General features: G+C 37.1%; 3 protein-coding genes across 15 annotated transcripts; 2 read left to right on the top strand and 1 right to left on the bottom strand.

Annotated features, from left to right (window-relative positions):
- The first annotated feature begins 33,572 nt into the window (after positions 1-33,572).
- Positions 33,573-45,364, top strand: LOC145052809 (actin-7-like). 13 transcript variants are annotated; one of them, XR_013684220.1, is made up of 8 exons: positions 33,605-33,727; positions 34,142-34,277; positions 34,649-34,718; positions 35,219-35,612; positions 35,929-36,542; positions 37,101-37,169; positions 37,266-37,326; positions 37,467-37,696. XR_013684220.1 is itself a non-coding variant. In XM_079000700.1 (8 exons), the coding sequence occupies exons 2-6, from the start codon at positions 34,264-34,266 to the stop codon at positions 37,164-37,166; spliced, it is 1,158 nt and encodes a 385-aa protein (XP_078856826.1). In that variant the 5' UTR covers positions 33,605-33,727; positions 34,142-34,263; the 3' UTR covers positions 37,167-37,169; positions 37,266-37,307; positions 37,428-37,696. The 13 variants fall into 13 exon arrangements, 11 of the variants coding, with proteins under 11 accessions (XP_078856827.1, XP_078856826.1, XP_078856823.1 ...); XM_079000700.1 differs by having other exon boundaries at positions 37,266-37,307; positions 37,428-37,696; XR_013684219.1 differs by having other exon boundaries at positions 33,606-33,727; positions 37,262-37,326.
- A 15,908-nt stretch (positions 45,365-61,272) lies between these two features.
- LOC145052810 (actin-7) lies at positions 61,273-64,772 on the top strand. The gene is made up of 5 exons (XM_079000706.1): positions 61,273-61,432; positions 62,055-62,116; positions 62,540-62,933; positions 63,819-64,432; positions 64,511-64,772. The coding sequence occupies exons 2-5, from the start codon at positions 62,057-62,059 to the stop codon at positions 64,574-64,576; spliced, it is 1,134 nt and encodes a 377-aa protein (XP_078856832.1). The 5' UTR covers positions 61,273-61,432; positions 62,055-62,056; the 3' UTR covers positions 64,577-64,772.
- A 3,244-nt stretch (positions 64,773-68,016) lies between these two features.
- On the bottom strand, positions 68,017-68,499 carry LOC145049678 (putative mitochondrial protein AtMg00860). The gene has a single exon (XM_078998056.1). The coding sequence runs from the start codon at positions 68,497-68,499 to the stop codon at positions 68,017-68,019; it is 483 nt and encodes a 160-aa protein (XP_078854182.1).
- Positions 68,500-72,089: the final 3,590 nt, after the last annotated feature.

The raw sequence follows: 72,089 nt of genomic DNA, 5'->3' as shown, positions 1-72,089 counted from the left end.
GCTTAGTGTGTCATCCTGGTACGCGCATCGTACTGAGGTTCTAGGGCTTACACGCAGCGTACACTGGGTTACGCCCAACGTACTAACGGTTTAAGCACATTTTCCATTAAGTGCTTAATACTCGATTCCTTTACGTCCAAAAGTCAGATCTAACTCTATTAAGATGACCTAAGGCATAAAGTTGGCAACATTATGCCTTTGCATGTCTCATATGCTCCCAACACCCTCATTAAGACCTTTTTAAAGCTCTTAACCCATGCATGAGGTCAAAATATCCACCAAGACTCCATTTTTATGTTGAAAAAGAACTAAGGGACCTCACATCAGTCATTGCCATCCTTTGGAGTTGCATAACTCACCAATGGAGGTTCAAAATCAACCAAAAGGGACAAGGAAGAAAACCCTAGCTAGATCTAAAGATTAAAGAAGACAGATCCAAGCTTTTTACCTGCAGTAGCTTTGCAAGGTGCCTAATATGCAGGTTCTTGAAGCACCAACTCGTTCCAAGCTTGTTTATCTACCTCTTCTTCTTGGAAAGAACACCAAAAAGGCCACAATGCACTCTTTAAAGCTCAAAAATGGTCTCATAAGTTTCTCTGGAGTGTAAGGACGTTCTAAGGCAGTGGAGGCTCTCTAGGGTTAAGTCCAAGGGACTTAAGGTTGCTTAAATAGGTCTCATGTCCGAAAATTAGGGTTTTGGACCCCTGGCCCGTACGCCCATCGTATGACTTGGTACACCCAACGTACCTCCAGTTCCTCCGTGACCATTCATGAGTAGTACGCTAAGCGTACACTTAGGTACGCCCAGCGTACTTAAAGGGTCAATTATGCTAAAATGGAATTCTTGAGGGTTTCAAGATGTGACATCCCTGAATTTAGGTCTGAGTCTGTAAACAGCTAGGTCACCGCGGATCTTTTGTATCTTGACCAATTGAATTTACATGCTTATTGTAGTAGAAATATAACTTCTTTTCAAATGAAACAATATCTGAAATGATATCCTATCTCAAATTATGGAAAATGTCGATCGAAACTTAAAGCGCAAACTGTAACTCTGGTTAACATCGAAAAAAAACTGAAATATTGTATTAGGCGTCTGTAAACAAAAAAAATTCTAGACTCGTAGTACATGTTTCCCTGATCGCGAATATATTAAGACCGCCCAAAACGGAGTTCGTATGCAAAAGATATGACTGTTTTAGGAATCAAACCAATATAACATTGTCTTTATCCGATTTCATAAACCGAAATGATCCGTTAAGGCACTTGCACACCTCAGAAAGAGGTTTTGATAGTGTTTATGAACTCAGACTATGATCTAATATTTGATGCAAAACTCGAAATATTTTTGGTAAAAATATTTGTAAGAGACAGAAAAATCAGACGCTTCAGACCAATTTGATGCGAAATTTCAAACGCAAATTCCCGAAGTTCTACAACTCGGAAAAAAATATTTCGTTCGTGTTTTTGAAACCCTGGAATTAAGATCAGTTACATGACACAATCAGATAAATTTCACGACGTCAAGAATTAAACACGCGAAGAAGAAATCTATTTCTAAGACAAAATAAATATTATGCATTTAAAATAAATAAATAAAAATGTTGTAAACCAATACATCCCACATCTCTCCCTCTCTCTCTCCTACGTCTCTATCCATGTTTTGGACTTTGTGAAAGTCAAACCTCTCCCCTTTGAGGTGGTGCAGAATTTCTTTTCTTGAACTGAAATGGTAGTAAGCTTAAAGGGTGAAAGTGACCAAGTTTTGTTTGTTTGTCGTTGGACTAAACCCACGATTACCTTAAAACTTCACCCTCCCACCATTTTTGGATCGTTCAACACCACCTCACCTCTATTTCCCTCCCTCTCATTGATTTTCTGTCAAAAAAAAAGGAAGAAGAAGAAGAAGAATCAAGGGTTGCCACCCTCGACCACCCACCGCCACCACCTTTGTCAACCTTCCTCATACATCGTAAGTCGCTCTCCCTCTTTCTCTTACTTTTACGTTCTTGGTTGGTTTGTTCCCCTTATACCTCAACTAGCCAAAGAAACCAAAACCTTGTTGTTTTACTTTGAGTTTTCTTCACAGTGGCCATCAAATCTTTGCCTTAATTCTTTCGTCATCATAAAGAAAATTTTCAATCATAGTGGGTCACACCAAGAGGTGTAAACCTCATTGAATAAGTTCAAACTTTTGGTAACCCATGCATTTGGGGTTCGAAGGAATGCCCAGGAAGAAAAATATATATATTTTGCTGGGTTTTAATATCATACGAATTTATAAAATGTTCCCAGTAACCATTAGCTCATTTTTTTATATATGTGGATTATGTATATAAGCTTCAACTATCGTCAAGAAAACCAAAGATTTTGTAGTATTTGGGTTCTTCTTAACGCATATGTGAGACCCATATCGTTATTTATATATATATTTTGTGTGTGAGTGTTTCTTCTGTGAAGATGTAAGCCAAAAATAAGAATACTGTGCAAACTCACTTCCATTTTAGTTAAAACAAACTTCAAAGTTATGAAGACTTTTTATTAAGCCCATCCCTAACTTTGATTGTCATTTAAAGGAAAACAACCCCTCACTTATCAAAAACGTTTTCACTTCAGCCCCTATGGTCTTGTATCTTACATTTTGTTCGAAAATAGAAGAGTACTAAGGACCTACTGTTTCAATTGCTACTCTCGTAAAAAGAACAGGAGAAGCAAGCTCAAACTTCCATTTCAAATAAATTTAATTAGCCCCTCCTTTGGAAATTTTAACAAAATTATTCCCACATTCTCAAACTTGATGTAAATTAGTTAAGATTAGCCCCTTAATTAATTTATTTTTACAATACAGTTCCAGTTTTGGACCGTTGCTAGTTCGTGTTCTCGCAGTGTTTCACGACTTGATTCCTATATCTAGTTAATACGGAATCATGCTAAGAAGGTGAGTGTTACGGCCCCTTTTTATGTTTTAATATTTGGGGGGGGGGGGGATACATGTGGAATATATATATTTAAATATATTTTTCGGTTATGAAATGTGTTTATAATCTTGCTGAATATATATATCGGCTATGGAATACGTATATAAAACATATATCTAGTTTTAATACTCAATATTGTCAAAATAATATATTATAAACCGATTTCTTTATGATATACATGCGTTTAAAAATATTATTAGTCATGTGCATAACTTATTTCACTTACATCGAGCATGTACAAACATATTTATCAATTATATATGTGCAATTTATATCAATTGTATCTTGGAAATCATTCATGAATGTGAAGAAACATTTTATCTATTTAAGCGAGTGACATACATTTTTACAGATTTATCGAACTTATTCAGCTTTTAGAGTGAAACTTTACCGTATAACCTAGTTAATGGCCTCTATAGTGAGACAATATTCATTACCTAAGTTTAAACACTTAGTATTCGCATTTAACTATAACTGTTAATCCTCGGAGCGAGATACGTATGTATAGATCTATACGAGTTGACACCCCCACCTACGGTTGCTAGCTACAACCTCGATTGATTAATAGAAGCGGGTGAATATTTATCTTTGGTATAACTACTACGTCTAGTGAAGCGTTGTGCATGGATTATAACTGGTCACATAACTCGGTTATAGGACTCACTATAGACATTAACCAGACTCTTTAACTAGAAACCATGGATCCGGTTTCTCTGTTTATCAAGCATTTTAAGTATGGACTTACTTATGGTTTAACTCTTTATCGAACATTTTAAGTATGGATTTACTTATGGTATAACTCTTTATCAAACATTTTAAGTATCGATTTACTTATGGTTTAACTATTTATCAAACATTTTAAGTATGGATTTACTTATGGTTTAACTATTTATCAAACATTTTAAGTACGGATTTACTTATGGTTTAACTCTTTATCAAGTATTTAGTATGGATTACTTATGGTTTATCTATTTATCAAACATTTTAAGTAAGGATTTACTTATGGTTTATCTTTTTAACAAACATTTCAATCACGAAGTTACTTATGATTTCTTTCTTTATCAAACATGGTTTTAAACACCAAAAAAAATACTTTCTAGACTTATAAAGTATCATTAATGCGGTTAGCAGAAAACCTGTAACCCTCACCAACCTTGTGTTGACCCTCAAATCACATGTATTCTCAGAAGATCAGTGAACCAACCTTTTACAGAAGATTTGTTCATGGATTTTCGGGCAATCTAGTCTCATTTAGTTTTTGCTATGCCGGCCTACTTGTTAAGGCAAATTTATGAACCTATTAATATATATATATATATATATATATATATATATATATATATATGAACCTTGTATTCGAACTTCAAACTTGAATGTAACTGCTATGTTGTTTTTGTTGTAACTTGTGATGTATATTCAATTTGTTTTGGATCCATGAACTAAGTCGCGCAGCCTGGCGTATTTCGCCGCCTCGACCGGGGGTGTGACACAAGACATACCAGCTTTAAGGTGTTACAAAATTTGTTGAGAAATTTGAACCCTTAGGATAATAGTTCCATGAAGTATGAAATTAGACTAAGACTTAGCGTTATGTACATGTAGGTCTTTTGGAAAAAGGTGTAAGGCGAAGCTCGACCCAATTCACCAATCACCAGATACTTTTTCAAATGAGTGCATAGTCTCTTTCATGAACATGATTTAATACACATATAATTAAAGTATTAAATATCTGCTGGAAGTCGTACGTGAATTATATACTTATTGTCTGGATTATATGTTAATATATGTCTCTACTATGCTATGTGCAAACTAGATATGGTTATATTTTATGTTAAGATTAAATAGATAACATCATATAATATATTAAAGGTAGAATTGCTGAGAAGATAAAAGAATAATAGTACCTAATGTTCTGTAGGGAATATAAATACACTAGAAATAGGTTAGTGTCACCCAAGACTAGAGTTGGTATTAAAAGTTGGTTACAAACACTATAATCTAGTCTAGGGATAAACTTGGACTCATGGAAGTTACCTACCTTAATTAAGTTTGATATTAGGTAGTCTCATTAGGAGAATGTGTGTAACCTAGGAACTGAGAGTAAAGTTATGTTCCATGAGACTATCAGGTGTCGATGTACGGTATCTCCGTACGGGATGACCATAAATGGTAGGCCCCGATCTGGAAACTGTTAGTGGTATGTATGGTATCCCACAGAGTAGATGATAACATTTGATCATTCTAGATAGTCTTGTGAATTACATTGCTAGTGTGAGCTCATTACTAACAGAAATAGATGAATTGGAAAACCATATTCATCAAATACTCTGATGGCCCATAACCCTTTATGAATTACATTAGAAAATGAAGCCCCTAACTGTGTAGTCAATCTTTTAACAGTTCATCAGACGATATAATTTATCCCTGATAATCTTGGACTAGGATTTGTGAATATCGGTAGGAATAGATATGTGGGAATGTAAGCCTATATGGATTTAGTATGGTAACAATTGGTTTTGTGGGTCTTATTAGTAAGGAATATTATCATATCAATATTGTGAGATTGAAATCTTTATGAATTTCACCAGGTTTCCTCAACCTGGCCCACTTAGTTTATATGCATCATATGTATCAAGACTTAAGCTAGCAGAAGTTGATTAGGATGTTGAGTGATTAAGAGACAATCTACAATAGTATTCAGGACCATCAGATATTTAAATTGTAACTTATGTATCTGTATTGATTATGACATCCTTAGGGTTTTAACATTTTGGAAACAAACATTTGTAATTAAAATGATCTTTTATACTGATTTTTCGCAAATATAAATAAATGATTTTAAAAACATAAAGAAAATTTTAATTGGTTTTGAAAATTAGAAGATGTCATAGTTTCCGAGGTCTCCGTCTGAGGTTCAAGATTTCTATAGGATTGTTTGGTCATTATTCAAAGTATCTTCATATCCCATTTTGCATATCGAGAGTCAATGTTGGCAAGTACCTAAATGAGCTGGCGGGAGGCTTTGAGATTGAATGCACTAGTCAATGGTAGTTCAGATCCTAAGTGAGGGAGAACCAAGTATTATGCTTGGAAGATTATCGACTTGCCCAACTTTTTGGGGTCAGTGTATGTAACGCCCGTAGATCCGGGCTAGTCAATTTAGAGATAATAGGGGTCGAAAACGACTTTTCGACAAAATATTATTTAGAATAAATAATCTTAACCAATTTTTATAATATGTTTCAAGGGTTCCGTACATATAAAGAACGCTGAAATCTGAGTTATAACGAAGAAGTTATGCCCGTCGAAGTTTTACGGCAAAACCAGCACAGCACCGGGAGACGTAAATAGTGAATTTTTGATAAAGGACTTCTTAGCCTTATCGATCCAAATAAAAGTTGTAGTATATGTTAAACTGAGAACATACAAAAAAAACAACGCCCAAATCTGACTTCGTATGAGGAAGTTATGAATTTTCTAAGATTTGGCATAGCAGTGCATGGCCCGAAACTCGAATTTTAGTTCGAGCGGTTTTTTGGCCTACACGACCTAAATGAGAATTGAAAATCTCATTAATAGGAACTCAACGGTAAAATGACAGACGAAAACAGAGTCCGTATGTAGAAGTTATAAATTTTACGCAGACATTTAACAGTATAATCTCCTCGTACTGTTAAATTTAAGATCGGTCGAGAATTAGCTGACGGAGTCAAAATGAAAGTTGTAGATCTTTTTTTACCTATGCGTGGATATAAAGAACGTCAAAACCAGAGGTCGTATGTGAAAGTTACGGATTTTAGAAGTCGGAAGTGTGCTGTGCGAAAATGGGTGATGTGGCACAATCTTGGCCATTGCTTTCTCCCCAAGTCTTGCCACTAGATGGTGACATGTGGCACCAAGTTCAGCCATTTTCACCCTATAAATAGAACCTCTCCTACCCTCATTCTCTTCACACATTTCCCATTCTTTCTTCTCTTTATTCTCTCTCTAGAACCTCTCTCTAGCCCAGAAACCCCCCGAAAAGGCTAGGGAACCTCCCTAGCACGAGGCGGAAGACCCGGAGTGCTCGACGGCTCCAAGAAGAAGAGCTTTTCGGCTCGGGAACGCTGCTCCAAGCAAAGCCCGGTTTTCTATAAAACCCGTTGTAAGTAAGCAACACCTACGCTATTTTTAATATAGTTTTTATTTAATTATAGTAACGTTATTAGCAACTTATAATAAGTACTTGGGCTATTATTATGGGTTATATAAGTATTGTTTAACACTTATATAATAGTAATAATAGCTAGACTATTAATTAGTCTCGAAAAATAATAGACTAAACTCTAGTGGTAATAATACTATGTTTCGTCGAAGGAAATTATTTTTAAGAAGCGAAGCGTTGTCTGAGTTCGGAATCACCACCTTGAATCACCACCTTTTCAAGTGAGTGCATAGTCCCTTTCATGAACAAGATTTTAATATAAGTATTAATTAAAGTATTAAATATATGTTAAAGAGTTAAATATTTGTTGAAGAGTTTATGTGTGAGTGCATAGTCCCTTTCATGAACATGATTATAATACAAGTATTAATTAAGTTACTAAATATATGTTTATGAGTTTATGTGTGAGTGCATAGTCCCTTTCATGAACATGATTTTAATACAAGTATCGATTGAAGTATTAAATATATGTTTATGTGTGAATTATTTGATGTTGCCTGAGATACTTGTTAAAGAACATACCTGATTATATATGTTGATTTAGGATAAAGAGTAAACCTAAATTAATTATGAGGAATATTGGGTAGTGTTTTCTTACGAGTATGAGTGAATTATACTCAGATAATAAAACCTTAGTATATGTCATTGATCCGGGAGCATGGATTAGACATAGTCATTGTCCCTAGTATGAGAGCATGGATTAGGCATAATCATTCATCATTAATCCGAGAGTATGGATTAATCATTCATCCCTAGTCTGAGAGTATAGATTAGGTAAAGTCGTTCATTTTTGATACGGGAGTATGGATTAGGTAAAACGGCTAATCTTAGGTCCGAGAGTATGGATAGTCTCGTTGTGAGGATCGACGGGGTGGGATAAGAGTTGTTTATATATATATATATATATATATATATATATATATATATATATATATATATATATGGTGAAATTGTATATTTTGTGAGTTTTAAACTATATATATGGTATAACATTGTGGGATTGAAATCCCTATGTACTCACCAGGTTTCCCAATGTCACACCCCCAAACCAAATTGGCGGAAACGTTTGGGGGTGGATGACTTCATGTATAGTATCATAACAACGAATGTAATAGTGAAGAAAGCAAACACAGCCATCATCAATATAATTGAAAGAGTTACATCATAGAGTAAGTTTACATGTTTCAAAATCAATTACATCATGATGACAAAATAAGTTTGAGTTTATCGCTTTAGCGTCCCGTCCTCGAAAGCAGTTGATTTACCTGTTTAGTAATTCCCTGAGAATACAAGTTGTTTGAAAAAGTGTCAACACAAAGGTTGGTGAGTTCATAAGAGTTTTAAATTGAGAAATAAACTGTTTTTCCCCGTAAAAGCAATTAAGTTGTTCCAGAAAATCCGATATTTTCCTCAAAATGTGAAATGTAAGTTTCTATGTTATGAAATAGTGCATCCTAGAATTCCCTATAGATTCCTTTTATAATTTCCTTGTGTATATAAGTTATATAAAATTAAAGTTAGATAAAACGTCGAATGTAATGGGTCTGCCCTAGGCCCACAACCAAACGAGGAACACGAAATAAGGCGGAACCACCAATTCTAAGCCAATCATGACTAGGTTCTATATAAGTCTAGCATATACACTTAGAAATTATAGCTGAAAGCTAACAATGCGAGATTGAATGTGGTCTTAAATCCAAAAACCGGAACCAAACCCTCGTGTAGTGTACGAAATAGTAATAGTGGCTATGAACATAAACTATACATATCATAGTTCATCGGATAGTGATAGGGACTAGTTAACATGAACTATACATATTATAGTTTACCAAAAGTGGTGGTGATTGTGAATATAAACTATACATATCATAGTTCATCACATAGCGATAATGGTAGTGAACATGAACTATGCATATTATAGCTTATCAAAAGTGGTGGTGATTCTCTTCTTGTAATTAAGTTCGTAGTGTAGATGAAACATAAACTACACCTATTATAATTTATCACTTTGTTTGTAATATATATATGCCATAACTATATCGATTATAACTAGCGTATTCGTTTGTGGGGGTATAATGGACTTAACTATACTTATTATAGTTTATCATAATTATTCATAGTGGTAGTAACCCTTTTGTATGTGTAATACCTTTAGTAATGTGTTTGTTATGTAAATGAATCCTAAACTATACCTATTATAGTTTATTAAATATTTGTTGGGGTAGTGAGCATAAACTATACTTGTCATAATTTACCAATGTTTGTATTTCAATGGATATAGCCTTGTAATACCATTTATATATTTACCATACTTATGAAGCTAAAAATCCATTTGTTTTCTGATGCATGTCTATATAACAAGACAAAATGACATATATGGTAATAACATATCATCACATGAAGGTACACACCTTGCTCAACAAGTTACAAGGTGTAAATGAAATTGAAAACATTTTTCTAGAATTGCCATTTCTATTCTGTTTTTAGAAAATTCATAGAAAAATAATTAAAGGTGCAAATCAGAATCCGTAAATTCTGAGAGATTGGAAAACGAGTCTAGTTTGTTCATAATTTTTATTATAAATTTTAGTGAACTCCAACTTGTGTGAAAAAGTCCATAATCACAGACTGGTCCAGATTGATGTTTGAAATGATAGGCAGTTTTGTAAAAATCACCATAAATTGTAGAAAAATCGTATCGATATGTGCAAGTAGTCATTTTAAATCTAAGAACTGGAACTACTTGCACCTAAAACAGTTTTGAAAACTAAAATGTTTAAGTTGTCCAAAACAGTCCGTGAACGTTGTTGAACTTTTCTGATGAAGGCTGTTAGAAAAGTTTAGTTATGTTCTTGGTGTTTTAACTTGTATCCCCCCCCCCCTGAACTCACCTTAGGTTATTTCAGTAGATGAGTGTTGAAGACGAGAAGTGTCCAACTCAAGAACACTTGAAGATTCGAAGATCTAACAAGAATGTGATGATGTTTGTGTAAGCAATCTATGATTTTGAGTAGGAGGATGTGTAATAATCATAAGAAAGATGATGGTACTTACTAAATGAAGGATAAAAGCCTTGGAGTATGCCTTGAAGTTCTCGAAATTGAGAGAGAAAGATGAGAGATTTTGGAGTGTGATTCTTGGTGGAAAAATGAAAGAATGAATGAAGTGTGGGGAGAGCGGGTGGATGTTCCAGCTCTAAGAACGTGGGAAATGGCTGGAAATAATGAGAAAGGACTATGAAGTGACTAAGGATGGTGGGGAGGGGTGTGGGTTAGTCATGGAGTGGGTATGGGTGGTTGCTTGTGTCATAGAATAAATAAAAGTCAACACTCCACCTCTTGAAATTCACCCACTCTTTTTGGATAAGGTTTTTATCCTTAAAAACGTGATAAATCATTAATTATGGGTCCTTATATGTTAAAATAAAGTTTTGGGTGAAAATCCCGCGTTAAAATAATTAAAAACGAAGCTAAAATGGAGTCGTACTCGAAAACCGGAAAGAAATGAACTTCCAGCGAGGCTTCTCGGAAAGGGGCCGAAGGTTCGGTCCCTTCTGATACTGGGTCCGAAGCGAGGCGATGCGAAACAGTAGGAAGCGAGAAGGAGGCTCGGTCCGAAGTCATCAGAAGCGAACTAGACCGAGGGGCAATATGGAGCGAAATGAACCTCATGAACAGTACCTTCGGGTTCGGGCATGTGCGAGGTTCGGTCCTGAGAGGACCCTTCGGGTTCGACTCAGGAGGGTTCGGTCCCTAAGAGGACTTTCGGCCCTAAGAGGGGTTTCGGCTCCTTAAGAGGGGTTTCGGGTCCTTAAGCCTATTTTACTCGTTTTTACCCCGATTCAAGCCGTTTTTGACCCGATTAAGGGTCGGAATGACCCGAATGACTTCAAAAAGTTATGGAAACTTTTGAGAGAGATTTGGGAGAGATTTCACATTCTTGGAGAGATTTCTCATACAAAGAGAGATTTGGGAGAGACTTCACATACTTGGAGAGATTTCTCATACAAAGAGAGATTTGGGAGAGATTTCACATTCTTCGAGAGATTTGGGAGAGATTTCACATTCTTAGAGAGATTTGGGAGAGATTTGACATTCTTGGAGAGATTTCACAATAGAGAGAGAGAGATAGAGTGAAAACGATTGAGAGAGGTTTCATTTGTGACCTTTTTGAGTGTCTGGCTTCGCAATGCAAGGTCCGTAAACCCCGTTAAGCCTTGTTTAAGGATCTTACACACTCCCGATGAGTATGCAAAATTGTTTTATCGGTTTGGCTCGTCACTTTCCACAATTTTAGGTTAAGGAGATCTAGATGTACGTACTTTTCGATTTATGATCTCTCGTTAGAATAACGAGTTGTTTAGTAAATACATAACATAAGCCCTAGTACGCAAGGGTTAGTTGAGTTGACCAGTTTGACTTGTTGACTTTATTTGACTTTGAATTGACTAGAATTTGACGGTTGTCACATCATCCCTCCGTTAGAGGGAATTTCGTCCCGAAATTTGAATTTAGGCAAGGAGTAGGCATGAATAATCGAGCCAAAAAGTGGGGATACTTCCTAATCGATTGATTCTCACGCTCTCAAGTGAATCCAGGTCCTTGGTTGGTATTCTAGTCGTGTGATAAAAAAAATCGAAGTCACTTGGAAATAAAGGCACTAGATTTGATCTTAAAGACGTTACAGACAAGACACCACTGTGAAACTTTTAACAGAGTTACAGTACTATAGATTTACTACATGACTATTGCTGCGAACTAGGTATACTACAAAAGACAAGTATACGCAGCACGAGGGTCCCTTTACTGATAGGGTTTCGCAAAAGATAAGACTCTAGTTGCACTAGTGTTAAGCAGTTTATGAGTCTATTACAACGAATGCTTTAGATATTTTTAACGAGGTCCGGAGTAGTTTCTCCTGCGGTAGTGATCCTTAGTATCTTCCCGTCTGCGCCGGAGTTCTTTATGATTGGACAGTCCTTTTTGAGGTGTCTAATCTCGCCGCATTGGTGACATATCTGGCTTGCACTAGCATTGGTGGCGGAAGTGAGGTGTTTAGTCAAAGTTACGTGGACACGGGTGCCCTCCTCGTTCATCCACTTTGAAACTTTCCTTTTATGCGGTCTGGTTTTACCACCACCCTTGTGTGCAGGGTTTGTCCCGATGCCAGGGACTTGAGAAATTGGTCGTGCTGGTGCTGAAGGGGTAGGAGTTGCCGCTTGTTTCTGTTGCATGGCAAGTCTTTAGGATCGTTGACGCTCCTTTCTAGCTCAGCGATTTCGTTTCCTCTTCTCGGTTTTACGACTCTGTACGTCCGTGACTGTTGCCCTTTGTTGGCTTCCTGGATCGATACAACAATCGAAATTTTCAATTCCTTTGTCAGTCGTGATTGTGTTGCCAGTGTTGGGGTTTGTAAGGATAATTGTCCTGGCAGCTGTTACCGCGGCTTGAAATGTAGCGGCGTCGATATGAAGGATAGGGGCTTCATTGTTCGGCTGACTATTCCCGGATGATCACATGATTCTGCAACACAAAAGACAAGGAGTTTGTGAGTGACTAAGGTTGGCTCTATATTATTTTGATTATGACTAAGAGATGAGTTATTATACATGAAAACTTAGCTTATACACATTATGATATAACCAAGAGTGGGCGGATAGTAAAATGTGTGATTCTACTTTAGTTTCACATCCCAACGAGGAAAAGAAACTAAGTTAGAAATCTCACATTCTATTGTCTACCAGGTCTTCGTTATATATAATTAGGGAATGTATAAGTGAGGAAATCATAACAAATAACATTCTTACTAATCCTTCTTAATGAACTAGAATTCCTAGTAAGGGCTATCATTGAACCTAGATGTATTTCGATCGTTCACCTATAGAGTAGAAGTATGTTCTCGAAGGTTTGACCTACATCCCTATGATGCAGTCCTATTACGGAGTAGAAGTAAGTTCGTAGAATGGTCTCAGGACGTTTGTCGTTCAAACCGGGTTCCATTGGTTGGTGAATAACATGATCCAACCTTTGAAAGAGAATTGGGAATGATCCCGGAGCTAAATTACTCTTAGTCCAATAACTTGACTAGAGTGGGTTTCAGATAGACTCCTATGGTAGCATGATGGAAGTATTTGGACAAGGGGTGACACAGAATTTAGCTGACTGACAATGTCATTGATGTTTAAGATGTAACAGGCTTGGTAAATTTGACCTTGTAGAGGGTCTTACATCACATCCGAAGCAGGAGAGTTTTGGCCGCCTAAAGGCCTAACCAAAAGTACCTACAGTGCAAGATAGTTCTTTAGAGAATTCCATATAGGACATAGATAGGAAAAATGATTCCTTTTTAACAGGGAAAGAAGGTAAGGCATCTACTACTGGCGGCGGTCATCCCTCTGGTGAACCCTCAGTTCAGCTAGTTGTCGCTCCATATCAAGCATGTGCCTTTCGTTCACCTTCTGGCGTACTCGGAGTTCTATGACTTCGGTTCGTGTTTCAGCCAGTGCTTGCAGCAGGGTTTCATGGTCTCTATCAGATTTGTCACGAGTGTGCTCTAGGCGATTGGTGCGGATTGTATGCATTCTTGCCTTTGCATCAACCTCTGCGATACGATGGAGAGTTGTTCTGCCCTGAATCTCGTTTCGGGCAACTCTACGGACCAGGATTGGAAGAATTCTATCTGCTGAACTCCCTTCGCTTATGTTGTAGAAGCTTCGGTCTCCATTAAACAGCATAGGTTGGTCTTGCTCTTCGCTCTAGGTTTCCAAGCACTCTACCCAAGGAGGCGTCGGGCCTTGAAAAACCGGACGAGGGTTAGGATTCGGAACAAGGGTCATCGGGGGTAGGTTCTCCACTTCAGGTTCGGAGTCGGAACCGTCAGCAAAGCCTTCAGCTTGGTGACCATCCACAGGGATTGGGTAGTCATTCTCTGGCTCCTCTCCGGACCATCCAACATTGTCGTGGTTGGGGTAGTACGGGTCGTCGTGGGGATGGAATCCAGCCATGATATCTTCGCGAGAAATGGGAATATAAGAAATAACTAAGTAGACGCACTAATTAGATAATTATAAGATGATCTTTATCAGGTACTTCAATACATTGTTTAGTTCATACTAGTCATATGTATTTGGGACAGGAAAGACCTTCGAATAAGCGATCCTAACTCTAAATCCCCAATCCAATGAGAACAGGAAGTAAAGCAAAGATCCACAGATTCTAAGTCTATGACGTCCTGGATACATATAATTTTAATGTATCCACTAGGCAATTATTGACCTATTGATAAAAATCTCTCAGATAAGTAATTATAATAACACCAAATACCCCTATGGTATTTCATTGTGGTAGTGTTGGTAAGTTTTTAGTCTTGTTGCAACACCTACGACCATTCATGGGCATATGCTAATCACTTCTGGGTGAGACATAGTTGATCAGGCTATGTCATTCCCAGACCTGAGTATACATCCCCAAGCCTACTCATACTATTCAAAAATCACCACTTTTATCCCATCCCACCATGATACTGACCCTAGTGTGTGTGCACGTGCTCATACTTTTACCGAGAAATTATTTGTTTCTAAAAGTATAGTTATTTGGAAAATGTTAAATCAGAGGCTTTCAGTCCCAATGTATTTATAGTTTGTATATCTTATATGGTTCGATATACTTAGTTCACTATAAACAATGCTCTGATACCAATCTGTTGTTGGATTAGTGTCTAAGTCCATAACTATTTTGGTATGTACTTGACCCGATGGTGCATGGTCCTTTTGGGTTGCCTTCACCAAAGCAACTTGATTGGAGAAATAAATAAAGAGAGAGAGGTTATTATGATTTATTAATATGTTATAAGAATAATATATTGAAGGAGAAATCATATTTGTTTAATTAATATTGGTCAATAATTAATTAAGAATTAATTTTGTGATTAAGTGTAATTAATTAAACTAGAGGGGCTGAATTGTAATTATGTGATAGTTACAAAATAAGGTAAGGATTATCTTAAATATAGGGTGAACGAATTTAAGGAGATAATGCCTTAGAATTCGACTAGGATAAGGGTTTCTAAGACTTATCTTATGGTTGCTTGGTGGGCAAGCAACTAGATAAGGATAAGGACTAAAACCCTAATCTTTACACCTATATAAACCCCCTAAGGCTCATGAATTCGTCTATGCCTTCCCAAGAAGTCCTAAGGACGAATTCCTACCTTTCTCCTTTCTCTTTATACCTTCTCCATTTGCTCTTGGTGTTTGTAAGCCATTAGAGGAGTGACACTTGTGACTCTAAGCCTTCCAAAGTCAATTCAAAGAGGAATTGGGATTGTTATTACTACATAACAATCAAGGTAATATCTTAAACCTAATTATATGTTAATACTGATTTCCATATGCTAGAATTAGGGTTTATAGTCTTGGATTCAAAGCATGTTCAATAGAGAAACCTAGATCCAAGCATTAGGGTTTGTATGAGCACATAGGATGTCTTATGACCAAAACCCATCAGTGGTATCAGAGCCTAGCCTGGTTTCAATTGTATTGATGCATTGTATATCTAAAAAATTCGTTTTTTGGTGTCTTGGAGGCTGGACTCGCCGAGTCCATAGCTGAACTCGCCGAGTCCAAGGTGACTCGACGAGTCCAGGCTTGACTCGACGAGTCAACTCGTCAGATAGAGCTTATCTCGGGATTTCTTGCTGTTTTTGCATTGGGATAGTTACCTTATCATGTTAGATCAATATTAATCCGATTATATGATATATTTGACTATATTTTTGATCTAATTGAAGATATTTATCAATTAATAAGATAATTGTTTCCTTATAAGATAATTGATTAATTATTTTGAGTAAATTGATAAATTGTTTTGCAAGAAATCATTAAACAAATCAAATATGGATAATTATGTAATTAAATGTTAGTTTAGATTATTTGTTATTTGATCCTTGTTGTTATGAAAAGTTTCATATTTTGCCCTTTAGGTTTTATAGTTTAAATTTGAACCCAATAGTTTTGTAGTTTTGAAATTTAAATAGTTGAAACCCTAATGTTTTGAAAAAAGGTTTCAAAACTTGCCCTCAAGTTTTGGAATTTAAAATTCGATTAAAAGTTTAATTAGGAATGTTAAATTCTAAAACTCTAGTATAGTTTTGAAAAAGTTCAAATCACACCCTTATGGTTTTGTTAATTAATTAAGGTGTATAATTAAAAGAAGTTTATTAAATCCATAAAAGTTTAGGTTTACAATTTAATTGAATTAAAAGTATAATTGTTAAATTAGACCACCTAGTATTTTGAAAGTATAAAATACACCCTATACTATATATAACATTAAAAGTCTAACATTATATATATGTATGAGTAAAAGTCAGTCTTACCGTTAGTAGGCCTCATTCACGAAGCTAGTCTATAAGGGGTGTTTAAGGAAATTGCCTATAAAATGCCGATTGAATGGGTATCCACTCTTACCCACCGCACTCTTGACTACTGGAGGGTCGTTAGCCGAACGGGTAGGATAGGACGAAACCTTCCATTATAAGTATAAAAGTAACTAAATGTTTTCATAAAATTCCCAATCTTAGTTACTTAGGCAAAAGTGAATTGATGCAATTCCATGAAATTACACTTTGTGCCCTTGCGAAGACGTTAGTGGAGCGTGTGTGGTTTACCTGCACACTAATTGGTTCTAAGCAAAGGTAGCAAAGGGTGACTCAATGTTTGTCATAGTTCGGTGGAGCGTGTGTGGTTTACCAGCACATCGAAGAGGTGACTATAACATGTGAGGGCACCATGTAAGTTTTCATGGTTATTCATACCCGCTTTGTGATCCTCGGCATCCCAGTCACAAACAAGAGGGACATATCGAGATTTAAACATGTCATTGAAAGTTCAATGAATCTCAAAGAATCTAGGAGTTTTCATAGATTTAAAACTTAAATTTTCTTTTTCATTTATCATGGTGGAAATTAGTGAATCGTCATTCACCTACCTTCAAATGTTCTGCAATTAGGGTTACGGCATCCCTCTCCCGAGTTGTGGAATATTGTGTTGGGTCCTAGCCTTAGTATCTCATTTGGGTGATTTACTAAGGACTCAATCAACCAACTAACTTGAATTCGTTTTCTCCCGTTTTGTAGATGTCAAAGTTCGACAACTATGGTCTTCCTAAATCCCGTGGAACAAGCTTTCCACATGAAGATGATATTCCACGATTCGATCGAGGAACGAGAGATCATGCTTCACTTCCTCCACCTCCTCCAATTATTCTCCCTAACCCACAATTTTGAAGGCTTGAAAAGTTTAAACTCACTCAAGCCCTTTTGGCGAGTAAACATAAAGATGGAAAGTCAGTGTGTGTACACGTCCTAGGGATGAAGTCACACATTGATAGGTTAAGAATGTTGGGATCTGTTGTCTGTGAGGAGATGGCTGTTGATTGGGTTCTTCAGTCACTTCCTAACTCTTACAGTGAGTTCGTAAGAGAGTACTATATGATGAACTGCGACGTGACCCTTATAGATCTCACCTATATGCTTATTGCTGCTGAATCAGCAATGGTTTGGCACAATAGAAAAGCAAAGTTGATTGGTGAATCTGCCTTCAAGACCTCTATGGGTATAGACAATGGCAACGAAAGACATGCTATGATCGAAAAGTCTGATCATAAGAGAAAGGCAATGTCTGAAGTAGTTCCATGTCCTGTTCCAAAAGAGTCAATTTGCTTTTATTGCCAAGAGAAGGGGCATTGGAAACGAAGCTGCCCTATTTACCTAAGAGATCTAAGAGATGGGAGAGTCAAAACGTATGACTCTGCTTTAGGTAAAATCCATTGACTAACTCTTTTAAGCTTCATTCTAGATTCTGAATACATAATGTGATAAGATTACAATTGATAGATCGAAGAAAAGAAAGGAAGCTTAAGGGAAGAAGTGAGCAGAATCTAACCGTGAAGGAATGGATTTCGATCGCGTTTCTCGAAGATTAGATTCTTGAGCTACTACTTAGAATTAGAATTAGATTACTAAGAAAGATGTATTAGCATAGTTTTTCAATGAATTGCATTGTAAGGACAAATTTTTTCCGCAATAAAATAAATTTTGATTTTATATTATTTATTTATCCTTGCAATGGCGTATATGAAAAATTGATGTTTGAATGTTTCTATTATTAGCAATAATGGATTTGGTTCTTATTATGTTATTTATGGAAAGTCGAGAATCTACCAAATAGGGAGAGTTTCTCATCGCCCAAGTTTCAATTGGACAGAAACTTGGAATCATGCAACTTGGTTGCATGATGAATGAGAAATTTCATATTTGGAAATTAGACTAATTCATTGACAAAGTGTCAAGTGAAGGACTAGGAGATCAAGTACACAAAGTTGTGTATTGATCAAGTCCACCATAAGAGTAACCAAGATATTCGTAAATATGATTATACTTATAAGATTAAGTGTAACTCGGAATTGATTAAAAAGGGTTTAAATCAATAGCAAAACGAATAAGAAGAATCAAGTAGGCAGAAAGATAAAAGTTTCTCCATTCTAAGAAGAAGGGAGAGTACCTTTTATGCTTTATGATAGGTCTTAATGATTAAGAACCATATCTCAATTGATCCTCTAAGTGAGTCTTAGTACAATTGTATGTCTAAGAAGAGGAATCAAGAATTGAAGAAATGGTTAAATCAATAAGTCAATCATACTTCGTTCCATAACAAGTCTTAAAGTTAAGATTGTAACATTGAGTGAAAAAGTATTAAGAAGGTTTATAACATTCATCAAATGTGGAAAGTTGTGATGTCTTGGATGAGACAAAGACCAACTAGGACCAATTTATGAAGTGTTTTGATAAAAGCTACACTAACTCTTGAATATTTGTATGTCAAGGAATGGTTATTGACAAGAGAATCTTATATGTCAAGGAGTCAGTGGGAGTTTTAATGGTCTTGAAAGGTTTCAAGAACAAATCAAATAAACCTTATCGATCATCACTAGCACACGAGTTGAGGTTTACAACCTATCGTGATGACATTATTTTATTTCTGTGCCAATCCAATCGAGTTAATTATGCATGTGAGTTCTATGAGTTCTCATTTTGAATGCATAATAGGCAAAGCACCTTAATCAATGAAAGGTACATTGATGAGAAAGGGTGAGCTGCTTAACTACTTGGAAGACATGGTGGGCAGCTGTGCTACCATAAGGCAAGAAATCAAGATTAAGAAAGTTCAGTCCATATGAGTTTGAATTTGTCGTAAACTTTGGTTTTAACAAATTCACATGGATAGGAACACATACACCGTTTAAATCTAAGTGTCATAAGATTTCCTCCTTCATGAAAATGATTGTGAGAAAATGCTTTCACTAAGAAAGATTTTAAGAAGATAGTGATTGTAAAATTGCATTCTCGAATTCGATTATGGTTACGGTATCCCTTTCCATGATTTGAATTGTGAAGTTTGGCAATTAGTCTTAAGTGTTTAAACACACATATGAACTATCGAAGGCAAAGGTGTATAAGTTCAAGAAGACTTGATAAAAGATTATCAAAGCACTAAGTATTAGAAACATGAACTTAAGAAATTCAATAAGCATTGTTTTTCTGAAAGTTAAGATGTTTATGAATACATGTCGAAGCTATTGGGAGCATAAGTTTTATGTTTTAATAATAATCATCATGATAGTGGGAGCATAAATGTTATGATTGTATGATTATTAAGGCACGTATTGCAAGTTGGCAATATTAATTATAGAAAACAAGAGTCATACCTTGCAAAGTCGTAAGGGTTGTAAAGTTGTTTTGCTATAATTAAGGGAGAGAATATTATGCTTCATTTCAAATCTAAAGGCTTAGGTTGTGGAATGTTAATAGATTTAGTCAAAGGTATATAGTGTGTTCTTAAAACTTCGATTATGATTACGGCATTCCTCTTCACAATTCGAATTTTGAGAACATAGCAAATAAAACATTATGCGTCGTGTCCCATACGCTTCGGGTATAGGATCGATTGCAAATGTTTTAATGTTTGACCATTCTAAAATTTTCCAAATGTCTAGCGCATTTAGAGGGAAAAGGGACTAGAATTGGTTTTGACTAAAATAATTAAACAACTATCAAAGGACAATCCAAAGTCCGACGAGGATTGGTCGCTTGTGAGTAGTTGGAAGTATAGTATAGGAAAATATGGAAATGTTTCCATATTGGATGGACCATATCGACATTATAATGAATAGATAAGATTCTATTAAGAATAAGTTGTCATATGGAAAATATGGAAACGTGTCCATACTGGGAATTGAATATTGAAAAAACTATGTCTAGATTAGAAACTTTTATGCAAAAGGATGTTCAAAGGAATGTACTTTGAGAGAGAGACATCATATCTAAGGAATTGTATTGTAACAATCTCTGATAGAGGACTTTGTAATATCATTGGCAATAGTCTTTGTGACTTGGGTATAGTGACATTACGAAAGGATCATTGCATAAAATGTTAAAATCTAGCATATTCTATAAGTAGCAAGAATTTGATATTCTTTCACTTATGGATAAAGGATTTGGAGTTGTGAAATGAGAATGATTGGAAATGTGCTCAATTTAGTCTATTTCACAAAAGTAAGAACCATAGATAAACATTGTGTGCATGCGAGGAGCATGGGACAAGTGTAATAATTCAAGTAAGAAGTTGATTACCCGAAACGACAAATAATGAGTAATCGATATGGTGATAAATAAAAGGAGTTTTATTTATACTCAAAGGTTTGAGGCCATATGGGATTAGTATTATTCTTGTGTTTCACATTTGCATGTTTTGACTTCCAGAATAATTGAATTTATTAAGAATAATCGAATTATTCAAACGGGCCACAGTCATTCATATGTTGGAAGTAGATATGAATGAAGACTGTCGTGAATTGGTGTGTGGATTGTCTAGAGGAGTATTAGACATAAGCAAATGTTTGCTGCAACGTTCATGAGTGCTTATGAATATGATTTGAGCATTGGATTAAACCCACGCTCACTTGGATCACTCCATGAATTGTATCACGAGTGATTGGTGAGATGATAACATCTTATATTCTTGAAACCGAGATGTGTGAGTTGTATCTTGCAAATCGGTTGCACATTGATAATATGTAAACGCACTAGTAACTTGGTGTTATAAAACATATTGTTGTGTGTGATTTGGTGAGTGAGTGCAAGCAAGCATTGTATCAAAGTTTATCCGTTCCTTTTATCCAAAGTAGGATAAAAGCGATATCTTTGGGCCCCTCGATGATTTAGTGATGACAAACGTAAATGCTCGGCCGGGCTAGGGCTAAATTGATTTGTTCAATTAGTCTGTTGTCATAAATCAGAAATCGAGAAGTAGTACAAAGAGAATGATTTGAAATCATATCTCATATGATATCTAGAATGGAGGAATATATGATCCCTTATCTAAGGACACGCGTATTTGATATGATCAGAGTTGATAGCGGCTTTGGAAAGCTACGATTGTAGATCGGGATCCGAAGTCATACGCAGAATAGTTGTTAGACTTATCCAAGTGGGAGACTGTTGGATTAGTGTCTTAGTCCATAACTATTTTGGTATGTACTTGACCCGATGGTGCATGGTCCTTTTGGGCTGCCTTCACCAAAGCAACTTGATTGGAGAAATAAATAAAGAGAGAGAGGTTATTATGATTTATTAATATGTTATAAGAATAATATATTAAAGGAGAAATCATATTTGTTAATTAATATTGGTCAATAATTAATTAAGAATTAATTTTGTGATCAAGTGTAATTAATTAAACTAGAGGGGTTGGATTGTAATTATGTGATAGTTACAAAATAAGGTAAGGATTATCTTAAATATAGGGTGAACGAATTTAAGGAGATAATGCCTTCGAATTCAACTAGGATAAGGGTTTCTAAGACTTATCTTATGGTTGCTTGGTGGGCAAGCAACTAGATAAGGATAAAGACTAAAACCCTAATCTTTACACCTATATAAACCCCCTAAGGCTCATGAATTCGTCTATGCCTTCCCAAGAAGTCCTAAGGACGAATTCCTACCTTTCTCCTCTCTCTTTATACCTTCTCCATTTGCTCTTGGTGTTTGTAAGCCATTAGAGGAGTGACACTTGTGACTCTAAGCCTTCCAAACTCAATTCAAAGAGGAATTAGGATTGTTATTACTACATAACAATCAAGGTAATATCTTAAACCTAATTATATGTTAATATTGATTTCCATATGCTAGAATTAGGGTTTATAATCTTGGATTCAAAGCATGTTCAATAGAGAAACCTAGATCCAAGCATTAGGGTTTGTATGAGCACATAGGATGTCTTATGACCAAAACCCATCATCTGTCACACCCCCAAACCAGATCGGCGGAAACGTTTGGGGGTGGATGACTTCATGTATAGTATCATAACAACGAATGTAATAGTGAAGAAAGCAAACACAACCATCATCAATATAATTGAAAGAGTTACATCATAGAGTAAGTTTACATGTTTCAAAATCAATTACATCATGATGACAAAATAAGTTTGAGTTTATCGCTTTAGCGTCCCGTCCTCGAAAGCAATTGATTTACCTGTTTAGCAATTCCCTGAGAATACAAGTTGTTTGAAAAAGTGTCAACACAAAGGTTGGTGAGTTCATAAGAGTTTTAAATTGAGAAATAAATTGTTTTTCCCCGTAAAAGCAATTAAGTTGTTCCAGAAAATCCGATATTTTCCTCAAAATGTGAAATGTAAGTTTCTATGTTATGAAACAGTGCATTCTAGAATTCCCTATAGATTCCTGCTATAATTTCATTGTGTTTATAAGTTATATAAAATTAAAGTTAGATAAAACGTCGAATGTAATGGGTCTGCCCTAGGCCCACAACCAAACGAGGAACACGAAATAAGGCGGAACCACCAATTCTAAGCCAATCACGACTAGGTTCTATATAACTCTAGCATATACACTTAGAAATTATAGTTGAAAGCTAACAATGCGAGATTGAATGTGGTCTTAAATCCAAAAACCGGAACCAAACCCTAGTGTAGTGTACGGAATAGTAATAGTGGCTGTGAACATAAACTATACATATCATAGTTCATCAGATAGTGATAGTGACTAGTGAACATGAACTATGCATATTATAGTTTACCAAAAGTGGTGGTGATTGTGAATATAAACTATACATATCATAGTTCATTAAATAGAGATAGTGGTAGTGAACATGAACTATGCATATTATAGCTTATCAAAAGTGGTGGCGATTCTCTTCTTGTAATTAAGTTCGTAGTGTAGATGAAACATAAACTATACCTATTATAGTTTATCACTTTGTTTGTAATATATATATGTCATAACTATACCGATTATAACTAGCGTATTCGTTTGTGGGGGTATAATGGACTTAACTGTACTTATCATAGTTTAGCACAATTATTCATAGTGGTAGTAACCCTTTTGTATGTGTAATACCTTTAGTAATGTGTTTGTTATGTAAATAAATCATAAACTATACCTATTATAGTTTATTAAATATTTGTTGGGGTAGTGAGCATAAACTATACTTGTCATAATTTACCAATGTTTGTATTTCAATGGATATAGCCTTGTAATACCATTTATATATTTACCATACTTATGAAGCTAAGAATCCATTTGTTTTCTGATGTATGTCTATATAACAAGACAAAATGACATATATGGTAATAACATATCATCACATGAAGGTACACACCTTGCTCAACAAGTTACTAGGTGTAAATGAAATTGAAAACATTTTTCTAGTATTGCCATTTCTATTCTGTTTTTAGAAAATTCATAGAAAAATAATTAAAGGTGAAAATCAGAATCCGTAAATTCTGAGAGATTGGAAAACGAGTCTAGTTTGTTCATAATTTTTATTATAAATTTTAGTGAACTCCAACTTGTGTGAAAAAGTCCATAATCACAAACTGGTCCGGATTGATGTTTGAAATGATAGGCAGTTTTGTAAAAATCACCATAAATTGTATAAAAATCGTATGAAAATGTGCAAGTAGTCATTTTAAAGCTAAGAACTGGAACTATTTGCACCTAAAACAGTTTTGAAAACTAAAATGTTTAAGTTGTCCAAAACAGTCCGTGAACGGAGTTGAACTTTTCTGATGAAGGCTGTTTGTCACACCCCCGAACCAGACGGCGGAAACGTCCGAGGGCTATTGTGACTCAATTGAATACCATCACAATGGTTATACATGAATCATAACATCATTCATCATCGAGCATTGAAATATTACAACTGATATTGTTACATTCAGTACATTGTTTTAAACATTACATTTCCATAACTTAAACCGTTCGATACTAATTTAAACAAAACACCGTGACATCACTGGATACATATTCTTCAATTTACCTGTTACCTGAGAATACAAGTATTTTGGAAAACGTCAACATATGAAATGTTGGTGAGTTCATAAGTCATGTTTGAAAAATAATGATTTTTGTGTAGCTTGAAAACCCAGAAAATCCGATATTTTCTGAAACAAGTATTGTATATAAGAAAAAGTGTGGAGATCCATAGTATGCTTGTCGATTTTTGTAAACGTGTATAATTGTTAAACTTTGTATACATCACATAGATAAAAGTGTTGAACTTCCCGGGAAAACCCGATGTTTTCCTCGTACATAAAATTTCGTGTCTTGTTTATTGTTATACCGATTAGACGATTGTTTCCGATAATTCCAGGTGACATTGGATTAATTATGGGTTGTGAGTCGTTATAATCACGCATTAATGAAGATGACTAGTTTATAACTACCAAATACAAACGATCCCTTAGGCTTCGTCCGTACTACTCACTTAATCCAACCACCCTGACTTCTCATAGCCCTACGACCAGGGAGAAAGGAAGGTACGAAGCCCCCATTATTTCCATAAGTTGTTGAAGGCTATCGGGAATGCGAAAGGCACTTGGCCCGACTCGCATTTGACTTCTCGACTTGGCTAGCAGTACCAATGGGCCCTTGGAACCCTTATTTTCGCAACTATACAGTTTTGGCCCAAAATGGAAAATTTTTGCATTTTTGATCCCTTTTGACTTTGAAAAACATTGTTGACCCTTGAATTAGTTTTATTACACTAGTAATCCCCTGTTTTACAGAAATTTGCAGTTTCAGCCCCTCAATTTCGAAAATCTCGCAAATTGGGGCTTATTGGGCTGAAAAGCCCATTTTTAGCCCATTATGTTCAAAATTTACATTTTAAGCCCCTCAAAAATGTTGTTATTCAGAAACATTATATTAAAAACTGTCTGATCTCTTTTCAACCTTCATAAATTATCATTTGTCGTTTTGGGCCCTTAGCTTTTGTATTTTTGACAATTTGAGCCCAAAAATGAGTTTTATGTCCAAAAATATTCATCCTAACCAAATAAATTATTTTTCTTGACTTGATGAGCGTAAAATGGTATAAGTAATGTTCATTTCATTCCTCATGTTGTAGATCTCGGTTTTTAGGTATTTTGGCTAACATATTCATCATATAACACATAAAATCAAACATACAAGCATAAAAATCACACAAGGTATACATTTACTCATAGATCTACACATTTGCTTGTATTCTCCCCCATAAAAACTCATAAAAACCGAAAAATAGGGGGTATGAAGCTCACCTTGGGTGTGGTTTCGGTTTTGGAAGGAAAAATGAGAAGAAAATTCGGCCTTAGCAACCTTCCTTGGAAGATCTCGAACTTGGATGCTTCTAAGGTGCTAAATCATAAGTTTGAGTGGATTAAGAGGTGATTCTTGAATGGAATGAAATAACTAGCTTATGGATCTAACATCAACTTACCTTAGATGATGTGTTTGTGGGAAAAATCTCCTTGAAGCTTCCTAATTTTCGAACACTTGGAGAGGAGTGGAGAGAGTTTCTTTTGAGAGAGTTGAGTGAAGTGTGTGTGTGTGTGTGTTTTGGGTTCGGCCGAGAATCAAGAAGAAACGAGAGAAGAGAGAAGTGTGAAAGGATGGTGCATGGAAGTATGAGTCCTCTTGCATGGAAGTCCCTTGAATAATTGTGAGGTGGCACACACAAAGTCAACTCTTCCTTCCCTTGGGCTTGGGCCGAGAATGGGAGGGAAAGAGGAGATTTTTGGGCTTTTTGCCCTTAAGCCCATATTATAGTTAAGCTAGATGATGCTTGACTCAAATAAATCAAAGTGTAGTTTTTATGACATATTAGGGCTAAATTAGGTAAATTATGCCCCAAAATGGTTCATGTAATTAACTCATTTCATTTTAGGCCCAATATGGCCCAAAATATTGAAATACATGGAAGTGGGTCCAACTAGAGCCCATTTAAGAGTTATAAGCCCAAGATGGTCAAATTGGAAGCTTATTGGTCCATTGGACCCAATAAGAAATTCCTAGTCCGAAATGGACTTAAACAAGAACTCATAGGGTTTCCAATTGCTTATTGACTACTTGAAATGCTTACATGGGGTGTTTGTTTGAAATTTTATTGTCATAGAGTATGCATCATACATGCTCTTATGTCTTTGATTCATAATTTGGCTTAATTGTTGTAGTTACAAGGCACAAAAATTTCTAGTTGTGACACTGTTAGAAAAGTTTAGTTATGTTCTTGGTGTTTTAACTTGTATCCCCCCCCCCCCTAAAAACTTGAGAAAACATGAAAATGTAGGGGTATGAACTCACCTTAGGTGATTTCAGTAGATGAGTGTTGAAGAAGAGAAGTGTCCAACTCAAGAACACTTGAAGAATCACTTGAAGATTCGAAGATCTAACAAGAATGTGATGATGTTTGTGTAAGCAATCTATGATTTTGAGTAGGAGGATGTGTAATAGTCATAAGAAAGATGATGGTACTTACTAAATGAAGGATAAAAGCCTTGGAGTATGCCTTGAAGTTCTCGAAATTGAGAGAGAAAGATGAGAGATTTTGGAGTGTGATTCTTGGTGGAAAAATGAGAGAATGAATGAAGTGTGAGGAGAGAGGGTGGATGTTCCAGCTCTAAGAACGTGGGAAATGGCTGGAAATAATGAGAAAGGACTATGAAGTGACTAAGGATGGTGGGGAGGGGTGTGGGTTAGTCATGGAGTGGGTATGGGTGGTTGCTTGTGTCATAGAATAAAGAAAAGTCAACACTCCACCTCTTGAAATTCACCCACTCTTTTTGGATAAGGTTTTTATCCTTAAAAACGTGATAAATCATTAATTATGGGTCCTTATATGTTAAAATAAAGTTTTTGGTGAAAATCCCGCGTTAAAATAATTAAAAACGAAGCTAAAATGGAGTCGTAGTCGAAAACCGGAAAGAAATGAACTTCCAGCGAGGCTTCTCGGAAAGGGGCCGAAGGTTCGGTCCCTTCTGATACTGGGTCCGAAGCGAGGCGATGCGAAACAGTAGGAAGCGAGAAGGAGGCTCGGTCCGAAGTCATCAGAAGCGAACTAGACCGAGGGGCAATATGGAGCGAAATGAACCTCATGAACAGTACCTTCGGGTTCGGGCATGTGCGAGGTTCGGTCCTGAGAGGACCCTTCGGGTTCGACTCAGGAGGGTTCGGTCCCTAAGAGGACTTTCGGCCCTAAGAGGGGTTTCGGCTCCTTAAGAGGGGTTTCGGGTCCTTAAGACTATTTTACTCATTTTTACCCCGATTCAAGCCATTTTTGACCCGATTAAGGGTCGGAATGACCCGAATGACTTCAAAAAGTTATGGAAACTTTTGAGAGAGATTTGGGAGAGATTTCACATTCTTGGAGAGATTTCTCATACAAAGAGAGATTTGGGAGAGACTTCACATACTTGGAGAGATTTCTCATACAAAGAGAGATTTGGAAGAGATTTCACATTCTTCGAGAGATTTGGGAGAGATTTCACATTCTTAGAGAGATTTGGGAGAGATTTGACATTCTTGGAGAGATTTCACAATAGAGAGAGAGATAGAGTGAAAACGATTGAGAGAGGTTTCATTTGTGACCTTTTTGAGTGTCCGGCTTCGCAATGCAAGGTCCGTAAACCCCGTTAAGCCTTGTTTAAGGATCTTACACACTCCCGATGAGTATGCAAAATTGTTTTATCGGTTTGGCTCGTCACTTTCCACAATTTTAGGTTAAGGAGATCTAGATGTACGTACTTTTCGATTTATGATCTCTCATTAGAATAACGAGTTGTTTGGTAATTACATAACGTAAGCCCTAGTACACAAGGGTTAGTTGAGTTGACCGGTTTGACTTGTTGACTTTATTTGACTTTGAATTGACCAGAATTTGACGGTTGTCACACCCAACCTGACCCACTCAGTTTATTTATATCACAGGTGTTGATATGAAGTCACATTACACTGAGAGATTAAGGAGATATAAATCACTAGCGATAATGAATGTAAGTTCTGTTTATGCTTATGTTTCTGTATTGACGATGACATCCCAAATGTTTTAAAATGAATAAAAATACTTTTCTTCGGAAGTGCTTTGATAACGTATTTATCATGTTTTACTAGGAACAAATTCCGCAACATTTTTATTAAAAGAGGTACTATGATTTCTATAAAGCATAAACAAAATCGGTCTTTTCTGGCCGTGAAAATGGAGATGTCACAGTGTAGTGGTACGAGAGAATCTACATTTCAGGTGTGCAAGGTTTTGGTGTAGGGTTATAGTTGTTGAAGGGGATGAAGGTAGGCTACCATTGAATAGTTTGTGGTTAGGAAGTCTTCTCATTATGATCTCGAGGGTATGTTGGAATCTTCTAGATTTTATAGGAGTAGCTAAGTAAGCAAATGATTTAAACATTTTCTTTGTGTTGCACATGTGAAAAATATGATCCAAACATTTTTTTACATGGAGTTATGGGAGTGAAACTCCATATAATCTATTAAACAGGACAACTTGTTTGAAATGTTAATAATGGCAAGGGTAACAAATGACATCCCCATTTTCGCCGCCAGAAAATACCGATTTCTTTATGCTTTATTTGAAAATCAGAGTATACTTTTAAGTTTTAAAGAAATATGTTGCGAAATTTGTTCCCAAGAGTATGATAAAGAATTTATTAAAGCATTTTTGAAGAAATGTAATTTTCATTATATTCAAAAACCTCGGGATGTCATTGTCAATACAGATCAAAAGCATAAACAGAAACAACATAGGCCTTACAACATCTATTTATTCTAGTGGCCTATAATCCTTTGATCTCTCATCAGATCATCACTTCCGTGCTCTATTGCCACTACCTATATACAAGAAAATGAGTGGGTCAGGCTTAGGAGCATGGTGAGCACATAGGGTTTTCAATCCACAATAATTAAGTTCATTAATTTCGTCAAATCATTCAACCCGATTAACTGTTCCCGTTATCCTCACCTTACTTCCCAAAAGCATCTATTATAAGGGACCTAGCCTAAGGATTTTCATTGGGGTGACAACACTGCTTAGGGGATTTCTCAGCAATACATGTCAAATGAGGCAACCATGAGGGGGATGGAGTACACCTGGTGAACACGTAGTTCAAATAAACACATACAAGTTGCGAGCTTGTCAGGGTTCCACTAGACTGTCTAAATAGTCCGTGGTCGTCATCTATACTCCGCTAGATGACTGGATCATCGTAAACATTGAGGCCTCTCATCATTATATCACACATCAACTATTTCATCTACCCATGTTTTACCCAACATTTTCGTAAATATAAAATACATATACATTTTAAATCATTTAAAACATGTATAAACCGTTCATCCAGCATAGATATCAAGAACGCATATAACATGCACACATAACACATAATTTATATTAAATACTTCATATCTATGTGTAAGATGAAAGTAACTATGCACTCACTTGTTAAAGTGGTGATTCCAACTTGGACAACGCTTCGCTTCTTAATATTTATCGTGACTATTTACGAGCGATATTGTTTTATAAATGTTAAACAATACTTTTCAACCACTATGTATAGACAGGGGCTAGACATGAAACACCGGAGGGCAAGACCATTTTGGCATTATAACACTTCTGAAATCCAACAACCCTATGCGATCCTTCAAACCATATTCCCTGTACCGTGAGTAGTTAAAAGATATTATAATAACACTTTATATTTTATATTTTATAATATATATATATATATATATATATATATATATATATATATATAGTTTATAAGATTCATAATTACTACAATAAATTTAAACTTAAGCTATACTTAAAATATGGTAAGCATAACTCACTTACCAGGAGGTTTGGCTAGAAACCAGGCTCTGCGGGGGCAGAACTTCCGAGCTGAAAAGCTCTTTTTATCGGAGCCTTCTGGCGCTCCGGGGCTTTCCTCTAGCACTTAGAAGTTACTAGAGGTTGGGGGAGGTTTAGAGAGAGGTTAGAGAGAGAGATAGAGAGAGAGAGAGACAGAAAAGGGTGAAGGAGTGAGTAAAATAGGCAGCCCTCGCATCCTTTTTATTGTGGCTGATCTTCGGTTATGCGGGGCGTTCCACGCAGTAACGTTAGGCGTTCTTCGGTACGCATGACGTACAAACGTACGATGCGTAGGGGGGGGCACATGTTGCGTTTCGGATCGGGCAACGTGGATGTTCCATGTAACGACGCAAATTCAAAACAAATTTTCATTTTTCAAACAACATAATTATCATTTAAATATTCTCAAATCTCATGCTCAACAATTGTCATCAAATAAGACATATCCCAAGATCACAAATAAAAATCCTCGATCTGTGTGTACGAATCATGCCGTCGCCTTCACGCGATCGTCACTAGTACCTGAAACACATAACACGTAACACTGTAAGCATAAATGCATAGTGAATTCCCCAAAATACCACATACAACACATATTAGCCACTCAAGGCTATAACTCTGTATGACCCTCTGGTCACAGTGTCTCAGTGGGACCCTCCAGTCCCATAACTCTGTGGACCCTCTGGTCCTAACTAACTCTGTGGACCTTTCGGTCCTACTCTGTAACTCTGAATCACACATAGCACATAATCACATAGATATCACGTCATATAATAGCATACAACATACTCTGCCACATAACTCTAATTATCACTCTAGGTAAAGTATAGTGAGAAGACTTACCTCGGGTAACTCGGTAAATCTCGAACTCGGAAATATTGATCTAGCCTCCGCCTATTCACATAAAATAATTACTCTAATCAATATGACTCTCAAAGGCTAGGCTATTCCCTCTCTAAGTTACCTCAGAAGGGTAAAAGACCATTTTACCCCTCCAATGGCTCAAAAGTCCAAACATTGACTAGACTCTAAAAGTCAATGAAAGTCAACGGGCAACTTTGACCAGACTCGTTGAGTGCACATAGGTGACTCGGCGAGTCCTCTGGGTCTTTCTAAACCTCATTCGACTCGTCGAGTGAGCCTCCACTCAACGGGTTACCACTGGTCATGAATCGCGGGGCAACCCGACTCAACTCGTCGAGTCCCTTTATGGACTCGGCGAGTTCCTTCCATGGCAACACTCAAACGACCTTTCTGAGGTCAGATCTGCTTCTCCAACTAGTAGATCTAACCTTCTAGCACTCAAAAGTCACGTAAAGGTTCAAACTTTACGTTCATGCAACACATACAAAGCCATAAATGGAGAAATAACCTCTAAAATGGTAACCTACTCACAAAACTCTCATGAAACAGCATAAAGCTGGAAGGTTGGGACTTTTTGGACCTCTCATGGTCCAAATCTAACATCTACACCACCTTGGGACATCACATGCTTCAAGATCCAACTCAATAAGATGCAAAGAAACCCTAGATTCAAGAAATCTATCAAATACACGAAATGGGAAAGGATTTGTACCTCCAGAAGCGAATCTCAGTATGGACAACACAAATCCAAGCTCCACAACCGATCTAGCTTGGACTTTCCCACTCCTTCTTGCAAGATTACACCAAAAGGATGAAGAATTAGCATTTCCCTTGCTCTCTAAGCTCTCTTCACTCTGTAGGGTTTCTTAGGGGAGTAAGTGGCCGCAAATAAAGGCCATAAGGACCTTTAAATAGGGCACAGGCCCAAGGATTTAGGGTTTCTGCCGCCAGCACAGACTCGTCGAGTCACCTAGCCGACTCGTTGAGTCCATTCATTAATCCAGTCCGCGAATCGTGATCCTACTCGACGAGTCTAGGCGTTAACTCGTCGAGTCCCACAAAATAAATGATTAAAATAAAATACCTGGGAATCCGTATGTTACATTCCAGAGCCAAGCTTTGCGAGACCGCAGGGTGTAAAAGTTATGTATGCGGGGCGTACACCTGTACCCTCGCAAAATCCCATCCCGACTTCTAAATTCCATAACTTTCGCATACGAGCTCCGTTTCCGATGTTCTTTATATCCACGCGTAGGTGGAGACTTATTCTACAATTTCGTTTAGACTCCATTGGTTAATTTTGACTTTATTTTTAAAGTTATATTTTAACATGCTTGGACAGTTAAAGTCTGTTAAAAGTTCATAACTTTGTCATCCGACGTTCGTTTTCGTCTGTCTTTTTATCGTTAAACTCCTATTAACAAGATCTTCGATTCTCGTCTAGGTTGTGTCGGCTAAAAATCGGTCGATCTAATATTCAAATTCCGGGCCGCACACTGCTATGTCAAATCTTAGAAAAGTCATAACTTCCTCATACGAAGTCAGATTTGGACGTTCTTTTTATACATGCTCCCGGTTTAATGTATACTACGACTTTTGTTTATATCGCTAAGGCTAAAAAGTATTTTATCGTAAACTCACTTTTTACGTCACACAGCTTCGTGCTGGTTTTGTCGCGAAACTTCGACATATCATAACTTCTTCGTTATAACTCGGATTTTTACGTTCTTTATATTTTCGGAATCCTTGTCATGACCACTACGACTTTCTTCACATATATTGGGTTTATCTATTATTTTATTTTTGAGGCTTATTTTCATTTTTAATTTAGTATATCTTATAAATAAGTATAATGCACATAAATTCACATAATTGATATAATATTCAAGTAATTTGTCTTTATTACTTTAAAATAGGTTAGAATTGTTGACCCTAAGTATTACATCATTACATTAATGATTAACCTAAAACAACACGAAATTTACATAACATGTATTTTTATTTTTTATTATTTTTATTATTTTTTACTTTGGGTCCATAAAGACCAAATAAGAAAAAACAAGTATTTTATTTTTTTTTATTTTTTTACTTTGGGTCCATAAAGACCAAATAATAATAATAATAATAATAAACATATATTACCTTTTAAAAACCATACGTTAAAGGCTGTTAGGTTTCTATAACATTTTACGTAAAAATAAAGTCAAAGGAATAAAAAACAAAAAAAGTTTATAAAACAGAAATGATGAATGATGCCAAGTACTGAAACTAGCAATTAAACATATCGAATTATTTGTTTTTTAAATGTTCTTCTACCTAACACTTCCTGATTAATTCCTTAAGTCAACCTTTCGTCTTACGATGACCTTCTCCACTGAACGAACCAAACCACACCGGAGCCTAGGATTTCAGCTGCCGGCAACTGGAGGTACTTTCTGCTGCTTCTCTTCCATTGTAACACCAAAGGTTTGCTGCGATTATCTTGTAATTTTAATGGTTTAAAAAAAATCCGATCTGAGTATCTTGGCATTCAGTAGGGATCCGTATTGAATCTTTTCTAATTTAAATGCAATCGAAATCGCTATTTTTTCATTTCTCACAGTATAGTGAACAATATCATCTTTTTATTGGTAAATCTGGTCAGTTGGTTGTTCTTATTGACTGATTTGATTCTGAACTGTGTAAGACGAGTGATGTGTAGAAATTAGACATTCACAATGGAGTTTATTAGTAAGTCAAATAAGCTTGTCAAAGTAGCTAGTGTAAATACTTTTTTTCACTACAGCTTTTTTATAATTCTAATAATAGTTTATTAACTTCCATAACTTTTTCACTTTGCTAGGACCCCAAAAGCTTTGTGAAAAAGATTTAATTATTATAATGGAGATATCTTGAGGTTTTGGTTTGTTGCGTTGGTGCTCATATGGTACAAAAAGTTTCGTGAAAAAGCTTTCCCTATCTGCGATGCTCTTGGACCTGTTACGTATTGACTCTGGATAGATTGAATAAATTTAGTTCGATTTTTATGTTCTTAAATGCTGTGGTATCTACTATCTGTTTGAATTGCATTATCAATTTCATGATATTTGTTAAATATGTGAGTATCCATTGAGATGGTCATCTTGATCTGTATGGTGGTAGTACTTGGTAACTTTAATTTGTATGGTGGTTGTTACTTTGAAGTTCTTTTGACCAAATGGGAATCATAGCAACATGTCTAGCGGATATAACTGGAGTAATTTTCTTTTTGGTTATTTCTTGCTAAACAAATAAAAAACTATTGGAATATAATGGGGATGTCAAAGATTTTTCTGTGTAACCTTATTGTATTTTGATGTTTGTGTTTCAGGTTTATAGAAATGGCTGACGATGAGGATATTCAGCCCATTATTTGTGACATTGGATCTGGAATGGTGAAGGTTAGCAAAATTCTTATGTTGCTATTTCCTGGTTGCATGAAACTTAATTTCTTGAGTTAGTTGGATTCTTGTACTTTTGAATTTAAATAAGGGATAAATGCTTGTTTAAGCAATGACAAAACATATCTTTCTCACTTATGCAAGAAATTAGTTTTTTAGACGAAATAGGTGACCGTGTTTCTATCTATCACCAAAATTAACTATGCAATATTTTACCTATAACAGGGTAAAAAGTGGTTGCTAATTTGTGTCAGTTGCATAAAGTGATTAAAAAGTCAATCATGGTTGCATTAAATGGTAAAAGGGGAAACTGTAAACATTTATAAATAAAGTCTTTAACCGGTGTCAAGCCATGAGGTACCCGGTTTATCATGTTGCATATTTTGTTTGTAGAATGAAACGCGGTTTTCATATTTTGTCTAAAAAATCATTTGTTGCATAAATTAGGTTAAATGTTACTCAAGTTGGGGTTTTTTTTCTTCATTTGATTAAATTTATAGGCGGGGTTTTGTGCTGATGATGCTCCTAGGGCAGTGTTCCCCAGTATTCTGGGTAGGCCACGACACACTGGTGTTATGGTGGGCATGGGTCAAAGGGATACTTATGTAGGAGATGAAGCCATCTCGAAAAGTGGTATTTTGACTTTGAAATTCCCAATTGAGCATGGTGTTATCAGCAACTGGGATGATATGGAAAAGATTTGGCATCACACTTTCTATAATGAGCTTCGTGTTGCTCCTGAAGAGCACCCTGTGCTTCTTACTGAGGCACCATTAAATCCAAAGGCAAACAGAGAGAAGATGACTGAAACCATGTTTGAGACCTTCAATGTTCCCGCCATGTACATTTCAATCGGGTCTGTACTTTCTTTGTATGCTAGTGGTCGTACAACTGGTTAGTTTCACATTGCTCTTTTAGTTTCAACTGTTGCATTTTGGTATTGGGGAAATGGTCGTAAAGATTTGCTACAGCCCTTCTAATGAAAAATAACAGAAAAACAATAATTAAAAAATATACGTGAACTGCAAAACCAGAGAAAAACGATAGACCTAAATGGATGAGAAATTGTTACAATCACATAGACTAAATGACTAATCTCTCAAGAAAACCCTCAATTGCAGCCACACTTTCTAAAACTTTAACTCACACCTTTTCTTTTTCCGCTTGTGTGAGATAAATCATAAATGTCAACAATATGATTTTCATACAGGTGTCGTGTTGGATTCCGGAGAGGGCGTGTCCCACACAATCCCAATTTACGAAGGGTATGCACTTCCTCACGCGATACTCCGCCTTGATTTAGCTGGCCGTGACACCACAGATTACTTAAAGAGAATCCTGATGGAAAGAGGCTACGCTTTGACTACAACTGCTGAACGGGAAGTTGTCCGTGACATGAAACAAAAGCTCGCATACGTGGCTCTTGACTACGAGCAAGAGCTCGAAACCGCAAAAACTACCTCCTCTTTTGACAAGAACTATGAGCTGCCCGACGGGCAGGTTATCACGATTGGGGCAGAGAGATTCCGCTGCCCGGAGGTTCTCTTCCAGCCATCTTTGATCGGAATGGAAGCTGCTGGTATTCATGAGATGACCTACAAGTCTGTCATTAAGTGTGATATTGATCTAAGGAGGGATCTTTTTGGACATATTGTGCTTAGTGGTGGGTCAACCATGTTACCGGGCTTTGCTGACCGAATGACCAAGGAAATTACTGCCCTTGTTCCTAGTAGCATGAAGATTAAGGTGGTTGCACCTCCCGAGAGGAAATACAGTGTGTGGATCGGAGGATCAATCCTTGCATCTCTCAGCACCTTCCAACCGGTAAATTAAATCCCTGATGAAGTGTTGTAGCATGATCGTTGATACATATTGTTTGTATGATTATTTAAATGTGACTACGATGCTATGATTAGATAAAGAATTGTAAGTGCGTTGTCATTTGTGTTGAAAAAAATAAATAAGTATGTTGCTATTATGGTTGAATATTACTATGATCGATAAAAATACTAAGTACATTGCAAGAAATACTGGAAAAACAACATACTTCGCATTCATTACCAATACGGGCAACATACTTTAATTTATACGCATACTAGCAAAATATTTGTGTTCTTTTACTCATAAATAACATTGTACTTCAATTTTCTTCTACTGATTATAGCAACATTAGCAACGTACTTACATTTGCTACCAATATCAATAATGTAATTCATTTGTTACATATTGTTACTATGGGTAAAGAAATTTTAGTGTATTGCTATTATGGGGAAGAATGAAGTACATACCCAATATTAGTAAAAAGGAGAAAAGTAGGCTGCTATTTTCATAATTTGTCCTAACAAATATTTGACCAACTTACTTTTCTTGTGTGTAAATCAGATGTGGATTGCCAAGGGTGAGTATGATGAATCTGGTCCATCTATTGTCCACAGGAAATGCTTCTAAGTGGTAAGTAGTAAGAACGTATTTTGTTGCTTTTGATGGTTGAGTTTGTTTTTGTTATTATAATCTTTATTTTTCTTGTTATGTTTCATGTTAAGTAAGAGAAGAAGGCATGGACATGTGGAGTTGTTAACAAACGAGAAGGTAAACATCATTTCCATTAGGGAAGTGATTCGTACACAACAATTTTTTGTCATACACAACAATTTATGTATTATAGGGTTGTACAATACAACACTTTAAAACATAAATTGTTGTGTACAGAGAAAAAGTGTTGTGTACGAATCAGTTCCTTTTCCATTAATTAGTCAGCATCACCAACCACCAATCACCGCCACCACCACCGCTGTGTTCTTTCACTGGTTTTTGTGTTTTATTCTAATTTTCGGTTTTGTGGTCGTTTTATTATAATTGATTATATTTATTGCTTGGTTAGCGAGGTTTTAAATCAAAACAAAACCATTCTTGATATAGATGTACAAATCAAGTTGTATCTAAGATTCTTCACTTAAAGATAACATGTTTTTTGGTCAGGTTTCTACATGTTTACTTTAATAAGGATATGAGATTTCAAATGTTGTTTTGATGAGGAAGTGAGAATCTATAATGAGATCTGGTTTATTATTTTTAAATGTTGAAATATATATTTTGTTATGAAAAAAATACATAATTAACAAAGAAAGTATTGAAAGGTGGTTTAGCTTATAAACTATTTTTTCGCTTGCAAAACATAACAACTTAAAAAAATTCGAAAAATAAGTTAGTTTATCAGCTAGCTGTAGCGTGCCAAAGTACAGCCTTAATATTGTTTTTATGTCGATTATGTTAGTGAAATAGATGAAAGATACAATGAGGCTATATAAATCAACTACGGATAAATAATAAATCAACGATGGCTAAATAATGCAAATATGAAAAATAAGTAATTGTTTAAAAAAATTACTGAAATGGTCTCTATGGTTTGCATAAATTTCACATTTGGTCCCTAATTTTTGTTTTGCATGCGGACTATCCCTAGGTTTTGATTTTGTTACTGTACAAGTCACCGTCTGAAAAGAAATGACTAAAATGCGCTTAATGTTTAATTTTTAATTTATTTTATTGTTTTAGTTAATTATTTATAAATCAGAAAAAAAAAAAAAAAAAACCTTGTCTCCCCATAAAATAGAACGCCGATATCCTTTCCCCTTTCACATTTTGCTCATTACCTTCTTCAAAGTTGGTGACTGTCATCTCAACTTCGCCGACGACCTCCCTATGTTCGGCTCCATGTCCGACGACTAATCCTCTCTAGACCTAATATCTTTCTCTGCCACTCTCTTTTGTAAACTCAAACCTACAATCCACCTATTTGAACCTCTGTTGATTTGCACCTCTAAAGTCGTTGATATTAGAAAACTACACATTTAAGGTCGCTATCGTCAAAGTTCTACACCTCTATAGCCAACATCGAACTTGCACTTCTAAAGTCACTACATATTTTGTAAACTCAGGCCCTTCTTGGGGCAGTCTCTGCTCACGTGGTATGGCTAACCACACGTATAACATACCGGGTCCGTCCCTCGGCAAGCTCCACCATGAGATCTCCCACACTTGGCACATTGGTCACGACCTGGTGCCCTTACTGGATGAATCCCAGGACTTAGGCTTTTTAGCATGACCTACTGCTATATGTTCCTGCTCAGGCTTCCACTTGGTGCGGAAATCCAACTCCATCTCCTACTCATGGGCCTTCTCCACCATCTCATTCAGGGTTTTGCACTCTGTAAAACTCACAAACTCCCGAATATCATCCCTCAACATGGAATGATACCTCGTCATCATCATGTCCTCATCAGTAGCATACTGTGGAATCAACAATGTCCGTTCCCGAAACTTGGCGGTGATCTCCGCCATAGTCTCGGTGGTTTGCTGAAGCTCATGAAACTCCCTCACCAGCCGTTGGACCTCGATAGGTGGTGCAATCTTCGAAATCGCCTAATAAAACTCGGCCCATGGCATCTCAGCCACACCGACTGCTCCCACCTGGCTCGCCACCCCTCCCCACCAATCATGGGCCCGATCCCTCAGCATACATGAAGCAAACCCCACCTTTGTCACATCAGGGAAAGAACTCGTGCGTTGGACGTTCTCTATGTCCGCCACCCAGCGTTGGCTAACAATGGGGTCCCTTACCCCAAAAAACTTCGGTGTCCCGCACGCCTTGCACTCCTAAAACAAGGGAGTTCGGGCCCGACCTGGCCCGTAACAATCTCAACTCTGAATATCCTGAGCCTCTCCTCCATGATCTCCATCATACCATCCTTGACCATCCCAAAGATAACAAGGGTAGCATCAAGGATACCCCTGTTAACCTCTTCTGCAATAAGCTCATGCAGCCTTTTATCAATAAGCTTAGTAGTGTCACCTGACCCAGCCCCGGATCTTGACCCCCTTGCTCCAAATCGTGTGACCACCATACTACTCTGCAATACTATAAAACATAATGACCAGGATGTCCATAGATGGGATCCTCCCATACCGGTCCTCCTTAGAGCTTCCAGATCTAACATTGGTTCGGGTACATGTTCTGTGCTTTTAGTAGTACGGCCCCAATACTACCTTCCACACCTACTCGTACCTTCCCCAAGGCTCTACCTGATAACTCTAGGTTGCCTTATGCATGCAAATTATAAACAAAACAGGATTAGATAGACTTTCGAATAATGGACTCTACCCTAAGACCACAACCAGACAATGAACAGGAAATAATGCCAAATTAATCATTCCGAGGCTATAAGACCCTAACCGTATACAATTTTGAAAGCATAAACATAGCAAGATTCATACGATTATCATAACTCACATATCATTATAACATGCCTAACATACTCGGGAAACTACTTACTTGGCTCGGCCGATCGCGCACATTGCAGTCTCCTTTTTCTCATTCTAAAAAGTTTTTAACTTTTATTTTTCGAAAATAATTTTACCATTTCCTTAGTTTGAGTCCTGACACACCCGAGAGTGTGTCCGAATCCCTCAAACCAAGACTCTCATACCAACTTGTAACGACCCAAATTTTCAAAAGAAAATTTTCAATTTTTAAAATTTCAAAACATTTCCAATTATCCATAAAATCTCAAAACAATTGATTTCAAATTCATACATAAAAAATTTATATTTCAAATATCAGAGTGTCCCAAAAGAAAAACGCTTGTGAGAGTGCATGCCGCGCCATCAGACCTTGCCGTTGCCCTTAGGCTCAGAAGTACCTGAAACAATCAACAAACTGTAAGCCAATGCTTAGTGAGTTCCCTAAAGCATACCCTACACAAATACACATAATCACATAATCATTAGCTACAAAAGCTACATAAACCACATAAACCATGCATACAAACATATAAGGAAGCCAATGAAACCCTCCGGGGTCTTACACCTAGTGCCACTGGAACCCCGACATGGTCTTAACTAACTACTATGGGAACCCCACATGGTCTTCCCGCCGTGGGAATCCCCTCACGGTTTTTATAATCAAGAGATGAAATACAAACCATACAAGAAAATATAATAGAATTCCCTGGAAACCCTCCAAGGTCTTACATACAAGTGCCTCGGGAATCCCCCGAGGTCTTTCATGCGAGTATCACAAATAACTAGCATATCACATATCCCACAACTAATTAATCACAACTCATAACGATAATGGGCCGACCTTGGTGCCTTCGACCCATTGGTATGGTGTGACATCCCTATTTTCACGGCTAGAAAAGACCGATTTTGTTTATGCTTTGTTTAAAAATTAGAGTAACATTTTAAATAAAAGTGTTTCATTAAAAACCTCAGGATGTCATGTTCGATACAGATGAAAAGCATAAACAGTACAATATAAGCCTTACTACATTTATTGATATCTATATGCCTATATCCGTAATCTCTCATCCCAAACATCATATCTATGCTCGTGCGCCACTAACTGTAATATAAGAAACTGAGTGGGTCAGGCTTGGGAGTCTGGTGAGCACATAGGGTTTTCAACCCACAATAAATAAGTTTATTAATTTCATCAACCAACAATAACTCGATTACTCGTTCCCGTTATCCTCACATTACGTCCCTAAAACAACTATTATAAGAGACCTAGACTAAGGATCAACATCGGGATGGACACTAATGCTAAGGGGATTCCTCAACAATAAATGTCCTTAAGGCAACCATGAAGGGGATGGAGTACACTGGTGAACACATCGTTCACAAACACCTACAGCTTGCGAGCCTGCTAGCGTTCCACTGGACTGTCTAGAAGTGTCCGTAGTCGTCATCCATACTCCGCTAGATGATATAATCAACAACAACAACATCGAGGCCTCTTACATATACGGTTTAAATCATTTAAAACATGTATAAAACTATTTCATCAACATAGACAACAAGTATTCAGACAATATGCACATATAGCACGTAGTTTATACTAAATACTTCATATTTATGTGTAAGATGAAAGTAACTATGCATTCACCTATTAAGGTGGTAATTTCGAATTCAGACAACGCTTCACTTCTACTAATTTATTTTTCTTCAACGAAACCTAGTATCATTACCACTAGATTTTAGTCTAACGTTTAACGAGACTAATTAATAGTCTAGCTATTATTACTATTATATAGGCGTTAAACAATACTCTTCATCCACTATGTACAGACAGGGGCCAGACATAAAACACTGGAGGGCATGACCATTTTGGCATATAGCACTTCTGAAATCCAACAACCATATGCGGCCCATTAAACCATATTCCCCGTACCGTGAGTGGTTAAAAAGATATTATAACGACACTATATAACTCATAATAATAGTCCAAATAATTGTTATAAGGTATTAATAACGTTACTATATTTAAATAAAATCTATATTTAAAATACTGTAGGCGTAGCTCACTTACAACGGGTTTTTATTAAAAAAACCTGGCTTTGCTGGAGCAGCGTTTCTGAACCGAAATGCTCTTTTTCTCGAGGCTTCGGGAGCATCGGGGCTTCCTTCGGGTGCTAGGGGGCTCCTTAGGGTTTAGGGGGGGGGGGGGGTTAGAATGGCTTAGAGAAAGAAAGTAGTGAGAGACAGAAGTGAGAAAGGTGTGAAAAACTCGAAACTCTCACAGCCTTTTTATAGCCCCCAGCTTCAGTCTAAGAGTGTAGGGAAGTTGCGTTCATAACAGATATGGACGATACCATTTCTTCCTATGTGGTTCAGGTATTCCCTAATGCCTATCATGATTATTCGTCTAAAAGTGTGTTGATTTATTTTCGCTTAAGAATCGGTCAATGCAAAAATTTAGACTACTTGTTATTCGGTGCATGCAAAGCATATACTATGCAATATTTTCAACAATCATTTTCTAAGTTAATTCATGCTGCACGTGAGGTTCTTGCCAACATCGGAAATAAGAAATGGGCACGGGCCTATTTGTCACAACTAGAAATTTTGTGTCTTGTAATCACTAAACTCAAGAAAAATGTTGAACCAAAAACTTAAAAGCATGTGTGATGCTTATTAAATGACATCAAAAACTTCAATCAAATACATCATGCAAGTGCTACAAATAGTCAACAACCAATTGGAAACCCTAGAAGTCCTTGTCTAGGTCCATTTTGGACTAGGACTTCCTTATTGGACCTAAATGGACCAATAAGCTTCCAATTTGACTATCATGGGCTTAGAACCCTTAAATGGGCTCTAATTGAACCCACATTTATTTATTTCAATATTTTGGGCCATATTGGGCCTAGAATGAAATAAATTAAAAGCTTTGATCCATGATTAACCTAAACTAGCCCAACAAAGTGTAAAAATCATATTATATTTCCTTTTAGGTTAAAACTCATCCAACTTAATTTACACATGGGGTTGTGGGCATTAAAGCCCAAATTTCTCTTTTTCCTTCCATATTTTCGGCCCAAAACAAGCCCAAGAGGAAGGGTTGACCTTGTGAGTGACACCTCACAATTAACCAAAGGATTTCCATGCAACATGTCCCATACTTCCATGCATACATCACTTCATGGTCTATTTCTCTCTTCTCTCACTCACTCTCGTCCGAAACACACACACACACAAATCTCTCACAAACTCTCTCTAGAATTCTCAAGGAACAATCCTCCCTCCTTCAAAATTTTCGTGAATCAAGAGCTTCACAAGGAGAATCCATCACCAAAATCATTATCTAGGTAAGTTAATGCTTGGATCCATGCTTTGGACTCTTTCTTATCTTAAAAAATCTCTTCTTAACTCTCATGAAATCATAAACTTGTGTCTTAGAACTCCATAAACTCGAAATCTTCATCAAAGGGTGCTAGGGTCAAAAATCACCAAGCTTTCTTCCATCCTTTCTTCAAAAACCGAATCAACATCCAAAGGTGAGCTTCATACCCCCTTATTTTCGGTTTTTATAAGTTTTTGTGGGGGAGAATACAAGCAAAGGTGTAGATCTAACATTATGTGTATGCCTTGTATGATTTCTATGCTTATATGTGTGTTTGGTATGATTATGATGTTGGATCTAGTCATAAATCACTAAAAACCGAGATATACTTTATGTTAAATGATACTAACATAAAACATACTACTACATACAAAGTATACCAAGAAAAATAGCTAAGTGGCTTAATAATACATACTTTGGGCTAAAAACTCATTTTTTTTAGACATAAATGTTAAAAATACAAAGTTGAAGGGCCCAAAATGAAATATTTCGAAATCTGATGGGTGAGATGAGTCAAAACAGTTTCCATAATGTATTTTCTGAAAATATACTCTTTTGGAGGATTAAAAACATAAATTTCAAGCTTAATGGGCTAAAAATGACAATTTCGGCCAAATAGGGCCCATTATGCGAAATTTTCTGTTTTGGAGGGCCAAAACTGTGTTTTTCTGTAAAACAGTGGACTACTAGTGTTACAAGTACTTTTCAAAGGTTTAAAATGCTTTTCAAATTTAAAAAGGACCAAAGTTGCAAAAATTTTCCAATTGGGGCCAAAATTGTAAAAACTGCGAAAAAGAAGGGTTATAACCGAGAAAACTGCAATTTCAGGGACTTAAACTGTTTTCAATGAAAAATATGCTGAAAAATATTAATTTCAATAATTTTTGGTGTTAAAATGTCAAGAAAAATGATTTAAGGACCAAACCGGAAAGTTATTTAATTAGAGGGTGGAAAAAGTAAATTTTACAAACAATGAGGGGCTGAAAACAGAAAACGTTCAAGGCTAATTCAATACACGCAACTTGATCAAATATTGGCACCGCGACTACCGACACAATACACAACAATACCAAAAATCGTTGTTAAACGAATTGATTCGGTCTCGAATCAATAACAAATCCAAAACTACTAACACTACAATGCTCAATACACATATGGAATTCTCGGAACTCTATACTCTCGTGGAATTACTCAATACGTCGACGTACATTCCTTAGGCCCAAAAGTTGCAAATCATGCTTGTTGAGCCTAGCTAGCCCGATGACATGATCTTTAGGCCCAAAGGATACTTGCTTACATGTAGTTGGGTCTAATACGACTTAACCGCGTGTAAAAGGACTTTCAATGGCAAACGTGCTGCTGGTCCCCAAGGGTCCTTCGGTGCTGCTAGTAAAGTCAGGAACTCACGATTGCGGGTTGGGCTTCGGGCCCTTCGAGGGTTTCGCACCTTCTCTTTTTCTCTTCGGTCGTGGGACTACACAAGTCCGGGAGGATTGAGTTGTGTGAATAAGTGCGAGTGACGCCTAAGGGATCGCTAGTACGGTTGTCAACTGGACGTTTTCATTAACGTACGTTACAACAATTCACCACCCACTGTATACTCAATGCCTCCGGAGCTCAGCGAACACCTCTAACGTAACGAAACAACAACACATAAACTAATTAAAGCAAAGTGATAGGAAAAAGTCGGGTTTTTCTAGGGTTTTCAACTAGTACACTTATGAACTACACGCCGAATTTCACAACTCGTACGCTTACATCTATAGAAAACAAACAAGCATACTCACGGATCTTCACATATTTTTTTACGCTATACTATTTTCAGAAAATATCGGATTTTCTGGTGGTTTTCAAAACAATACAAACATTGGATTTTAAACATTACTTATGAACTCACTAACATTTCATATGTTGACGTTTTTTTCAAAATACTTGTATTCTCAGGTAACAGATAAATCGAAGGGATAAGTGTACTCAGTGACATTTTGCTGCTTGTTTAATTAGCACCGAACAATCTACTTTTTGGGCATGTAATGTTAGGGAACAATGTACTAAATGTAAACGCTACCAGTTGTATTATTCCAATGCTTGGTGATGTATGATGTTACGTTTCATGTATATTCATTGTGATGGTATTCAATGGAGTCACGACAACCCTCGGACGTTTCCGCCGTCTGGTTCGGGGGTGTGACAGGTTGGTATCAGAGCTCTGTTTATAGTGAACTAGCATATCTAACCATACATTGATATGCAACTATAAACCAAAAGAGGGACTAACATAACTCTGAACAAAACAAGTAAAACATAACAATAAAACACCCTTGCTTGTATTAGGAATGAGAACCTAACACCGAACCAAACAAGATAATGCTAGTATCTCGGTTAATCCAGGACTGTTCTTGGTTGTATCAAGGAGCAGATGTAGCCTGATCAACTACATTCCCTCTAAGGTACAACCATCACATGTCTGGAAGAAATCGTGATAGCTAGGGAATCTAAAAACATACCCCTTAATCTCCAAAAAGGGGACCCCAACTAAATCTATGCAATAGTTGTAGGATTATAGGAGTAATTGGTATGCTATTTGATTCTAGTATTCATAGTCCTTCGTGCAATACGCTATAGACAAGTATCATTAGTCAGGAAAACCCCATCTCCCTAGTCAAGGAACAGTAGGGTGGCTCGATCCAGAGGAAGAACCGCAGGAGGAACACGAAGTAGAACTCGCTGGTGAACCCGCCAAGTCAATAAATGGACCTCGAGGAGGAAGAGCCCAAGGGCAGAGATGATGATGACTCGGATGCATAATCTGATGTCATTAACCATCCATGAAAAGCCAGAGTACCGACTTATCGTGTGGTCCCCAGTGGCCCCATGCCCCCTTGGGCATACGAAATTTGGAAATAGAGTCACCAGCAGGGGATACGGCCACACAAGGGCAGAAACCGAGGTCTCTCCGACCATCGGCCATAAAGGACCCGTTGACCAGGCTCTCCCAATCATGGTCCGACGCACCTGAGGTATTGATAACCAAGCTCAGGACACCCCAAATCGAACGAAACAAATTTGGTTTGCTAATAGGAGGGATGAAAGGCAAACACGGGAAGTGAATGGAGACTCTCGAGCGAGACAGTTATTTTGGGGAAGTACGCCTACGAGATACCGAGCAACAAGTAGCTCGTCTCCAAGGTGCATCCACTTCACCAGCACCACCACCAGACACTTCCCGCCACGATTAGGATCAGCCTTTTCTAGTTCCCCCTACTATTCGACATGACTCTCTTTCGTGTACTGAGATGGTACTTACCCCTGAAACAATTAGGTGCTATATTGATTTCACATTACTGCAAAGACTCAATAATATGCACAAGCGAACCCTCGAGACCGCTAGACACTCAAGGATCTCAAATCCAGAACAACCTATATACTCTAAGGATAGACGCAACGATCATGCCAAATATGTGATTACGTACCACCGCAAATACATCATAGCAATGTAGATAGAAACACAGGAAAATGCCATCCCGCAAGGATAACAAGCGCGCCCGCGAGACACCACTCCTGCAGATGGACTCTGCTACATTTCAAGCTGCTGTAATGGCGGCAGTAACCGCTACTATGGCACAAATCGATGCAAACAACCCAAATGGAGGCGGGAATAGCATTGACAACTCCAGCCAAAGGGACGAACATGGAAACCAACAAGTAACAACCTATCAAGGAACTCCAAACCCCAAGCTTAAGAGCAGGAAGCTGAGGTCTGGAAGTAAGAGAAAGGGACATCCCACTCAAGGGTTCTCAAGGAAGCAACATGTTGTTGCTGTTCATGAGACCATGACCCCTATTACACCAACAACCAGGAGACCATATGTTGGAATCCTTCCAAAATGCAACCAGTGCAAATTCCATCATAAGGGAGCCTGCCGGGAGATGCACTGTGACAAATGCAATCGAAAGAATCACCCCGCCAAATTCTGTAGAACTTATCCATGCCAGAAGCATCAGCCAAATGAAAACGACAAAAATCGCAACAACCCTAACAACAACACCAATAATGAGACCATTCACACCTGCTATGGGTGTGGAGTAACCGGTCACTTCTGGCGTAGTTGCCCCAAGGATAACAACCAAGGTGCAGAAAGATCAGAAATGGTCCTGACCTGGGGTTAAGGCGAAGTAGTCCAAGACCCAACGGTTGTTATTGGTATGTTCCCACTTGATAACTCTTTCGCTTACCTCTTATTCAATGGTAAATCCGAGTGAAGTTTCGATTAGTAACATATTCAAACACTTACTAAAACAATATCCCCAAAGCTAAGCTAAGCCTTCTCAATGGACATGGCCAATGGGGAAAACTGATTTAACCTAGGGTACTTATGTGGAGTACACCTTAACACTAAACAACCATTCATTACAAATAGATTTCATGCCAGTAAATATTAGGAGTTTTGATGTGATAATCATCATGGTTGGGTTAAGCCCCCACCGTGCTGATACTATGTGTCGCGAGAAGGTCGTTTGCCTTCACCTTCCTAATCACAAAAACTCTAATAATCCATGGTGATAAACCTGGCGCCAATCCTCTTCCTATCTCGTGCATCAAGGCGCAGAAGTGCCTGCACCAGAAGAACTACGTTCTCCTCACTCACGTTGTGGACAAGACCGAAGAAGAGGTAGGCATGCAAGGGATTCCAGTAGCATGTGATTTTTCCAAATGTGTTTCCCGAGTAACTTTCGGGAATATCCCAGAGAGACAGGTCGAATTTCGAATCAACCTCATATCGGGAACCACATCAATTGCCAATTCACCCTATAGTTTGACTCCCGCCAAAAAAATTCACAAGTTATCCTGTCAAATGAGTAGAATTGTTGCGCAAAGGATTCATTAGACCAAGCTTCTCATCCTAGAGAGCTCCGATCTTGTTCTTCAAGAAGACGGATCCTTCAGAAGGTACATCGATTTTAGGAAATTGAATAAGCTTCCCATCAAAAATCGATACCCACTCTCTCGGACTGACGATCTATTTGGCCAGCTCCAAGGAGCTAGCTACTTCTCTAAAATAGATCTAAGAATCGGTTATCAACAACTTCGAGTCCGAGAAGACGACATTTCAAAAAAAAAAAAAAAAACTGCTTTCCGAACTCGTCACGACCATTTCAAATTCATTGCGATACCCTTCGGTCTAACGAATGCTCCCATGCTATTCATGGACCCTACGAACCAAGTTCTCTCAACCACTCCTAGTTAGCCTTTTTATTATCAATAGCATACTCGTCTGCTCACAAAACAAGAACAAACACTGTCAACACCTACGACCAGCCTTGAAGGCATCAAAGCCGGAGAATATCGTGAAGAAAACACTACATGGACGGATAAAACTCTTGAAGTCGAGGAACGAACTTATAGTTACGCAAGTTGAGATGGGCATTATCCGGGTGATCGTCGATAGGTTAACCCAATCCGCCCGTTTCCTGACAATACAAAAATCAAACAAGACGGAAAGATTAGTTGGGATTTATATCAAGGAGATTGTGAGACTCCATGAAATATCGGTATCTACTATCTCGGATCGAGATAATAGATCTTCTTCAAGACTATGGCAGTCACTTCAGAGGACTATGGGCACATAACTAGACATAAGCGTTGCTTACCACCTTCAAACCAATAGCCAAAGTGAACGAACCATTCGACCACTCAAATTCATGCTACAAGTCTAGGTGTTTGAGTTCAACAAGTCAGGGGATACCCGGTTTCCCTTGACTAAATTCTCATACAATAACAACTATCGCACGAGCATCAAGAATGCTCCTTTCGAAAACTCTTTATAGTCATAAATGCATATCACTCGGTAGTACTCTCATGAGACCAGAAACCACTAGCGAAACAACAGAGAGGATAATCCAAATCAAAGTTGGACCTCAAGCATCGCGAGACCGATAAAAGAGCTATGCTGACAAGCGGCGTAAGCCATTAGGATGGCAAGTCGGGGATCACATGTTATTAAAGGAATCTCCTGGGAATTGAATGATTCGTTTTGGGAAGCGGGGAAAACTGAACCCACGGTACATTGGACCTTTCGAAATCGTCGCCCGAATAGGTCCGGTAGCATACAGACTGCAACTACCCGTAGAGCTAAGCGGTGTACACCCCGTGTTTCATGTCTTTAATCTGAAGAAGTGCCTATTTGATGAAACCCTCGTCATTCCTCTTGACGAGATTGAAATCAATGAGAATCTCCTGTTCGTTGAAGAACCAATTGAAATCATGGATAGGGAGGTGAAGCGTACTAAGCAAAGTCGTATCACGATCGTGAAAGTACGGTGGAACGCAAAGCGTGGGCCAGAATTCACGTGGGAACGCGAAGACCAAATGAAGCAGAAGTACCCTCACCTATTCTAGCATTCTCAAACCTAGCTTTCAAACAGAATTTCGGGACGAAATTCCCTCTAACGGGGGGATGATGTCACAACTAGAAATTTTGTGTCTTGTAATCACTAAACTCAAGAAAAATGTTGAACCAAAAACTTAAAAGCATGTGTGATGCTTATTAAATGACATCAAAAACTTCAATCAAATACATCATGCAAGTGCTACAAATAGTCAACAACCAATTGGAAACCCTAGAAGTCCTTGTCTAGGTCCATTTTGGACTAGGACTTCCTTATTGGACCTAAATGGACCAATAAGCTTCCAATTTGACTATCATGGGCTTAGAACCCTAAAATGGGCTCTAATTGAACCCACATTTATTTATTTCAATATTTTGGGCCATATTGGGCCTAGAATGAAATGAATTAAAAGCTTTGATCCATGATTAACCTAAACTAGCCCAACAAAGTGTAAAAATCATATTATATTTCTTTTTAGGTTAAAACTCATCCAACTTAATTTACACATGGGCTTGTGGGCATTAAAGCCCAAATTTCTCTTTTTCCTTCCATATTTTCGGCCCAAAACAAGCCCAAGAGGAAGGGTTGACCTTGTGAGTGACACCTCACAATTAACCAAAGGATTTCCATGCAACATGTCCCATACTTCCATGCATACATCACTTCATGGTCTATTTCTCTCTTCTCTCACTCACTCTCGGCCGAAACACACACACACACAAATCTCTCACAAACTCTCTCTAGAATTCTCAAGGAACAATCCGCCCTCCTCCTTCAAAAATTTCGTGAATCAAGAGCTTCACAAGGAGAATCCATCACCAAAATCATTATCTAGGTAAGTTAATGCTTGGATCCATGCTTTGGACTCTTTCTTATCTTCAAAAATCTCTTCTTAACTCTCATGAAATCATAAACTTGTGTCTTAGAACTCCATAAACTCGAAATCTTCATCAAAGGGTGCTAGGGTCAAAAATCACCAAGCTTTCTTCCATCCTTTCTTCAAAAACCGAATCAACATCCAAAGGTGAGCTTCATACCCCCTTATTTTCGGTTTTTATAAGTTTTTGTGGGGGAGAATACAAGCAAAGGTGTAGATCTAACATTATGTGTATGCCTTGTATGATTTCTATGCTTATATGTGTGTTTGGTATGATTATGATGTTGGATCTAGTCATAAATCACTAAAAACCGAGATATACTTTATGTTAAATGATACTAACATAAAACATACTACTACATACAAAGTATACCAAGAAAAATAGCTAAGTGGCTTAATAATACATACTTTGGGCTAAAAACTCATTTTTTTAGACATAAATGTTAAAAATACAAAGTTGAAGGGCCCAAAATGAAATATTTCGAAATCTGATGGGTGAGATGAGTCAAAACAGTTTCCATAATGTATTTTCTGAAAATATACTCTTTTGGAGGATTAAAAACATAAATTTCAAGCTTAATGGGCTAAAAATGACAATTTCGGCCCAATAGGGCCCATTATGCGAAATTTTCTGTTTTGGAGGGCCAAAACTGTGTTTTTCTGTAAAACAGTGGACTACTAGTGTTACAAGTACTTTTCAAAGGTTTAAAATGCTTTTCAAATTTAAAAAGGACCAAAGTTGCAAAAATTTTCCAATTGGGGCCAAAATTGTAAAAACTACGAAAAAGAAGGGTTATAACCGAGAAAACTGCAATTTCAGGGACTTAAATTGTTTTCAATGAAAAATATGCTGAAAAATATTAATTTCAATAATTTTTGGTGTTAAAATGTCAAGAAAAATGATTTAAGGACCAAACCGGAAAGTTATTTAATTAGAGGGTGGAAAATGTAAATTTTACAAACAATGAGGGGCTGAAAACAGAAAACATTCAAGGCTAATTCAATACACGCAACTTGATCAAATATTGGCACCGCGACTACCGACACAATACACAACAATACCAAAAATCGTTGTTAAACGAATTGATTCGGTCTCGAATCAATAACAAATCCAAAACTACTAACACTACAACGCTCAATACACATATGGAACTCTCGGAACTCTATACTCTCGTGGAATTACTCAATACGTCGACGTACATTCCTTAGGCCCAAAAGTTGCAAATCATGCTTGTTGAGCCTAGCTAGCCCGATGACATGATCTTTAGGCCCAAAGGATACTTGCTTACATGTAGTTGGGTCTAATACGACTTAACCGCGTGTAAAAGGACTTTCAATGGCAAACGTGCTGCTGGTCCCCAAGGGTCCTTCGGTGCTGCTAGTAAAGTCGGGAACTCACGATTGCGGGTTGGGCTTCGGGCCCTTCGCAATTGCAATGGTCTTGAACGACGTAGGGAAATACCGAGGGTTTCGCACCTTCTCTTTTTCTCTTCGGTCGTGGGACTACACAAGTCCGGGAGGATTGAGTTGTGTGAATAAGTGCGAGTGACGCCTAAGGGATCGCTAGTACGATTGTCAACTGGACGTTTTCATTAACGTACGTTACAACAATTCACCACCCACTGTATACTCAATGCCTCCGGAGCTCAGCGAACACCTCTAACGTAACGAAACAACAACACATAAACTAATTAAAGCAAAGTGATAGGAAAACGTCGGGTTTTCCTAGGGTCTTCAACTAGTACACTTACGAACTACACGCCGAATTTCACAACTCGTACGCTTACATCTATAGAAAACAAACAAGCATACTCACGGATCTTCACATATTTTTTTACGCTATACTATTTTCAGAAAATATCGGATTTTCTGGTGGTTTTCAAAACAATACAAACATTGGATTTTAAACATTACTTATGAACTCACTAACATTTCATATGTTGACGTTTTTTTCAAAATACTTGTATTCTCAGGTAACAGATAAATCGAAGGGATAAGTGTACTCAGTGACATTTTGCTGCTTGTTTAATTAGCACCGAACAATCTACTTTTTGGGCATGTAATGTTAGGGAACAATGTACTAAATGTAAATGCTACCAGTTGTATTATTCCAATGCTTGGTGATGTATGATGTTACGTTTCATGTATATTCATTGTGATGGTATTCAATGGAGTCACGACAGCCCTCGGACGTTTCCGCCATCTGGTTCGGGGGTGTGACACTATTCCCTAATATACGTTGGAATGTATTAAACATTAATATTCCAAAATTCCTATTGGTGTTATCGGTTATGCAACACAATGTACCGATAATATCGCTAATTGATACAACTGTTCAGTACATGCAACAAACGTTTGCAGGACGCAGTGTCATCGGAGGTAATGTATCAACCCTTTTAAACCAATAAAATATACATAATTGATTATCTTTTTACTTTTCGGGGATGTTGAGTACCGTATTCACCCCTTATGCAGAGATGGTCCTTCACAAGAGGATGCAAAAGTCTCTAAGATGGAAAGAGACTAAAATTCCACCTGAGATCCCGTCTCCATTCCCCTCTGATATTTTTCAAGTTTTTGATCTAAAAAGAACATGTGTTGTAGATCTTAACCGACACACATGTTCTTGTGGGAAATGGCGCAGTATGGGTATAGCATGTGGTCATGCTATTGCTGCAACATGTTATACAAACAACACAGAATTAACCGATATGGTTCAAATATATTATTGGGCTGATGTGTTGCGAACTACATACTAGACTAGAAATGTGAATGTTGTTCCACCTGCATCTGAATGGGAAATACTAGAGCCATTGATGGTCGTTTTAATCCCTATGTAATCCTACTTGACTATTATTTGCTACTACTTATCTTTTTAAATAGATGTGGAGTAACCTAACATTGTGATTTTAAGTCCCTATGTAAGCAGATAATATTTGAAAATTGTAATTGTTTATGTTTTTAAGCGAAATTGCACTTCGTGATGAACATTTCCATGTTAAGCGAAATTCTCTCCTTCGTAATGAATTTTGACTGCTAGTTTCTACTGTTCAGAATGACATGTGCATAATATTTTGTCATTCTGAACAATAAATTTGTTCTTTCAACCAGTACTTGTATGTCGGTTTCACACTATAAATATGCAACGAACATAAATCTTAAACGTGATACATTAGAACATTACAACACACATCTTAAAAGTGATACATTACAACATTCAAAAATTGAGAATGAATTCATCTCACTTCGGTGTTTGGCATTGTGAAGAAGAAGATTGTTATGTTTGTTCGGATAACAACCCAATTCCGGAAGGCCCAGATTTCCCACTCCCAGATAACATGCCTGATGACATTTTCCAAGCTATGAAGGCCGCCGAAGAAGCCAACGAAAGGGACTCTCAAATTAGTCGCGAACTCAACCAACATGCAAACGAGCTAGCAGATCAAGTAATTGAAAAAGAAAAATGGATTGCTGAAACTACAAAAAAAAAATCAAAGAGGCTAAGAAGTGGATTCATGATGCATATAAGGAGTTTCATATGTTGTTAGAATTAGAGGGGATTTTATCGACCGCGAATATAATTTGTATCCGAAACAGTTTCCTAATATATGGAAACCAATTTAATTATGTAATATGTTCTAAGATGCTCCTTTAATAAAAAAACATTTCCATTTAAGAAAACACTACCTTACAAAAGAATGCACTTTATTTTTTAAAGTTTTATTTATATAAATGCAACACCTACTTTTTTTAACAAAAACCACACTAACAAATGGCTAATATATTACAAAAACAATGGCTAATATATTACAAAAATAATAAATTACAAATATATTACAAACACAACGACAAATATATTACAAAAACAACACCTACTCGAACCATATCAACTACTAACTGACATTATTTGACTACAGTTTTATAGATTTTGACTACTATTTTCAGTTTTGTTTTGTCGCATTGGGATGTGTAGTATGTCCATCTCTATACTAAGTTATTCTTTATTTCAAGTTCATATTTGCCTAATGTTGGTATCATTTCTTATAGATTACTACCTTTCTCACATCCATGATACTAACAATATTTGTTGGTCATGTACCCCTTATTGGGACCAACATAACGACAATGTATGTTGCTGTTGCTTTGGATGGTAATCATGAACCCCTGATCATAGCATTTGCTTTGGGAAGCATAGACTGTGACGAGGCTTGGATTTGGTTCATGAGAAGGTTAAAAGAATGCTTAGGTGACACTATTGAAGTTGGTTTCATAAGCCATATGTCTCACGTTGAGACGAAATACGACTAGTGTTTCTTGGCCTACCCGGCTGACGTCTCTCCATTATGGGTGGCTTCACATCCATCAAATCATCGGGGATCTCCCACTCCGATGGACTTGGTAAGGGGTTCACAAACTCCTCGTAAGTTTTCCTAAGCATCTTTGTAAAGTAAGCTTTTAAAGGAAATTCCAAATAATCTTCGTAACGGTTCATTGTGAGCACTTTTATGACATGGCCACAAGGTAAGCCATCTAATTGCCACCGCCTACATGTACATGTTCTTTGTTGGAAATCAACAATGACACTTTTGTGAGTATAGCTTTTCACTTCAAATCTACTATTTGAGATAGGGTACACCATCCAATTTTTACAAGCATCCTTATTTTCTTGTATAATCGTTTCAGCCCATGGGGTGAGTGTCGGTTTTACTTTAGCTACAAAAAATAGACATATTTTAATATATCATATGAGTAGTAAAATAACATTTCAAGTACTATTACATATAAAACATAAGTACCTGCTACACTACGTTTCTAAAAACTCCATTGTTGCATTGTAGCATGAAAATACTCAATTAACATCAATATTGGCTTCTGAAAACTCCATTGACATTGCATTTATCGACTCCGCACTATTTGATGTCATAAGAAAATACCGATTCCTAGGAAAATGTGCCCTGGCCCATCTATCTGGATTGATGTTTTGTAGGTATTCCCATACACGAACAATTAACTTTTTAATTTTTTTCATCCCATTATCAAATTTTTTAATAGTATATGCTTTGCATGTCTCCCAAAATAATGCATGTATTGTATCGCTGCTTCCAAATTTTGCTGAAATGTTGAAATACAAATGGATACCACATATTCCATGATGGGCATGAGGAAATATATTTGCAATTGATGTCGCTATGGATGGAGCCCTATCAGATATGAATGTAAGGTCTTCCACATTGCCTATACATTCACGTAGTTTTCAAAGAAACCAGGACCATGTCTCCGTACATTCACTTTTGCATATGGCATAAGAAACAAGCAAAAACTGATTTTTGGTCGTCCATTGTCACTGCAAGCAACATCGCACCCTTGAATTCACCCTTTAGGTGACCACCATCAATTATTAGCGTCGACCTACAATATTTGTTGAACGCTTGTACCTATAATTATTTTTTATTGCATTAACAAATACAAATTGAGAATCATATGTTATATTTGTTATAAAAAAGTATCACTGCTTACCGACCAACCCAACGTGATATACACAAACTCAAATCGATCATCGACGTTTGTTCTTATCTGAGTAACAGTTCCTGGATTATGCTTGACCAAGTTATGTAGATACGCTGGTAGTTTGGTGAATGAATCCTCTTTGGTACCTCTTAACATCAACAACGCATATTGTTTTGCACGCCATGTCTGTTGGTATGAGATATTGACCCCGATAAACTCTATTATAATCTCCGGCCAATACTTCAGTGATAAAGTGGCTGAGTACCTTTTTCTTTGATTGTCGATGATTAGACTCCAAGTTTGTTGCACAACATGTGTGTTGGTCAACAACTTTTGTGACTTGGAAAACAGTAGTCGATTTGATTCCCCTTGGCCTAACCATCCAAGAATAATTTTCTACCAAACAAACCACCTCGAACCTTTCTTTGCTCAATCTAGTTGTCTTATACTGCTTACCTTGTTCCATGCATTGTGTTCCAATTGCAAGCCTGAGCAACTCTTTGTCATCAAAAATGTCTAGAACCTTAATCTTTTCATTTATATCCAACCTCTAACCGCACTATTTGATGTCATAAGAAAATACCGATTCCTAGGAAAATGTGCCCTGGCCCATCTGTCTGGATTGATGTTTTGTAGGTATTCCCATACACGAACAATTAACTTTTTAATTTTTTTCATCCCATTATCAAATTTTTTAATAGTATATGCTTTGCATGTCTCCCAAAATAATGCATGTATTGTATCGCTGCTTCCAAATTTTGCTGAAATGTTGAAATACAAATGGATACCACATATTCCATGATGGGCATGAGGAAATATATTTGCAATTGATGTCGCTATGGATGGAGCCCTATCAGATATGAATGTAAGGTCTTCCACATTGCCTATACATTCACGTAGTTTTCAAAGAAACCAGGACCATGTCTCCGTACATTCACTTTTGCATATGGCATAAGAAACAAGCAAAAACTGATTTTTGGTCGTCCATTGTCACTGCAAGCAACATCGCACCCTTGAATTCACCCTTTAGGTGACCACCATCAATTATTAGCGTCGACCTACAATATTTGTTGAACGCTTGTACCTATAATTATTTTTTATTGCATTAACAAATACAAATTGAGAATCATATGTTATATTTGTTATAAAAAAGTATCACTGCTTACCGACCAACCCAACGCGATATACACAAACTCAAATCGATCATCAACGTTTGTTCTTATCTGAGTAACAGTTCCTGGATTATGCTTGACCAAGTTATGTAGATACGCTGGTAGTTTGGTGAATGAATCCTCTTTGGTACCTCTTAACATCAACAACGCATATTGTTTTGCACGCCATGCCTGTTGGTATGAGATATTGACCCCGATAAACTCTATTATAATCTCCGGCCAATACTTCAGTGATAAAGTGGCTGAGTACCTTTTTCTTTGATTGTCGATGATTAGACTCCAAGTTTGTTGCACAACATGTGTGTTGGTCAACAACTTTTGTGACTTGGAAAACAGTAGTCGATTTGATTCCCCTTGCCCTAACCATCCAAGAATAATTTTCTACCAAACAAACCACCTCGAACCTTTCTTTGCTCAATCTAGTTGTCTTATACTGCTTACCTTGTTCCATGCATTGTGTTCCAATTGCAAGCCTGAGCAACTCTTTGTCATCAAAAATGTCTAGAACCTTAATCTTTTCATTTATATCCAACCTCTAACATGGAATGTTCACATTATCGTTTACAGGACACGAAGGCAATGGTGACATACCATAAAACATGGTATCTGAATAAATAAGTTTAGGTTCATCATCAAAATTTTCTCTGTTAGAATCACTCTCTAGGCCGGATATATCCAACTTGTCACAATCTGCAAACTCGCCATAGCCTTTTAGTTCACCATCATGCAAAAATAGAACTTCTTGTTTTCCAGATTCATTACCAACCTTATCCACCACGTCTAGTGCTTTTTTTGGTCAATGTTATGATTTGCACCAACATCATTAACATATGTACCAACATCATTATCACCGATATACTTATAATTCTCCGTTGTAACATACATAATCGGTTCTGGCAATACATTTACATTTTCAGCAACACTATGATATTGACTTTTACTTGGACTTTTAAAATTACCTATTGGGTTGTTGCTCCCTTTTCCACTTGATAAATTAGGTGTAGATACCTTTCCTCTGTCATCCACTTCGTTACGCGACACGCCTTCTTCAACCACCACATAGACATATATAAATTTATCTCCAACGATATTTATTGCCTTAATCAATGGTGGTTGTCGAGGCCAACAAAATAAATACCCTAAATATTACACACTAAAATAGTGTATAGTGGTAAAGGGATCGTATCCATGGAGATTGGTTCAATTTGTTACTTCTATGATAATCTTGGTGTACAAACACTTGTAAAACTAAAATAAAATAAATTTGGGGGATTTTGATCTTTCAAGATGTTTAAAATAAAACTAGAATTACATTAACCTTTACAAACACAATTCAACAAAAGAAAAGTTTGATGTAAAATCAATAGGAGAAAGATGGTTGACTTTAGACTTTCATTACTTGAACATTTGGTTAAATAATCATGAGAATTCCAAGGTGCAATACTTGTGTTTATAATCTAATTTGGCTATTGCAATTTATAAGCATAACTTGCCTCAACTCTTCTTTTGTATTAAAATGACTAGAGAAGCTCATAACACATTTCCTAAATCAAAGTCACAAAACTAATGAAGCATGTAATTTTGTGAAAATCAATTAGCATTGGGTTTTAAGAGTCACCAAATCCAAAGAGTAATCTATTGCTTTCATTACCACTATGGAGAAATATTTTCTTAGTCTAAATGAAATGAAAACAAACATTTAAACTAATTGTTGCTTGTTAAATTGAAGACCCATTACTTAGCCAAGAATTTAACCAACAAAGAAAACATTCATATATCAATATTTATGACTAGAGATATATAAACATGAAGGAAGTTTTCATAGAAAATATAATCATAGATGTTCAAAACAAGTTCATGGAGTTCTTCAAAATAACCAAAACATTCAAGCAATTACATCCAAGTCAACCAAATGAAAATCTAGCCAAGCATGGCTAAGATTAAACAAAAACAAGAGGGATTAGAGATACCAAGCATTGTCTTAGATGTAAGATAAAAGGAAATTACACTAATCTTCCAAATATTCTTCAAATCTTCCCAAAGCTTCTTAGAGAGAAAAAAGTGGAGTATGTTCTTCAAGTCCCCCCAAATGAGCCTCCAATCTCTAGCTAAAGAGAGCTAATTTCCGGATTAAAAAAGAGACCAAAAGCTACCCACCAAACTTCCACAAATAGAGTCAACAAGTCAAAACCCGGAAACAACTCAACACAATTCACGCGGACCGCGTATGGACCCCCGCGGACCGCGTGGGTCACACTGGATGTGAAACTTGGGCCATTTAACATGCATTTAAGCCCAATCTTCATTTCTTTAACTTCAGCCCATAATCATAACTCTTTAAGACCCATTTGCCATTCCAAAGCCTTCTAATGATTGACCCAATACTCCTCAAATTTTCTTGTAGCTCGATTCCGCGCCGCCTCATCATCATCTTTGCCCATGAATTAGATCCAAATTGATTTCTTCTTTTACGCAAGCACCTAGCCCAATCGCACCACTTCAAATCCGCAAGCAAATCACATGCCTCCATAAGTCCCGCATCCTTCTAAGTCTCCAATAACAAATAGTCTTCAGAAAATCCTGCAATTAAACTCAAAAGACTAGAAAGCACCCGATGAAGGAGAAAAATAACAAAAAGAGAAAATATGCATGAAGATTGACTAAAATAAGATGGTTTGGACTAAAATAAACTATGAAAAGAAGTAATAAAAACGAAACTATCAATCAACTTTCTAATATCACGATCATCAACAATACCACAATAATAAAGTTGTTCTGGATGTTGATAAGTCAGACTGACTTTTGATTCTTCGGAAAGACCCATCTTGCACTTCACCAAATGAACAAATTTGGTGTACGTGTTTCGTAAAATTCAACACCGAAATAAAACATTCTCGGATTGTATCCTGCTGGCCAAACATATGATAATTGAGAATTAACAAACTCCCATCTTCCATCCGTAATGAGCAATACAAAATACTCGTTACAACTCATTATCTTAATCTTGAGAATAAAAAAGCTAGAGTGAAGAAACTTTACAAAACATGAAATATTTCCAAAAATATAAAATACTTAATATATATAAGGTAGGTTGAAAATAGTAGTTAACTCTGACAAAAAAGTAGTTAAGTTTAACAAAAAAGTAGTCAAATTTAACAAAAAAATAGTTAAATTTACCCAAAAAGTAGTCAAATTCAAACCAAATAATTGTTAAAATTTAAACAAAACAATTGTTAAAGTTATTGTACATATTATAAAACTCTTTTTTATACTCTGTATTAAAAAAAAACTGTAGATTTTTGGACAAAGCAGTAGATAAAACCCCCAAAATAATAGATTAAAAAAAACCGTAACTTTTTCCCAAAAACTGTAGGCTTTCGAGAGGAAACCGTAGGTTTTATAATACCTACGGTTTTGTATGACAAAAATAATTTTTTTTTTATAAAAAACGCGAAACAGTAGATGAAATGACGAAACAGACGAATCTCGAAACCTACGGTTTTGTGGGTTATTTTTGGCCATTTACTAATTTTTGGTTAAAAATTGCTAATTACCCCTTAATTTGGGTAGATTAGTAATTATCCCTTTTATATTTGATATTTATGTGAACATATCTTAATAATACATTAAGAAGATGTTTAATAGATTATTAATTTATATCTTATTAACTTATTAGCTTATTAACTTATAGGCTAAGTTAAAAAGACTAACTTATGACACCATTTTAAAAAGCGCTAATAAATTGTTTTGCTAAATAACCTCTTAAATTGTAATTATCACAAATCACAAACTTAATAATAAAATTAAACCGATGTGCAGAGCACAAAAGTCAAATCGGACGGACAAGAGTCGTAACCATGGCATGCCGAAAGCCTGTCCACGCCAGGTCATCTTATCTTTCCTCGTGGTCCGAATGATTCCTCCCTCTCCCCATTTACACCTCATTTTCAAATATATACACCATCCTCCCCACTAACCTTCTACTTCCTTCCCTCATATCCTTCTGCTCCGAACGTACCAAACCTCACCGGAGCCTAGTGGAGGTTGCTTTCTGCTGCTTCCTCTTTGATCTGAAAAACTAAAGGTTTGCTTCGATTATCTTCTAATTCAAATGCTTTTATCGTTTCAATTCCCGATCTGAGTCTCTTGACATTCATTAATTACGGATCCGCGCGTATCCAATTTTCTCTTCAAGTACAATCGAAATCGTTCCGTTAATCTGTTTTGATTTCTCATAGTTGACGATATTGCTTTTTATTGGTATGATCTGGTCAGTTAGTTGCTATGATCGACTGATCTGATTCTGAATTATGTGAGATATAGCGAAGAGCTTAGATCTGTGAAGGATTAACTCTTGTTAGATTGAATCCGTATACCTCGATTAGTGTGTTTTTTCTAACTACTGAGGGATCTGCAATCTGTTTGAACTGCATGCTTGATTTCACTGTATTTGTTGAATATGTAAAGATCCATTGATGATGGACATCGAGATCTATATGGTAGTACGTAGTTGGTAACTTTGATGTTTTTGGTTGGTATAGTTTGAAGTTCTTTTGATTATATAAGAGTCGTATGACATGATATTTCTGAGATTTTTGTGCATATTTCTTGCTAAACAAGTTGAAAACGATTGAAAATAATGGACATATAAGAGATTTTGTTGTGGAAGCTTATTGTATTTTTGATATTTTCGTTGCATGTTATAGAAATGGCAGACTCTGAGGATATTCAGCCCCTTGTTTGTGACAATGGAACTGGAATGGTGAAGGTTAGCATAACTCATCTTTGCTCTGTCTTACTTATTTAAAGTTTTGAACTTTATTGATTTAATTATCTTGTATTTTTGAATCTCAAAAAAAGTTACATGGCTGTTTATGCAATGACTTATCATATTTTTCTCCATTATGCAACAATTTCGTATTTTGAAGAAATATGCCAACCATTTTTCTTCTAACTAATATACATACTTTTTTTTTTTAATGAAAAACGGTTTAACGTGGTTGCAAAGTTTGTATGATGTTTCATCAATTGGTAACAATGTGAGACATCATTGCATCAATAGGTTAAAGAGTGAAACATTGTTCCATAAATTGGTAAAAGGGTGAAACATTTTAAAATAATATTTTTAGATAAAGCATGCAACATGTTACTCAAGTTGGAGTTGTTTTTTGTTCTTTGATTAAATTTACAGGCTGGGTTTGCTGGTGATGATGCTCCTAGGGCAGTCTTTCCTAGTATTGTGGGTAGGCCACGACACACTGGTGTTATGGTGGGAATGGGCCAAAAGGATGCCTATGTGGGAGATGAAGCCCAATCAAAAAGAGGTATCTTGACTTTGAAATACCCAATTGAGCATGGTATTGTCAGCAACTGGGATGACATGGAAAAGATCTGGCATCACACTTTCTATAATGAGCTTCGTGTTGCTCCTGAAGAGCACCCTGTGCTCCTTACAGAGGCACCCCTTAATCCTAAGGCAAACAGAGAAAAGATGACTCAAATCATGTTTGAGACCTTCAATGTTCCAGCCATGTATGTTGCTATCCAGGCTGTGCTTTCTTTGTATGCAAGTGGTCGTACAACTGGTTAGTCTCCCATTACTCTTTTGGTATTCAACTGTAACTTACATTGCTCTTCTGGATTTCTATTATAAGTTGCATTTTGATTTTTGGAAAATGGCTTTAAAGATTCCTAACAGCCTGAAAATCAGAGAAAAAACTATTGGCTTCCAAAGAGAAAAATTAAAAATCCACCGGATGTAAGAATTAGGATTTTACACTACCAAATGAAAGAAGCTCTTTGTATTTTTTGATGGAATGGAATATACCATTTTCTAAATGAATGTGATTCCTTCCATTTTTGTTAGTTTTAGTTACTTTGTGAAGTTTCTTTTTTTAAAGGTTTTTATCTCATCATGGAATGGAACGAAAAATAACAATATCGCTCATTTTTCTTTGTGTAATCTTTAATGAATAAATTTCTTGACTTGAAGTAAATTATAATTTAATTTTCTTAAATTGACTAGAAAATATAGATATAGTATTACCTTGTTTGGGTTTAAAAGAACATTTATTATGTTTAAAATATATTTTCTCAAATACAAATATTAACAATAATAATTAATTAAATAATGTAGTAAAGCTAAAGTTATATATTGTACTTACTTATAATATAAAAACTCATGTACATGCTAACCAAAAACAAATAATCGATAAACGGAATGTAATGAATAATTGAAGGGAGTGATTTGTATTCATTATTCAATACTTTTTAGCTGTACAAATACTTTTTAGCTGTACAATAGAACTGTATAAAACATAAATTGTCGTGTACTCTCCACTAATTAAAGTCACACTTTCCTAAATCAGTTGAATACTTGAACTGTATTTGATTGTGGTACTTTGAAACCAAAGCCTTGGTCTTCTTTTATTTGCATGGACATGAATCTCAACAATACTATTTTCTTACAGGTATCGTGTTGGATTCCGGAGACGGTGTGTCCCACACTGTCCCAATTTACGAAGGTTACGCGCTTCCCCACGCGATCCTCCGTCTTGATCTTGCAGGCCGTGACCTCACAGATTCCCTAATGAAGATCCTGACCGAAAGAGGTTACATGTTCACCACCACCGCCGAACGGGAAATTGTCCGTGACATGAAGGAAAAGCTCGCATACGTGGCTCTTGACTACGAGCAAGAACTCGAAACCGCAAAAAGTAGCTCCTCCGTTGAAAAGAACTATGAGTTGCCCGACGGGCAGGTTATCACGATTGGGGCAGAGAGATTCCGCTGCCCGGAGGTTCTCTTCCAGCCATCTTTGATCGGAATGGAAGCTGCTGGTATTCATGAGACTACATACAACTCCATCATGAAGTGTGATGTTGATATCAGGAAGGATCTTTATGGAAATATTGTGCTTAGTGGTGGGTCCACCATGTTCCCGGGCATTGCTGACCGGATGAGCAAGGAAATTACTGCCCTTGCCCCTAGTAGCATGAAGATTAAGGTGGTTGCACCCCCGGAGAGGAAATACAGTGTCTGGATTGGAGGATCAATCCTTGCATCTCTCAGTACCTTCCAACAGGTAAATTTACTTTAGTTACAAATAACAGCAATTTACCTTATTTTTTTTTTACTTAAACTTTTATTTTGTGTGAATCAGATGTGGATCTCCAAGGGAGAATATGACGAGTCGGGTCCATCTATTGTTCACAGGAAATGCTTCTAAGTATTATTTTGTTGCTTTTGATGATCGAGTTTGTTTTTGTTATTATATTCTTTATCTATTTTTCGTGTTATGTTTCATGTGAAGTAAGAAAGGCAGAAATGGATCGTATGTGGAGTTGTTAACAAACAGTCCATTTCTGCTATGGGGATGTTTGTAGCCGAAGATTGATTGTTATGTTTTATCCTACATTTTCTTATTTAGGTGTCTGTTTGTGGTCATTTTATTAAAACTGATAATATTTATTGCTTGGTTAGGGAGCTTTTAAACTACCATTTGTTGATAAATATATATGTTTGTTTACTGCTTTAATTATCGGTTTGTTCAGAATATATATTGCATGTGTATTTGTCTCCAGATCATTTTTGCTTAAAAGTAATCTACAGGGAACAATTGAGTTTTCACTGAAATCATTAATAGTAAATACTTAAGTTCTGATATTTTTCATCAAAATAGAAGCATCATTTCCCGATCAGAGTGCATTTGCAACTTTAATATTCCCAGAGAACAAAATTCATATCTAAAATATGTAACTTTTCAACATCTGAGGGAGTATGGAATTTTGGAATAGATTGTGATTTTGTGCAATGTAAAGGACGCCAAAAGCATATGGGGAGAAAATGTTTTATAGTTTATTCCTACAAATATGAGTACTTTGGACTTAATTTAACATATATTCCTCTGGGACATATGTCCTTATCCAAAACTCCATCCTCATAGTCCATTAATCTAAGATGAGAGTTGAGAAAAAAATAAACTGTTGTTTGTGTATAGCCTTTTTTATTCCTTGGACATATGGTTGTGTTTGGTAGTAGAGCTGCACGTTGGCGGTCCAAGAACAGTTTTGGGTCGGTTTTGTAACGGTCCTGTCTTTTTAAGGTTGGTTTCCGAACGGTTCGGTTTTTTTTCGGATCAGTCCCCGTTGGTCTTTTGGTCTGGTCTTTTCTCAGATCGGTCTTTATTCAAACCTGTCTTTTTTCGGTCAGGTTTCACGGTCTTTCCATACGCCTTTTTCGGTTCGATATACGATTTTTTTTTGTTCGGTTTTGGTATATTTCGATTCTTTTGTTTTGGTTTCGAATTTTTTCCATTAACAAATATGTGATTAACACCAAAATGATAAATTAATATTTATTAAATATGATAATTTAAGTTTAATAAAAGAAACAATAAAATAAGTTAGATAATTTGTGATTAAAAATTGTATAATTAACAAAAAACTAATATATTTATAAAGTTTCGTTACTGGTCTTTTTTCCAAACTTGTCTCGTTCAATCTCGGACCTCCGGTCTTTTTTAGGACTGGTCTTGGAACGGTCCGGTCTTTTTCGGATCGGTCTCGAGCCAATCATTTTTCAGTCCGGTCTTAAAAACCGTTTTTTTCCCGGTTCGGTCTTGTTTTAGACCGGTTCGGTCTCGGTATTGTTTTGGGTCCGGTCCGAGACCGGTCTTTTTGTGCACGTCTATTTGGTGTTAATGTAATTTAAATTCTTATTTTAGTTCAGTTTTTTTTTTCAAATGTATATTGGTATGATATTTGTCTTTAAAAAAAAAAATTAAAATAAGAAGACCACGATTGGAAGCAGTAGCGGATCCTTTAAGGGGTCAGGGGAGGCCATCCCCCCGTTTTCACTTGTTTACTAGAGATGTTGCAGAGGAACGATCTCGGAATGGTTATCATCAAGGCAACTACCCAACGAAAAAAAGGTTGGCGAGTTATATTTGTTCGAGAATCATTTTTACTGAATAATCAAGTTGTAAAGATCCAAATAATGGAATGGAGACAAGACTGAAAGAGGATCACTTCTTCCCTTCAACCACCACCGACTCCATATGGTACTCTCTATATCTCTTTCCCTTTCTCTAACTTTCCCTTGCAACACTAGGTTCCTACATTTCTGGTTATGCATTAGTTGTTTTTTTTTAAAAAATTTGTTGATTTGATCTGTTTATTGCTTGAGAAAAGTGTACATTCAGTCTTTTGTACCACAATTTATTCTTGTTGGAATTGAACATATGGAGTTGCACATGAAGTGTTTGTGAAAAGTCCTCAATGAGGTTTATTTTGTGAAAATGAGTTTTTATGAACATATCAAGTTTCAAATTTTTATTTTTAAGCTCTTCATTACTTTTTTCATTTGGAATTGATCTAGTTGTCTTTTATGTCTATGGTTTATATTATGGGTCTAAATACAAAATGTGGTCTTGAAATTTTACATGCTAAGTGTTTGTTAAAAATGCTCAGTGAGGGTTTTGGAACCGATAAGAAACCTAGTAAGAGAATAACAAAATATCATAATATTTTATAGGCTTATCCATAATTTGAGCTACAATTCTTCTTATGTAAGTTTAGTATTTTTATACAACCATATATGTACACATCATACACATGTATAGTTGTGTATATGTATGTATATGTATATCTATATACTTGTTCACAAGAATGTATATGTATATACATATAAACATGAACGGAAGGAGATGCATACAAGGTACAACTATAACCTCATTTTTACTATGAACTTATTGCTTGATGTATTTTTTCATACTTACATGATTTTATTTTAGTGGTTAGGCATTTTACAAGTAAATTACTGGTGCTGTTGTTTTATATGGAACTAGATGTAGTGTATATTATAACTATGACTAATAAACTTACAATTTATGATCATTCGAAAAACATTTAACAAAGTTTTGGTTTTGGCCCCCCGATTTTATTATTTGTGTTCCGCCCCTGATTGGAAGCTTATGAAGATCCAAGCAAATTGTTATTTTTCCTCAGATAATCAACATGTATGTTGGCTTATAAAAACCAAATATAGGATGAGCTTGACTATGTATATATGTTTTTTTTGTATGTATATGATTTGTTTGTTGCATGAATCTTAGGGTGTGTTTGAAATGCGTCTGAAGGTCGAGTCAGCGAATTGGGCTGACTCGGTCAGACAATCTTTGTTTGATTTGTGGCTTTCTCGGTAAGATAGGCTGGCTCAAATTGCTTACCCGGTCAGATTAATACACTTTGCTGACGGGAAATAAGACACTTCTACCCCTAATAGTTCAATGCACAACAAATGAAAATAGGGGCAGTGAGAGTCGAACTAACGACCTTACATTCACAAAGCCACATCTTTTTCCACTATGCTAGAAGGTTATTTTTGTGATATTTGCTCAAATAGTTTATATAATGTGTAGTGGTTATTATTATTATTATTATTATTATTATTATATTATTATTATTATTATTATTATTATTATTATTATTATTATTATATTGCATAAAAACGAATAGCGTATCAGCATCAGGATAAAATGGTCATTTTGAATCAGTCAGCACGTTCAGTCAGATGTACAATCAAACAACATGATTTCTTACTTAATCAAAATTTCTTACTCAGACAGACATTTCTCAGTTAGCAACTATCAAACAGGGCATTTCTCAGTTAGCAACTATCACAATATACAACCAAATCGTCCAATCCTTCAGGCAGTACGAGAACTGGAGCCTCGCATAACCTCTGCCTCAGAGTCTCAAAAGCCTTCTGCTGACCCTCATCCCACTGAAAAGTCACATTCTTCTTGGTCAAACGTGTCAATGGCATAGAAATCTTGGAGAAATCTTGGATGAATCTTCGATAGTAACCCGCTAAACCCAAAAAGCTAAGAATTTCCGAGGCGTTTCTCGGTACCCCCCATCGCATCACCACCTCCACCTTTGCTGGATCAACTGAAATACCTTTTTGATTGATGACATACCCCAAAAACTGCACTTCCCGTAGCCAGAAATCACATATGGAGAACTTTGCATAAAGTTTCTCCGCCCTCAAAATCTCCAGTACCTCCCTCAAATGCTGTTCGTGCTGCTCTATGGTTTTGGAGTAAACCAATATATCGTCGATAAAAACGATCATTGACCGATACATCATCGGTCTGCATACCCTATTCATGAGGTCCATGAATGCTGCCGGAGCATTGGTGAGTCCGAACGGCATCACCACAAACTCATAATGCCCATACCGAGTTCTGAAAGCTGTCTTCAGTATATCCTCTTCCCTAATCCTCATCTGATGATACCTGGACCTGAGATCAATCTTGGAGAACTAAGATGCACCTTCAAGTTGATCAAACAAATCATCGATCCTTGGCAAAGGATAGCGGTTCTTCACTGTCAGCATGTTCAACACCCTATAATCAATGCACATCCGGTGCGTCCCGTCTTTCTTTTTCACGAAAAGGATCGATGCTCCCTACAGTGAACTACTTGGACGAATAAACCCACGGTCTAACAGTTCTTGAAGCTGCGCAGATAAATCTTGCGTCTCGGGTGGTGCCAGCCGATATGGTGCCTTTGCTATTGGGGCGGCACCCGACACCAAGTCAATACGAAACTCCACTGCCACTCTGGAGGGACCCCCGACAGTTCTTCGGGGAAAACGTCCTGAAAGTCCTGAACAACTAGCACACTGCCCACATCCGTCGCGGCCCCTGCCCTTGTATTCGCGATATAAGCCAGAAACCCATGCAACCCTGCTGAAGAAACCTCCATGCCCTTGCAGCCGAACAGAGGGTCGGTCCCTGCGAGGTCCCTTCACCATGAATAACCAGCTCTCCCCCACCAGAGGTTCAAACCCGAACCAACTGTCGCTCGTAATCGATCATGACCCCATTGGCCCCCAGCCAGTCCATCCCAACAATCACCTTCAGCCCTCGCAACGGTATCGGAACTAGGTCGACTCGAAATCTCTCCCCAAGTACATTTAGGACACAATCCCGATACACCCTCGCAGCACTAACGGTGCGATCAGCTGCAATCTCAACATCGAGTGGGGAGTCCAAGATCCCCGGCGTATCCCGAAATTTCTTGCTAAGCGCAAGAGACACACATGATCGGGTAGCACCCGAGTCGAACAAAACAAGAGCAGTCATACCATTGACTAAAAAGGTTCCTGAACATCCATGATATAAACATAAGCCATACAATTACAATAAGCAGTAAGGTAATAGATACATATCAGTCACGACGTCTGGTGCAACCCGAGCCTCCTCAGTAGTCAGCTGAAACCTCTTCATCGTCGGAATATTCGCCTTGACAGGGCGGCCATCAGTGATCCTTAGGGTGACGGGTGCGGGCGCCGCCACCGCTCCTCCTCCTCCCTGCAACCTAGGGCATTCGGCCTTTTTATGGCCTGTCTGATTGTAGTTGAAACATATCAAGCCCTTCTTGGGGCAATCCTTACTCATGTGGCCTTGTTGGCCACAAGAGTAACATCCTGTCGTCCCAGCCGTCCTACACGCCCCGCTATGGAATCTCCCACACTTGGCACACCTGCCCCGGACTTGTTGGCCCTTACCCGAAGAATCAGAGGTCTTAGGCTTCATAGCCTGACCCCCCGCCATATGTGTCTGATCATTCTTCCGCTTCGTGCGGGTATCCAACTCGATTTCCCTCTCGTGGGCCTTCTACACCATCTCGTTTAGGATCTTGCACCCTGTAAAGCTCACAAACTCCCGGATATCGTCCCTCAGCATGGAATGATATCGGATCCGCCTCATTTCTTCATCGGTAGCATTCTACGGAATCAATAAGGCTCGCTCCCGAAACTTGGCGGTGATTTCCGCCACAGTCTCGGTGGTCTGCTGCAAATCATGAAACTCCCTTACTAACCGTTGTATATCAATAGGCGGTGCAAACTCCAAATCAAACCGTCGATCGAACTCGGCCCATGACATCTCAGCCACTCCAGCTGGCCCCACCTGGCTGGTAACCTCGCCCCACCAGTCGCGAGCCCTGTCTCTCAACATACACGAAGCAAACCCAACCTTTGCCACTTCCGGGAAGGAACTCGTGTGCTGGGTGTTCTCAATATCTGCCACCCAGCGACGGCTGACAATGGGGTCCCTGACCCCGAAGAATTCCAGCGCTCCACACGCCTTGAACTCCCGGAAGGAGGGAGTTCGGGTCCCAATCTGTCCCGCTGCCAACTCCGTCCTGAAAGATCTGAGTCTCTCCTCCATAATCTCCATAATACCCTCCTTGACCGTCCCAAAAATGACTGGGGTTGCGTCAAGGATGCCCCTGGTAACCTCAGCTGCAATGAGTTCTCGCAGCCTCTCATCAATGACATCAGTAGTGTCTCCCGATCCCGCCCCGGATCCCGATCCCGATCCTGACCCTTCTGCTCCAAATTGTGTCACCACCATGATAACTGAAATTTCACAAATAACAAAGATTAGGGTTTCCGTGTAAGGGATAATCCCACATCGGTCCTCTTTGGGGTTGTCGGATCCATCAGTGCTTTGGCACAGATCCTGTGCTTCCAATAGTACGGGCCCAATACTACCTTCCACACTTACCTACACCTTTCTCCACTGCTCAATCTGAAAACTCCACATTTTTCTGATGACTGAACCATACCCTGCATTTACCATCTTTGACCATCCTAAAGGTTCCTCTACTCATAGCAATCACATCATCATAACAGGTTGCTCTTATACATGCAAATTATACACAGATAAGGGATCAAATAGACTTTCGAATAAAAGATTCTACCCTAAGACCACAACCAAACAAGGAACAGGAAATAAGGCCAAATCAATCAGTCTGAGGCTATAAGCTCCTAACCGTATACAATTTTAAAAGCACACACGTAGCAAATTCCACATAAGCAATCATGGTTCAAATTTAGTATAACATGGAAAGCATATAGGGGAACTACTTACTTGGCTCGACTGATCACGTGCGTTGCACTCTCATCTTTTCGTTTTTATGTTATTATTTTGAAAACATTTCTACAATTCCTTAGTTTGAGTCCCGACACACTCGAGAGTGTGCCTGAATCTCTCAAACCAAGGCTCTGATACCAACTTGTAACAGCCCGAATTTTACCACAAAATTTTTTATTTAATTTAAATAACACATTGACATAAAACCCTAAATCTCAAATGTAGTTTTAAAACACCATCCATTACATTATATAGATTATCAGAGTGTGTCCATAAACATATTAATGAAAAAGAGATAGATAGAGTGCACGCCGCGCCATCACGCCTTTCCCTTGCCTTTTGGTTCCGATGTACCTGAAACAATTCAACAACCTGTAAGCGAAATGCTTAGTGAGTTCCCCAGAGCATACCACACACCACACATACACATATCCAAGTAACATATCAAACATGCCATGCATACATAGAACCAGCAAGAATGCCATGGGCTACCCTGTTGGAATAGTGTCTAAGGCTACAACTATATTAGGCAAGTATTTGACCCGATTGTGCATGGTCCTTTTGGGTTGCCTTCACCATAGCAACTTGACAGGATGATTTATTATGAAAGAAGAAATATTATTAGTATATTATGAGAATAATATAAGGAATAATAATATTGTTATTTGATTAATATAAGTCATAAATTAATTAGGAATTAATTTTGTGACTTAAAGAGATTAATTGAATAAAGGGGCATAAATTGTCAATTGTATGATAGTTGTAATTTGGGCTATAATCCTTTATGGATGAG

The sequence above is a fragment of the Lactuca serriola genome, chromosome 5 (genome assembly GCF_051521515.1).
Source record: "Lactuca serriola cultivar US96UC23 chromosome 5, Lser_US96UC23_V15, whole genome shotgun sequence".
Taxonomy (NCBI): Eukaryota; Viridiplantae; Streptophyta; class Magnoliopsida; order Asterales; family Asteraceae; genus Lactuca; species Lactuca serriola.
This window is presented reverse-complemented; position numbering and strand designations above follow the sequence as displayed.

Coding starts and splice junctions, on each gene's coding strand:
- LOC145052809 (XM_079000699.1), top strand. Junction 34,719..35,218: donor TTGGATCTGGAATGGTGAAG/GTTAGCAAAATT, acceptor TTAAATTTATAG/GCGGGGTTTTGTGCTGATGA. Junction 36,543..37,100: donor CTCTCAGCACCTTCCAACCG/GTAAATTAAATC, acceptor TGTGTAAATCAG/ATGTGGATTGCCAAGGGTGA.
- LOC145052810 (XM_079000706.1), top strand. CDS start 62,057: ATGGCAGACTCTGAGGATATTCAGCCCCTTGTTTGTGACAATGGAACT. Junction 62,934..63,818: donor TGCAAGTGGTCGTACAACTG/GTTAGTCTCCCA, acceptor ATTTTCTTACAG/GTATCGTGTTGGATTCCGGA. Junction 64,433..64,510: donor CTCTCAGTACCTTCCAACAG/GTAAATTTACTT, acceptor TGTGTGAATCAG/ATGTGGATCTCCAAGGGAGA.
- LOC145049678 (XM_078998056.1), bottom strand. CDS start 68,499: ATGATGTATCGGTCAATGATCGTTTTTATCGACGATATATTGGTTTAC.